Raw genomic sequence first — 72,089 nt, forward strand, 5'->3', positions numbered from 1 at the left:
GGGTCAAATATCATAATGATAAACGAATAATAAATATAACTCACCTTAAAAAAAAAGAAAAAAAAATGTTTGTTTTGAAGGCTAAAAATACAGTTTTTGCCAAAATGACATTACTTTCCGTGATAATGAAAAGAAATTGGGTTTAACGTCCTACTGTTTTGCTCCGAACTGGACTAATGAAGACGGGCATACACCATACAGTGTGCTTTGAGGGAGATTTTGCCCGGACAGTGGCACTACGGCCTACTCTTATATCAAATTCCAACTGTCAAGGGATCTTTTACGTGCACGCCAATGTGTACACGGGACCTCGGTTTTCCGTCTCATCCGAATGACTAGACAGCTGTCCTTGTCAGGCCCTCCGTCCTGCATCACTGGTCTATTTTTCTGCAATCGTACAAGTTAAAAACCATTTTGTGGTATCTGTATGATCGTATGGGTTCATTGTATTTGTTGATAGGAATCAAATATCATAATATTATAAAACATTACAAATCAGACTCATTTGAATAAAATATCTGTTTTGAATGCTAAAAATACAGTTTTTGCCCAAATGATGCCATTTCCGGTGATAGTGTAAATGTTAAAATGGATTGATCTAGTCCAAATTGCCATTAGGCATCAAATATTAAAAAAATATTGAAAATCGAATGATAATTTAATCGTTCACAAGCTAAATAACGTGAAAAGTGACGCATGCAAAATTGCCTATTTCTCGGCAACTGGGCATATTAAAAAGATATTAATAAATTTATCGTCAATTTCAGAATGTAAAAATGTTTCAGAGAAGCCCATGACATTAAAATTTTCACTATCTTGCAAAATTAATTCCCTTACTTTTGCAAGATAATGGTTTCGGAATGAAATTCGTATTATAGATTCATCTTTAACATTAACTCTATTGTCGTTTGAAAAGAATTTGGGGGCCACGGTGGCTAGTTGGTTAAGACGCTGGCTCGCTAGCCTGGAGGTCGGGTGTTCGATCCCTGCATTGGCCGAGAAAGTTCATCGGGATTTTCCGACGTGGTTTCCCCTTGTCAGTGGTGCAGAACGGAGGGCCTGACAAGGACAGCTGTCTAGTCCTTCGGATGAGACGAAAAACCGAGGTCCCGTGTATATATTGGAATGCACGTAAAAGATCCCCTGGCAGTTGGAATTCGATATAAGAGTAGGCGGTAGTGCCGCTGTCCGGGCAAAATTTCCCTCATAGCACACTGTATGGCGTATGCCCGTCTTCATTAGCCCAGTTTGGGAGCAGAACAGTAGGACGTTAAACCCCATTTCATTTCATTATCACGGAAAGTAATGTCATTTTGGCAAAAACTGTATTTTTAGCCTTCAAAACAAACATTTTTTTTTCTTTTTTTTTTAAGGTGAGTTATATTTATTATTCGTTTATCATTATGATATTTGACCCATTTCATTTGAAAAGGATTTAGCGCTAAAATTATACAAAGCGTCTTTAAGAACTTTTTATAGTATAAATAAGAAAGCGTGTTTTACATATATATGAACAAAAAGGGGAAAGAATGGATCCATATTTATATGTGTATTACTCAAACTTAAAAAAGAATAAATTAAAGCAGGCTATAACGTAGAATAATAACCCCACACTGTGTTACGTAGAATATAGACCACGTATATACCTCCTATGGCGTGAGAAATAAATCAAAGTAAATTTGAAACATTATGCTTATATAAAATGGGAATGATAATATGTCTTTTTTATTCTATTCAGATAATTTGCGAATAAAAACTGGAGAAACTGGTAGAAAGCAATCCACCCGTGAATGGTATAACCACGATATTCACCGACGATATGTTGCCTTTCTGAACAAGACAAGTATAAGGATTTTTTTTACTTTATTGCCAAATGTACACATCTTCCTAGAAAATGTTTCGAATGATGGAAAGCGTTTCGAATTGTGTTTTGGGTAGAAGGTCCAAAAAAAGAAAGAAAAAAAAGAAAAAAAAAAGAGAGACTGAGTTTGGCGGTCTGTGGTTGAACTCTGTATTAGTACAAAGCCATACCAGGGACCATGTGATCTACAAATATAATGCAGCTGTAACTATCCGTGTATATATGTTGATAAGGCTTCGTGGACTAAAACACCATTATTGAGAATTAACAGATGACTTCAATAGATAAAGGTACAAGGGCTTATATAGGAGCACCGATTAAACCACTTAACTATTTCTGACAAGACTATTAAAAGGATATAGACCTACGTGTTTACATGATGTCTACATTAGGTAGAAGTTGTCTTGGATACTCTAGAACGATTTTCAAAATATATCATTCGATTGATTTAAACATTTGTATGGTAAAGGGCGTATGGCTCTATTTTTTGGAACCTTGTAATAGACAAAAATGGTTCTAAAAGCACATATTAATGTAATATGAATGTATGTAAAGTGATTTATATTCAATTTTTGAAAAACATATTGTAATTTCTAATCAATCATGTTCGGTGAAATTCGTGAATAGTTCAAATTGAACGACAGTCTTTTACGCCTGACTAAAGCATTCTACACGTTTTTTATACGCCCACATTTTCATGTGGACGTATTATGCCGTCGCCCCTGTCCGTCCACAATTGTTCGTGGACCCTCTACAGGTCACAATTCTTATCCGATTTTGACGAAACTTGAAATATAGGTTTATCTCAAAAAGATCTCGGCTGCTATCGATATTGGCATGTATCGGATCAAAACTTCATGGATTATGGCCCCTGTTTGTACGAAAAATCACGTTTTTTTGGGTTTATAACCCAAAGATCTCGGTTCCTGTCGATATTCGCGCATATCGGACAGTAACTTCCTGAATTATGGCCCCTGATTGTACAAAAAATCACGTTTTTAGCTTGTGGACCCTATAGAGGTCATAATTTTTATCCAATTTAAAAAAGTGTATTATTATATCACTGTTACACCATAAGGACGACTGAATTCGAATTTCGTCGTTTGTGGGTTCACGTGGTTCTACAAACTGAAACAAGGGTCTTAACTCTGGTAGTAATTTACATAAATTGTTAAAATCAACCCAAAATTGACAGACAAAATGGCCGCCGTTTGTTCTCAAATAGCGTAAAAATATGGTATATCAAGGTTGTGGACCCTATAGAGGTCACAATTTTTATCCGATTTTGTTGAAACTTGAAATGTAAGTTTATAACATCGCGCATATCGGACCGTAGCTTCCTGAATTATGGCCCCTGATTGAACGAAAAATCACGTTTTTAGCTTTTGGATCCTATAGAGGTCATAATTTTTATCCGATTTTAAAAAAAACCCTATTATTATATCACCATTACACCATAAGGACGGCTGAGTTCGAATTTCGTGAAAATCGGCCCAAAACTGACAGACAAAATGACGCCCTTCGTTCTCAAATAGCGTAAAAATATGGTATATCAAGGTTGTGGATCCTATGGAGGTCACAATTTTTATCCGATTTTGTTGAAACTTGAAATGTAAGTTTATAACACAAAGATCTTGGTTCCTTTCGATATTTGCGCATATCGAATTGTAATTTCCTGAATTATGGCCCTTGATTGTAGGAAAAATCACTTTCTTGGTAGCTTGTTCTCTATCCATCTCTCGAAAATGCGGGCGTATCCTGCCTGGCAGCCGCTGGTTAAATTCTAATTTTGTCGTATGTAAATGAGCATTTACTAATTACTTCCACATTGTGTTGTAGGATAATGGCATCAATGATTCACATCACATTTGAATAAAATACGTTAAAATTGTAGCCTCTATCGTGTTCACAAAGTTTTTGGCAAAGGGTGGAAAAACTTCAGATGGAAAGGTCGCGGAACGCCGAATATCGATAAAGTTTGTCCGCTCATGGCCACAAATCAAATTTGAGAAGAACCCATTCAAGGCTATAGCCAATATTGCGGCAACAAGGCAATGAAACGCTGAATATCGATAACAAATTTTCGTCGTTTGTGGGTTCACGTGGTTCTACAAACTGAAACAAGGGTCTTAACTCTGGAAGTAATTTACATAAATTGTTAAAATTCGACAGGCTTTTTTGTTTCGCTAATTTTAATGATGCATATAAATTTCATACAGATCAGATGATAACTTTCGTCATTCAAGCATTCATAATGTTCAACAAGCCAACAGTGAGGCTAATGTCCCCTGCCGAAATCCCAATCAAACCGGTTATCAACTATACACCAAGTTTCATCCCTCTGCATCAATTAAAAATTATCTTGTTCCAAAGCATCGACTAATGAAATTGTTTAGCTCTGCTTGGCCTTAGCGGAAAATGTTAAACATTGAACTCAGTCAAGACATTCATCTAATGAACGCCAATAAAGTTTGAACATTCTACCTCAATTAGGAGAGTTATTGTGTCCCAAAGTTTCGACCAATCAAACTGCTTATCACTCTGCTAACCCTGAGCAGAAAATGCTCATTATCAAACTTAGTAATGGTATTATGTCATGAAACTATATATACACCAAGTTTCGGGGATCACGTGGCTAAGTGGGTAAGACGCTGGCTCGCTAGCCTGGAGGTCGAGTGTTCGATCCATGCATTGGCCGAAAAAGTTCATCCAGATTTTCCAGTGTGGTTCCCCTTTGTCAGAAAATGCTCATTATCAAACTTAGTTATGGTATTATGTCATGAAACTATATATACACCAAGTTTCGGGGATCATGTGGCTAAGTGGGTAAGACGCTGGCTCGCTAGCCTGGAGGTCGAGTGTTCGATCCATGCATTGGCCGAAAAAGTTCATCCAGATTTTCCAGTGTGGTTCCCCTTTGTCAGTAATACAGGACGGAGGGCCTGACAAGGGCTGCTGTCCAGTCCTTCGAATGATACGAAAAAACGAGGTCCCGTTTATACATTGGAATGCACGTAAAAGATCCCTTGGCAGTTGGAATTCGATATAAAGAGTAGGCGATAGTGCCGCTGCCCGGGCAAAATTTCCCTCATAGCACACTGTATAGCGTATGCCCGTCTTCATTAGTCCAGCATAGGAGCAGAACAGTAGGACGTTAAACCCCATTTCATTTACACCAAGTTTCATCACTCTCACTTAATTAGAACCAAAGTTATCATGTCCCAAAGCATCAACCAATCAAATTGCTTATCTCTGCTTACCCTAAGCAGAAAATTCTCATCTTTTAACTCCATCAAGGCATTCACCTAAAAAACACATACACCAAATGTGAATATTCTAGCTCAATTAGAAGGATAGTTATTGTGTTCATAAGTTAGTCTCGACCAATCAAATTGCTTATTGCTTAGCTTACCCAGAGCAGACAATGCTCAGTATCGAACTTAGTCAAGTTATTGATGTAATAAAACTATAAACAAAGTTCCATCACTATCACTGTCACTTAATTAGAACTAAAGTTATCGTGTCACAAAGCATCAAACAATCAAATTGAACATTTTAGCTCAACAAAGTGAAACCAGTGCTAAACTCTTGAAGAAATTAATGGAAATTATTGAAATTGAATAGGCTTCTTCATCTCACTGATGAAAACAACATATATCAGATGATAAATGTAGCCTATAGAGTGTTCACAAGAAATTGTGGACGACGGACATACATATGGACAGGGCAACAACAATTTATGACCACATTTCCATGTGGGCTTATCAAAATTGTGACCTCTAGAGTGTCTGCAAGCTAAAACGTGATTTATCAAACAATCATAGGTGACGAGATTATCCATCCATATGAAAATGTGGGCATCTAAAAACGTGATTTTATTTGTACAATCAGGGGCCATAATCCATGAAGTTACATTCTGATACATGCCAATATCGTAAGGAAATAAGATCTTTTGAGATATTTCAAGTTCCGTCAAAATCGGATAAAAATTGTGAAAAGTAGAGTTTCCACAAACAAATTGTGGTCTAACGAACAGGGGCAACAAGAATATACGTCCATGCGAAAATGTTGGCGTATAGAAATAAATCAAAGCTTTTTAAGTTTGATTAGTATTATATTTGACAACACCTTTACTCCAAAATATCCGTAAAACATATTTTTCCTAACATTTCTTATTATATAAATATGAAAATACCTGGATTCATAAAACATAAACTTAATTTTTTGAACAAAATATAATTCAATTATTCAATAATAAAACTTAAACCAACAATCAATAAAGAAATAACTCAATATACCATAAAATAAAAATATAGACGAAAAAGTATTTGTACATAAGAGTAAATATTACTTCAATATTTTCAAACAAGTATCCACAAAAACAACAACCACACAATTAACAAATATATGGCTATTTTTGTGCGTTAAATAAAGAACTATATGCCTACAATTATATTAGCTATGCCTTTTAGCAATGACAGATTGTTGAAAAGAAAAAAGCACAAATTTTAGACTTATTTTCAGATGGTGAATGTTTCAAGAATTAGCATTTAGTAGCAATATTGAATGATGTCAAGCGCAAGGCAGGGGATGCTTACCCTATATAAGCACCTAGTACCACCTTTTGCAATGTTTTTTGATCATCTTTGTGTTATGAATAAATTTTGCTGCACTTGATTTCTTTTGATATGGTCTACTTTAGTCAAATATTAGTACCTTTTTGATAACAATCTTCAAGTTCAAAATGACTTGACTATCATACTTGACCAGAAGCTGATACTATTTGTAATAAGATTAGCAGAATTTTTGCCTTTAAATATAATAGCATTATATTAATAATTATGTCCTTATTGGTAGGCAGTCATATCTCACCGATTAAATTAAATGAGTGATGGGTTGACACATAAAAAGATTTATAAAACCAAAAAATGCTGATTCTGGGTGAAACCAGAATAACATGTTTATCACTAATGATAGGAAAGTTACCATTACATATTTGGCATGAGTGACCAATCACATGATTAATTACATCATAATTAGCCAATAGAATAATTAATAGCTGTAAATCTGAGCGTATATAACAAATAGAATGTGTACTCTTGGGTAGATATCATGTAGATTCTTTAATGTCAGACAGCCGCTAAATTCTTAGAGAGGAGACATGCATTGAGAGATACTGTTGAAGTTGATGAAGAGACACCATCTGGATTCAGAATGCCCTGTGAGTCGTAGGAGAGACATATGATGTCCATAGCCATCAGTAAACTTGTTCTGCTAAATGGTGGGGTTGAGAGAGTAGAGAATGACTTTTATTTTAATTGTGCTTGTAACCTTTGTATCCAGTGCTTGATATAAAATGTAGAAGCGAACTGTATCATTGTTATTCCTGGTTGATGAACGTCTTAACTACTGAGATAGCAAGAAAAAAATACACAACTGAAAAGGAATCCCAAGACGAGAAAAAGAAACAAATATAACCAGAGACAATATACTAGACGATCACAAGTCTAATAAAATGTGTAGCAGAGAAGAGAGTATGCGTCACAGGTTGGGTGTGGGGAGTTTTTTAAGTGTTTGTGCTTTCCACATTTGACCAGCGACGCATAGCACTGCATATTACTAAATATTCCGGTTTAACCAAATGCTTTAAACTTATAAGAAAGCTGGAATTGGGATAATAGAGACCCTTGAGAAACACATACTAGATCTGCCACTGGAAGTACACAGTTTCAGAGCAACCATCAATGACTCTCCTGATATTTTCAAACAGTAAGGGCTGAAAGACTAATATTATAAATATTATTGAAATTGTGTATATCTATGTAGAAAAAACAAGTATGGTTGATAACTGAAAGAGATTGATAGTCAATTCTAATATTCAATTGATACTGATATTTAGTCAATATATTGTAATGCCAACAAAATACAAATAAAAATGATTATTATTACCGTAGTTATGTTATCTTTCCGATCAATAACAAATATATAATTGGGGTTGAAATGCCAGAAAATCACAAAATCAAAATTCATAGAAAATTGATAATCCTTGAGAATCAAAATGCATGCAGGTTGGCAGCAGTTCATTAAATAATAGTTTATGTACAGATAAGATTATTATCAGATTATAAATTGATTTAAAATCCAATAAATCATTCTACACTACGCTTCAGAATTATAAATACGTTCTTCAATATACTGACTTAGTAGAGTATCTGGTGGAAGGAATTCATCATATAAATTTTCTATATGAGTTCTCCGCACTCCACCTTTTGTTTTACCTATATAAAAAAAAAAGAAAATTAATATTCAATTAATTTCAGGCTAATACTATAGTTCAAAACCTGATTTCTTTAACTGTTTTATCTCAAATTATTTTCAAAATAACTATATGATAACGTGAACAAATAAATAAACTCATAAAGGTATAGAGAAAAGAAATTATTATACTTCATTGCAGTGTATACATATAACATATAAGTTAATCAAAAGACAGTCATGTTAGTTAGTTATATTCTAAAGGTAGGTTACCAGGCAACGAAATATACTCCCACAGCAGCTAAATCTTCCAAGCAGAGGTTGTCACATATTTATTCTTTTGTAGGTAAGGCAACACAAATAAAATAACTTGTTTCTCTGGCACCGCCCGCACGCAAAATTGGTTGCGCGTGCAGTCTATTTATTAGTCTTGATGAAAAAAAATAAATATGTAACGCCCGCCCGCACATCGACAAGCAAGTCGTAAAAAAAATATCCCGCATGTACCTACATCCGCCATACATGTATATCTATTCAAATGTATTAAAACTGATTCAGATGAACATGCTGTTATTTTTATCCGAACAATGGCGAAGTTTGGCAGATTTGCCTTTTTTATTGATATCGAAAGAACCTCCATTTTGTATCACGTGATATTAATTACCTCCCCTGATAAACTAGAATTTGATTCGTGTTAAAAGTCATTGGCGACAATATTTCGATCATTCGATCGTAATCGGCTCATTATTGCCGGCTTCAGTCGGTCCTTGTTTGGAAAATCCTATTGATAAAATAATGAACCGTAGAACAGGTTAATTAATTATAGCTAAGAATACGATACGATGACGATAGTCGTCATAATGCATACCTTAGAATCTGGGTCATTATTAGCACATTTACGGTAGTTTCGATAATCCGGAAAATAATAATTGGATTACCGATTTGATGGTTTTACTGACCAGTTGTTAGTTAGATTTAAATAGTCATTCAATATAAACACCGGATAGAACACCGAATATCCTGAGAAACACACCGAATATCCCAAGAAACAGTATTTCCGGCAATCTCCAATACCGATGACACGGTGTGACATGCATTGGTTGGAATTCGGTAAATAATTATAAATAAACCGGCGATACTAGATTTAGTTTTAAATACTGTTTACCATGATTATTATTTATGATACACCTGGTGAAAGAGGCTTAGTTTTTAAAAATATTGTTGTCTTTATGGAGGGCTATTACATAGTCGTATGGAATTTTATTTTAAACCAATTTCAATTATGTGAATTAAATATGGAAAATTATTTTCCTTTCAGTCAGTGTTCAGTCTCAGTGTTTTAGTAGACTTGATTTTGGGTTTATGTTTTAAGTATGTACAATAAAGTTGAATATAACGGAAAGCAAAAACGTAAACTAGTAATGACTTTCTCATTTAAAAAAAAAAAAAAAGAAAGACCGCCCTCCCGCCCCAACAATTTTCAGCAATAGCCAAATTTTATTTTGCACCATCAATGAGTAAAAAAAAAAAAAGAAACCGCCCTCCCTCCCTACAGTTTCAGCTGTCAGTTGCCCGAGAAACAAGACATTTATTTTGTGTGGCCTAATGAGAGTATTTTAGACCATAGATATTAATTTCATACAAATCGGATGATAACTTTTGTCGATAGAGCATTCACAAGGTTCAACAAAATGAAATAAGGGCCATATCTCCAGAATTTATTAACACAACTTGCTGAAATTCAATACGCCTCGTTTCACTGATCTAAATAATGCATATTAATTTCATAAAGATCAGAAGATAACTTTTGTTGATAGAGCGTTCACAAGGTTCAACAAAGTGAAACAAGGGCCATAACTCTAGAAGTAATTAACACAATTCATTAAAATTCAATATGCTTCTTTGTTTTACTGGTTTAAATAATGCATATTAATATGATACAGCTCGGGTGGTAATTTCTTTTGCTAGAGCGTTCACAGGGGTCTAAAAAAAGCAAAACAAGGGCCATAACTCTAAAAGTAATTAACATAATTTATTGAAATTCAATAAAATTCTTTGTCTCATATGTGAAATTGTGAGGTAAATTTTGGCCGGACAGCGGCACTATGGCCTACTCTTATATTGACTTCCAACTGCCAAGGTATCTTTTATGTGCATGCCAATGTGTACCAGGACTTCAGTTTTTCATCCCATTTGAAAGACTAGACGACTGTCCTTGTCAGGTCCTTCATCCTGCACCACTAACAAAGGGGAAACCATGCCGGAAAATCCTGATGATCTTTCTATTAAAGCAATGGTTTTAAAGCCCAAATCTTTAATCCTAGAATTGAAACACTGGTTTGTACTCCAAAACTGTAGCCATAGAATTGCTATAATGGTGTTATAAGCTCAAAACTATAGTCCAGGGGAGCACTTTAGGTACGGAAACCTTGATTTTGTATTTCAAAACTGTAGTTATTAGAACGGAAACCCGTTTTTCATGGCAATAAACATGGCTAATGTTTGCCGTAAAAAAATATAATTTTAGTTTGACTGGTGTACTTACTGGAAGAATGGAGACATAAGAAATGGCACAGGTGATGTAGTAATAGTCGTTCAAAACCACAAGTTATTTCAGATATAAATACAGAGTTGGGCCAATCACGGAAGAATGTAATAATTTCATCTTCAAGTTTTTCTAACAATCCCTGAAAATAACAATCAAATCCCAACAATAATCAAATTAAAAAAATATCATAATAAATTTTAATGCCATTGGATTCAAACACTTATTTACTGCAATTGTTGCGACCAAGGTTACTTAAAATCGGTTTGTGCTGAAATCTTATTTGTATGCCAATTTTATTCCTGTGATAATAGTTATGTCCACAAAATATTTGTGTTTCTTATTCCTAAAAAAAACTGTATTGGCAATTAGCATGAGAGTGAGAAATAGGGTTTTCAATGCTCACTCAACACAAACTAGGTCAATTTTAGACTTAATATGGTAAATAATTGGTCTTTATCAGTGTGTGTGTGTGTGTGTGTGTGTGTGTGTGGGGGGGGGGTAATATGGATATTTGGAAGAAACCCTCGCGGTAAGACAACTATGGTTTCTGGACTCAATGACAGACATTATGACCATTCTACCATCACCTTCCACTTTAACCTCAACGTGGTTATTAGCATATTTTAAAATAATACAAGTAAGATTGCTGTAAATATTTAAAATCAAATCTAATTCAATAACACATCCAGTTGACAAACTATCCAAAAGCTTAAGTTAATGTGACAAGCTGTTGCCATGCAAGATAAGCCCACATTTTGCAAAAGATGGATAAAGAATAAGCTAAAAAAAAAAAAATGCAACTCTTGGTAATTTCAGGGGCCATAATTCAGGAAGTTACAATCCGATATGCGTGAATATCAAAAGGAACCAAGATCTTTTGGTTATAAACTAAATTTTCAAGTTTCATCAAAATCAGATGAAAATTGTGACCTCTAGAGGGCCACAACCTTGATGTTGCGTGTTGTCCGGCAGTTTTCACGAAATCCAAACTCAACCGTCATCAAGGTGTAACAGTGATATGGCTTCTAGGGGGAACCATACTCCTTGCAGTGTTTCGTTTGATTATACCTAATCCCATTGAACACTGCTATAAAGGAAGCAAATTTCTGTTCCAAATTATGATTGTTCAATAGTCCGATTAACAACCAATAGCTAACTGCATAACAATATCATTACGCTTTAAACTGAGCTCCAAATTGGACCAAATGTGAATTATGGCCCCTGATTGTACAAAAAATCATGTTGTTTACCTTGTGGACCCTATGGAGGCCACAATTTTATTCCGATTTAAAAAAGAGTTTGAATATATCACCGTTACACCTTCATGATGGTTGTGTTCGAATGTCGTGAAAACTGGACCAAAAATGACGGACAAAATGGCCGCCCCTCGTAGGCAAACCGTGTAAAAATATGGTATATAAGGTTGTGGACCCCTAGAGCTCACAATTTTGATCCGATTTCGATGAAACATGAAATAAATGTTTATAACCCAAACATCTTGGTTCCTTTCGATATTTGCACATATCGGATAGTAACTTCCTGAATTATGGCCCTTGGCTATACAAAAAATCGCATTTTTAGCTTGTGATCCCTCTAGAGGTCACAGTTATTATCCAATTTAAAAAAACGTGTGAATATATCACTGTTACACCGTAATAATGGTTGAGTTTGAATTTCTTGAAAATCGGACCAAAACTGACAGACAAAAAGGCCGTCCCTTATATAACGCAAATGGTGTAAATATGTGGTATATCAAGGTTGTAGACCCTCTAGAGGCCACAATTTTTTTCTGATTTTGATGCAACCCTAAATTTATGCTTATGTCACAAAGATCTTGGTTCCTTTTGATCTTCGCGCATATCGGATCGTAACTTCCTGAATTATGGCCCTTGATCGTATGAAAAATCGCATTTTAAGCTTGTCGTCCCTCTAGAGGTAACAATTTTTATCCAATTTAAAAAACTGTTTGAATATATCACCAGAACACCCTAATGATGGTTGAGTTCAACATTCGTGAAAATCGGATCGAAACTGCTGGATAAAATGGCTGCCCCTCGTACGCTAATAGTTTAAAAATATGGTATATCAAGGTTGTGGACTCTCTATAAATGCATGTTTATAACCCAAAGATCTTGGTTCCTTTCGATATTCTTGCACATCGGATCGTAACTTCCAGAATTATGGCTCCTGATTGTACAGAAAATCGAGTCTTCAGCTTGTGGTCCCTCAAGAGGTCACAATTATTATCTGATTTAAAAAACCTTTTGAATATGCCAGACAAAATGCGCCTCCCCCCATATGCAAATAGTGTAATCATCTGGTATATCAAAGTTGAAATGCATGTTTATAACCCAAACATCTTGGTTGCTGTTGATATTTGCGCATATCAGATAGTAACTTCCTGAATTATGGTCCCTGATTGTACAAAAAATCATGTTTTAAGCTTGTGGTCCCTCTAAATGTCACAATTATTATCTGATTTACAAAAACGTTCGAATATATCACCGTTACACCGTAATGTTGGTTAAGTTTGAATTTCGTGAAAATCGGACCAAAATTGCCTGACAAAATGGCCGCCCCTCTACGCAAATAGTGTAAACATCTGGTATATCAAGAATGTGGACCCTCTAGAGGTCACAAATTTGATGCGATTTTAATGAAACTTGAAATGCATGTTTATAACCAAAAGATCTTGGTTCCTGTCGATATTTGCGCATATCTGATTGTACCTTCCTGAATTATGGCCCTTGATGTTACGAAAAATCGCTTTTTGTTTAGCTTGTTCTCTATCCATCTCTTGCAAAATATGATTGTATCCTGCCTCGCAGCCGCTGGTAATACCTTAAATCACCGTCCAAAGTTTTAGGCAAGACCCCAGATTAGACGAAAGGCTGTCATGTTGCTGTACTTGGGATAGATTTGCTTGAACAGGAAGAATAGACACACTCCCTCAAAAGCTCAAGTATCAGAAGCCAATCCAGCAATGGCCAGAGACGGATTTCTCGGACCATTTCTTCAGGAATATGAGGGGGACCACAAGCTAAAAATGCTATTTTTCGTACAATCAGAAGCCATAATCCAGGAATTTGCAGTCCGATATGCGCGAATATGGAAAGGAACCAAGATCTTTTGGTTATAAACATACATTTCAAGTTTCATCTAAATCGGATAAAAATTGCGACCTCTAGAGTGTCCACAAGATAAAAACATGATTTTTCGTACAATCAGGGGCCATAATCCATAAAGTTTTGACCAGATACATCCGATCTTTAGGAGATAAACCTATATTTCAAGTTTCGTCAAAATCGGATAAAAATTGTGACCTGTAGAATGTCCACAAACGGAAATTATTGAAATTGATGGGGCAACAGCAATATACGACCACATTTTCATGTGGGTGTACCAAAATTGTGACCTCTAGAGTGTCTACAAGCTAAAAACATAATTTATTGAACAAAATGGGCTACGAGATTATCCGTCCACATGAAAACGTGGGCGTCTAAAAATGTGATTTTTGTACAATCATGGGCCATAATCCATTAAGTTACGTTCCGATAAATGCAAATATTGAAAGGAACCAAGGAGATAATCCCATATTTCAAGTTCCGTCAAAATCGGATAAAAATTGTGACCAATAGAGAGTCCACAAACAAATTGGGGATGGACGGGATGGCAGGGGCGACAACATAATATGTCCACATTAAAATATGGGCGTATAAAAATGTTAAGCTAAGAGATTATTTTCTATAAATTACTATATTTTTTGTGGAGTAACGTAAAAAATCGTGTGCACAGCAATGTCCTTGGTGCTCTCATTGCAATACAAGGATGTGCAACCTAACAAAGCAAATGAAATATCATAATATATTGATTCAAAAATAGTCCCAGTTGAAGCCTATTAACTTTCTACTTACCAAAGGAATATGTCTTCTTCTCAACAGCTTCTTAAAGCTACTATGTAATCGTCTAAATGATTCCTCAGCAGTAAAAGCTGGGTGTACTGTAAAATAAAGTGGCATAAACAAATATATACAGACATGTTATCTCATGTTGCTGTATAAAGAAATCTGGAAGAAAGAAATATGTTCTGTATAACACAAGATAAACAAGTCATTAACAGTGAGGCTTATTAACTACTTGCTAATTTATCTTTTTGCAAGCATAGCAACCAAATTGCTTATCTCTAAACAGCCTAAAAAGAAAATGCTCATGATCAAACTTAATCAAGATATTGATGTAATGAAACTATTATGCTATGTTTCATGAATCTCATTTAATTGGAATCAAAGTTATCATGTTCTAAAGTCTAGACCAAAGTCTTAGCCGAAAATGCTTATCAACGAACTCAGTAAAGGCTAACTAACAATGAACAATTACATCAAGTTTGAACAATCTAGCTTGATTAGAATCATTGTTATCATGATTACCATATTACCATATTGTGCCTCAGAGGTACCTCTGCACAGCCTCTATGGTGGCCAGGAGTTTCCTTTGAATAAGCAATATACCTACCAAATTTCCTTTAAATTGTTCAAGGAAAAGAAGACGTAAATGATGGAACGACAACGGACAGTAGTGACGAAATATGCTATTAAGAGCTGGAGAAAACATAACAATATATTAAAATAAATAAAGATAGGTTGCCGGGCATATGCCCACAGCAGCTATTTCGTCCAAGGAGTTTTTCTTTGTCAAATTTTTGCCATAAATGAAATGAAATGAAATGGAGTTTAACGTCCTACTGTTCTGCTCCTAACCTGGGCTAATGAAGACGGGCATACGCCATACAGTGTGCTATGAGGGAAATTTTGACCGGACAGCGGCACTACGGCCTACTCTTATATCGAATTCCAACTGCCAAGGGATCTTTTACGTGCACGCCAATTAGTACACGGGACCTCGGTTTTTCGTCCCATCCAAACGACTAGACAGCTTTCCTTGTCAGCCCCTCCGTCCTGCATCACTGACAAGGGAGAACCACGCCGGAAAATCTGGATGAACTTTCTCGGCCAATGCAGGGATCGAACACCCGACCTCCAGGCTAGCGAGCTAGTGTCTTACCCACTTAGCCACATGATCTCCTTTTTGCCATAAAAATATACATTTTGATCAATCAGTAAACTGTATAAATTCTGATCCTTCTGACTTTATTTACACATCTGGGTATATCAGGTTTGGTGACCTATTCCTAACTCATCAAGAAATTATCATGAATCCTTTAGTATTGTTAGATTTCTTCATTCCCTTGACATAAACTATAAACATTGTGGTTTTAACAGATAATAATTTCAGCTGCTAGGTTACTCAAAATAATTCTAAAGCGATCAAAGACCATAACTCTGCAAGTACTTAACAAAAACCATTGTATGTATAAAACATGGTACCAGTATATAAACTTGAAGTCTATCAGATTATAACTTGAGCTACTAGGTTTCTTTGTCTCATGAATATAAATACTGCAAATGCATTTTATGTCAATTGGATGAAAACTCTAGCCTCCACAAGCAATTGTGGAACACGGATGGAAATATTGACAGGGGTGACAACAATCTGTGACCACATTTTGATGTAAGTATATAAAAATTGAAATTGTATTACCTTTTTTATACAAATGATTTGAATGTTTTGTATATATATATATCTATATAAAATATAGGAGGATTTAACCCCAGACAGTATTAGTCATCCAGTACATTCATGTTTAAATGTACTTAATAGCATCATAGCACAACAAAAGCTCTTGAATACAGCGACTGAAGTTAACTGTTGTATACGTGTATACACTGTAGCCAATCTGATTCAAACAGGTCTATATTTCGTTTTTTTTTATACTTTCAAAGGCCTTTATTACATTAAGATCTGACCAGTTGTCATGTGAGCGACTACTGCCATATGACGCCTGTCATTCTATTAACCAATCAGCATCTGTGTTTCAAGTAGCTATTTGGAAATACAACGTTTGCTTTGTTTTACATTCTATCGCTGTGACCATTTGATTTGCTAATCCTTTGTTATTTAACAACTCTTTCAGATCCTAGTGTAGTGTAGCCAAGTAAAACGAAATTTTGAAAGAAACGATATTAGACCTTTGTTTTAATCAGATTATTGTATAACAGTCTTCAAAGAGACCATCTCACATTTTAACCCATGTTGAGTTTGATTTCTACCATTAATTTAAATTTCTGATATAAGAAAATGTACTGGATGTTCAACACGAGTTGGTGCAACATACCAACTCTTTTATCTGGTATTTCCTCCCATTCTTCCTCTTCTACTATCTCTCTATCCATTTGATCCTTTTTCTTTCTACCACCATTTCCATTAACAAAGTCATTCCAGATCTGTAATAAACAAACAGGCACAAAGAGATGAAATGACAGCTAATTTCTACCAAAAATGTTAATATACACTTTTGGCTTCTAAATTGCTTTTCAGCCAAGAATAATTTTCGATCTGTCAAATATACCTAAAGAATCTAATTCCCTTTTCAGTTTAGGGATAATGGCAGTAAATGAGCGCTAGAATATTTTGTTCTATGAGGCCTTATTTTCAAAATTATGACTGGAACTAAAAATATTTAACATTTTAATAAAGGTAACTTACTACTGTATACATTTATCTTATTATAAGCAAATTACCTTCATCTTTTCATGATCCATAAAGAGTTGAGCAAAAGCTGAGACATGAGGTTCTTTAAGACTAACCATATCACATTCGCATTCCTCTTTATCAACCATATTCACTAAATACTGTACTGAAATATTAAGTTATAAATCCACTATATATTGTACTAAAGTATAAAGTTCAAAATTCTTCAAAAATGGGCCCCAAAAAATGGGGGAAAAAAAAATCCTTAATAGATAATAAACAATTAAAACAAGAATCCATTCTAAAGTTCAATAAGAAATATTCGCATGAGCATTGATTTTAAAAATTGTGAAGTTTTAACTCATAGATTGGGTGGCATGACATTTTTTCTTCAATCATAATCCAAAGTTACACCGCTGTCAAGTCAATCAGATAATAACTTTCACTACTCACAAAAAATTGTGGCAGAGGGACCAATGTCAACACATTAAAGGACAAATTTCAATGGGGATGCTCGATTTTCAGTCCGGAATGTCCCGAATTGCAATCAAGTGAAGTGGAATTCAGTCCTGTCACAGTTTCCACAGTCCCAACAATGGTGGTGGTGTGACTAGAATCGTGATATATTTAAGCACAACCATTTGGAGCATGCGTTGTAGCCCGAAATCCCCCTTTCCACTCGATTGTCACTATTTTGGGGATTTAGAGAATACTATTCCAGATCGTTCAATCAAGTATCCTCAATATGTTGTTAAAGGGGAGTAACTACAGGTTTATAGTTAAAGGGGAGTAACTACAGGTTTATAAACTTAATGGCATATCTTAACCTTGGGCTAAATTTAAAGATAATCTAAGTTTTATGGCTACATGTATCTGGTGTCTTTTTACATTAAAGCGGCATTAGGTAAGATTAGATAAAGAGCTCACAGTTCTTGCTATAATAATTAAAAAATAGATATGGAAAAGAGAATATGCTGACAATTTCAGTCAAATTACTTCACTCTGAACTGAGATATTAGCGATTCAATTGTAGGCTAGCCACAACAAGTTTTAAAATACAACAATTCAGATGTAAAAAGTAAATATTCACTTCGGTGCACTACTCCGCCGCTCTCAAAATCATTTTATACATTTAACCAGCGGCTGCCAGGCAGGATACGCCCACATTTTGCAAGAGATGGATAGAGAACAAGCTAAAAACAAACAGGATTTTTTTGTACAATTAAGGGCAAAAATCCAGAAAGTTATGGTCTGAAATCAAGGGCCATAATTCAGGAAGTTACGATCCGATATGTGCGGATATCGAAAGGAAACAAGACCTTTGGGTTATAAACTTACATTTCAAGTTTCACCAAAATCAGAAGAAAATTGTGACCTCTAGTGGGTCCACAACATTGATATATACCATATTTTTACGCTAATTGTGTACGAGGGCGGCCATTTTGTCCGGCAGTTTTGTTCCGATTTTCACGAAATTCAAACTCAACCAAAATTATGGCGTAACACTGATATTTTTTTAACGGTTTTTTTAAATCGGATAATAATTGTGACATCTAGAGGGACCTCAAGCTAAAAGCACGATTTTTCGTACAATCAGGGGCCATAATTAGAATAGTTACGGTCAGATAAGCGCGAATATCAAAAGGAACCAAGATCTTTGGGTTATAAACTTACATTTCAAGTTTCCTCATAATCAAAAGAAAACTGTGACCTCTAGAGGGTTCCACAACATTGATATACCATATTTTTACGCTATTTGAGTACAAGGGGCGGCCATTTTGTCTGTCAGTTTTGGTCTGATTTTTACGAAATTCGAACTTAGCCGTCCTTAGGGTGTAACGGTGATATACTATAACGATTTTTTAAATCGGAAAAAATTATGACCTCTATAGGGTCCACAAGCTAAAAATACGATTTTTCGTACAATCAGGGGCCATAATTCAGGAAGTTATGGTCCGATATGCGCGAATATCAAAAGGAACTGAGATCTTTGGGTTGTAAACTTACATTTCAAGTTTCATCAAAATAGGATTAAAATTGTGACCTCTATAGGGTCCACAAGCTAAAAACATGATTTTTCTACAAACAGGGGCCATAATCCATGAAGTTTCGATCCTATACATGCCAATATCTTAAGCAACCAAGATCTTTTGGAGATAAACCTATATTTCAAGTTTCGTTGAAATCGGATAAAAATTGTGACCTCTAGAGTGTTCACAAACAATTGTGGACGGACGACAATATACGTCCACATGAAAATGTGGGTGTATAAAAATGGCAATCTTCGACAATCAAAAAATGAAATTCAGCCATGTTCCATTCGCAATAGATAGTAGACCTGGGTAATCGCGTCTTAGAGGGAATTCCTTCTGACACCACATATAGATAGACTTCAATGATACAGTGTGAAACTGCTGCTGGAGGTGGCCATGATTGTTTATTGCGGATGACGTGAACAGTGTGTACGACATCGTAATTTATTCAAGAACTGCTCTAGGTTTGGGAAACCTTCTTGTCTGCTATAAATTGTTTTTTTCGTGCGGCTTATATCTCCAGTATTACACAACAAACGGTCAAACTGTTATGTGTCCTCTGAGTTACTTTACACATGGAACAAGTATGTAATGTCTTAATAAGATTGGCGTTGAAAAGTTAGTGTGTATCTTTAACATCCACTTGACACAAACCAGGTCATTTTGGGACTAACATATATGTATGGTTCAATCTTATTTCAATAATTTGCTTGCACGTCGGAGGAAACCGGAAAACCCAATGAAAAGCCAGAGGGTTGGAAAGGCTACCCTAATTCTTGTCACGTACAAGCGGGGAATCGACAGACCTTATTTATGGTCCAACGGCCTCGTGTTAACCATTCGGCCACTCAACCCCCCTCGGTACTCACAATTTTCTGTTCTGCGAGCACGTCTAACACCAGTACGATGTTTAGACAGTAAGAGATTCTCATCAAATCCTTTCTTCTTATTATGAGAGCTACGAGATTTTGTCTTACTGGAGGATCTAAGATCCGACACACTACAGATCATAACATCATCCTCTATTTGATCATTTTCTGGTAATCTGAAATTATACAAATTAAATACGTAAGTTACAGTACCAGCACATGAAATGGCATAGGCCTACATGTACATTATTAATACATTGTATTTATGACAGTTGGCTAATTCTGGTTTGGCATATTCAATTTCTTTCAACTGATTTCAACAATATATGAAAAGGTACGAATCAATTTGAGGTACAAAGTGAAGTACAAAACGGCTGCCAAACCAGAATTAGAACTCAATGACCGTTGAATACTTCTTGGGTTATTCAATGGTTGAAGATGTGTATCCCTGCCCAAGTTACAAGTATTCCACGAGCGCTAATTATGTTTCACCTTTATTTCAATTTCTTTCAACCACATTTAGGATGATTGGGCAAGCTCTTTTTGTAAGAAATGGATATGGCCTCGACACGCTTACTAGTCTAACTATATTTTCTATTTGAGCCTACTGTACGTATCAATGACAGATTGCCTACTAGTATTAATAAAACAAATCAAAATATTAAAAACCAAATAAAATTGCGAATTATAATTTTGACTCATTTCAATGAGGTTATGCAATTTTAAGGTCACATATATTTATTTATTTGACAGCATTACTTCCCCCAATATTAGCTTTGTTCTTCCAGGTATGTATAACCTATAATTAAAATAAGTATAATATTCAGATTTTTATTAGTCAAATGTCTGGAGGGTAGCTACATGTGGTAAATAGCAATCTAGGTCTAAATAAATTCAACTCTTAATTCCATTTTGATTGAATTCAAAACCTGCACATCCATATTTGTGAAATTATGTGTTGCCCTGGTAAATCAAGAGTAAGCATCACTAATGTTTCACTTGTTAGGTCTTGTACTAAGTTGTAGGAGAAAACAGCCACTTTTTTCAATGACAAAATCCATGGCCCATGCAATAAATGAAATGAACAGTTCTTTCCGATCAATATAAACTATGACAAATGACCCTTGTGCAATAAATCTAACAATATGTCACATCAAACTAAACAGTGTTCCAAATTCTGGCTTGTCAATAATAAATAACAGTGCATAGGCCTAACTTAAATGACAGTAAAATGTCTAGACAACTGTCATTTTTGCGGGATCGAAAAAAGGATCAAAACTCACCCCAGATCATCTTCAATATATCCAGTGAAAAATAAATCGTTTGGATCTCTAATTACCCCCATGATTGCAGGAAAAGGCAAATAAACAAGCTGATGAATCAAAACAAAAGCAGGGATAGCTCAATATCTGACGTTTGCTGAAGAACTTGCAGGTCAATGACGAAATACGGTATCGTGCAAATTTATGCTCAACATGATACAAGAGAAAAACGAAACGAACAGTATTTTCTGGCAAATGTTTAATAAAAGTAAAACAAATGACAAATAGAATCTAATCATTTACAAGCAGAAAAAAACCCAGATAGTATATCCAGTAGGAATATAAATGCCGATTAAATATTTTGCTTTGTAACGGTTTACATTTCTAGGATAGCCAAAAATTAATATAGGCTAACCTTTAAACCTAATGAACTTTACACCCAAGTTTTATTTTGATGATGGTGGGCATCATTGCAGCTGGTATTTTATCATGTCTATTATTAATCTTCGCAGCTACCTTTTTGAAATTATTGTTTTTCCAAACAAAAAATGAATATTCAAATGGTAGCGAGCCATCGATTATAACGCTTATAGCCAAAGCCGTCTATAGGATAGCAACAAGACAACAAGGTCGACTCTACTTGAATGCCAACCCAGAGAGAAAAGATAAGAGAGACACAATAAAAGCTGACCAGTCGGAAAGAATATCGATATCAAAATACAGGTCTATAATTTTGTTTTGTTTGAGCTTATACGTGAAAGAATCCAATGAAAAACGCATTATTTCGAGTAGTGATTTAGAATATTAATGGAAAAGAAATGAAATTTATGGACTGGGGTTTAACGTCCTATTGTTCTGCCCCGCCTGGGCTACAGAAGGCGGGCATACACCATACAGTGTGCTATAAGGGAAATTTTGCCCGGGCAGCGGTACTATGGCCTACTTTTATATCGAATTCCAACTGCCAAGGGATCTTTCATGTGCACGCCAATGTACCTGTTACCTCTGTTTATCGTCTTATCCGAAAGACTAGACTGTTTTCCTTGTTAGGCTCCCCGTCCTGCACCACTGACAAGGGGGAAACAACGTCGGAGAATATTGTGGACTTTAATTATTTTAAAAAGCGGTACAGTTGTCAAGCATCGAATGCTCTATAGCTTTCTGTAGTGAAGTAGAGTCTTGTGGTTATAGGCGCGCGAGCCCTATGAGGTTTACGGCGCGCAGAATGGAAATGCCCGAAAAAAATTCCCAATGCTGCCGTCGAAGCCGGGCCCTAGCGAGCTCTTAAATCGGCAAGTACGACATCGGGTGGTATAGGGCTGTCCTCCACAAAATGTATGAAAATTAGACGACCGCAAACGTGTTTTCATGCAATTTTAGCCCGCGATTACAGCAAAATATAGTCGTATTAGCAACCCAATCAATTCCCACCCGAACCCCAATCAACCACCAATCACCGGACACAAATAATTAAAGTTACAATTTCATATTTTCTAAGAAAGTCAAAACATAATTATTTCTATGTCTTTTGCTCAATAGGTTGTCAACTCACTATTATACGATCATAGGTGTCATTCTCACACATAAAACTCATTTACACCGGAAATAATAACACAATTACCTCCCAATAACCTCCCTTGTGTTCTATTCTCCACCATGGAGTAGCTATCCTCAAACGTTTGAATTTGAAGAGGAAAATGATATTTTTGCCAATCTCTCAACTGGCAATAGTGAATTATAGGATTAATAGGATTATTCTTTAACAAGGTAGGGCTGTTTATAGATACCATCTATTTTAAGGCTTTATTTTAATAAATTTTAAAAATATAACGTAAAAATATGAAATCGCAACTTTAAGCGTGACAGTGTTGATTACACTGATCTAAAATGTTTTAAGTTTGCTTCCATTTCTCAATATAGGAACATTTCGATCCCTGAAATAATTGATGAAACAGTGCAGAGAAGCTCCAGTCCAAAAGGTCATAGTATTTAAGGCACTTTATTCTGCCGACTAGGAGGCAAAAAGAATTACCCCCCCCCCCTCAATTTTAAAGGTAACAAATGCACAGGAAAATTCTCTAAGAACAAAAATAAATAAAATAAAACAAAATAAATAGTAAATCTTTATTACTATGGGAAAAAACGGATGCCCGGTGTACGTAAATGAACCCTTGTCAGTTGGAATTCGAGATAATTGTAGGCTGTAGCGCTCCTCGTCTATAGCATGTACTATATCGCGTATGCAAGTCGTCATGAAAACTTTAATTTTATTCTTAAATTAGCTGAAAAACAAATAGAATAAAACTAAATAAATAGTCAATCTTTATTGTGAGAAGAAACGGAGGTCCGGTGTACGTAAATGAATCCTTGATATTTGGAATTCGAGATAATTGTAGGCTGTAGCGCTCCTCGTCTATAGTATACTATATCGCGTATGCACGTCGCCATGAAAACTTTAATTCTTAAATAAGCTGAAAAACAAATAAAATAAAACTAAATTAATAGTCAATCTTTATTACTATGGCAAAAAACGGATGTCCGGTGTACGTAAATGAACCCTTGACAGTTGGAATTCGAGATAATTGTAGGCTGCAGCGCTCCTCCTAGCATACTATTTCGCGTATGCACGTCGTCATGAAAACTTTAATTCTTAAATTACTTGTCAGGCCCTCTGTGTTACATCACTGACAAAGGGGAACTGCACCGGAAAATCCGGATGAACTTTCTTGGCCAACTTACTCGCTGAGCCACCGCGAGTCTTTGGACTTTTTTTTTTTTATTGTATACAATATTCCTATTGGATAACTGGGAACCACGGTGGCTATGTGGGTAAGAAGCTGGCTCGCTAGCCTGGAGGTCGAGTGTTCGATCCCTGCATCGACTGAGAGAGTTCATCGGGATATTCCGACGTGTTTCCTGTTGTAAGTGGTGCAGGACAGATGGCCTGACAAGCACAGCTGTCTAGTCGTTCGGATAGGACGAAAACCCGAGGTCCCTTGTATACATTGGCATGCACGTAAAAGATCCCTTGGCAGGTGGAATTAGATATAAGAGTAGCCCATAGTGCCGCTGCCCGGGCGAAATTTCCCTCATAATACACTGTATAGGACATTAAAGCCAATTTCATTTCATTTCATTTTACTGGACAACTAAAACTGTTAATGGTTCTGTGAGTATAGCGCTAGCTTACAATCAGGAGATTCCTAGGCCGAGAAAGAAAGTTCCTTGGGATTTTCCAGTTGGTGCCTTGTCAATGGAAAGAGGTTACATCTAATTACCATGGCCACCTGCAGATTTCCCCATGGTTATGATATGTAAACAGGTCTAGCGCTAACCCTAACCGTAGCCATAAGCCTCACGCTAACCCTTACCCACAATCCTCGACAACACTCATGTGCCCTTACCCTGTTTACATCTCGTGACCTTGAGGAAATCTGCTGGTGGCCTTGGTAAATAGATCTGACCGGAAAAAAGGCCTTATCGTGGTAAGGTCAAAAGCCAAGACCGATATCAGATTTGGTCATAGGTCACGAGATGCAGTTAGCGTTAGGTCGAACCTAACCATGTTTACATCTCGTGACCTATGACAAAATAAGCTGCTATAGGTGTTGGCTTTTAGCCTTTACCCCTTATGGTTACGACGGGACGAAAGATCATGGTTCTGTACACCCCAACGGCAACACGTTATAGATCCCTAACAGCATAGGCCGTAGCGCATTCACTTCTTCATTATCCCGGTTGGTGGAGAAAATCAAGACGTTGCACCCATCATTTCATTTCACTAATACCCCCGTCAGACTAGGGTGGCGTCCCTAAAACGCTGCTGCGCTGACGGAAAATGGTCTCAGAGAGCGCCATAAGTGTGGTAAAAGCGTGGTCGAAACGCCAGATATCATGCTGTGGTCTCCATGGTCACCAACACGGCGTTTGTGTTGAGCACGTTCAAAACAAACGCCAAGGTTCAGTGATCGGACCTTGAAAGCTGTGAGAACCTAATGGGGTCGCGAAGGTCGCGAGACAAGCCTGACATCTCCATGAACGTATAGTACACGCACAGTACACACGTGGCAATAAACACTGCGAGAATTGTAACATTTTCAACGGCGACTTGGTGGCGTGTTCACCACGACCGTCGTATGTCTGCCACAACCCCACGATGCGTTCGGCGTCCTTAGGCGTTGTCGTGGCTATGTTACGATGATTTCACCACTGTTGCGCGATTCCACCACGTCTTCATGGGCTCCCAGTGTGCCTATGGCGATCTTATGAGCTTCCCACTGCGTTTATGGAGTTAATACGACCATAGCGCGCTTACCAAGCTTGCATTACGCTCCTACATGTATGGCGACTACATTCTTTTCATGTATATACGACTTGCTATTATAAAAACAGATGACCCAAAGTTCATACGTCTTGAAATTTCCAATGTTGTTGTTCTTAGTATTTAACGTCCGCTTCCACCGAAGGTGATATCGCAGACAAGTCTTATTTTTCATTTTTCATATTATCTTGGCGCACGCGCAGGGGTCTTTCCTGTTGGAGGAAACCGGAGTACCCGGAGTAAACCCACGAGGTTGATAAGGCGCCCCTATCTCCAAGCCACATGCGCTCACACCACGGATAGGAACCACAGCCGCAAGCCAGAGATGACCGGCCAGCTAGGGATCGAAGCGCGGCACTCTAGACCACGAACGAGGCCATCCCAACCCCCGTGAATTTTCCAAAAATCTGACCTGCTTATATAGTCGCCGTGATTACGTGGTAGAAACGTACGTACAGTCCCGATACACGTAGAAGACGTGTGGTAAGAACCCCATGAGCGTGATTAGAGCGCCGCGGGTTCGCCGATGATCGCCGATGCCAAACCAATAGATCTCAATATAGAAACGTCATAAGCTCAGAGAGGTCGTGACGAGCGCGCCTTTAGAACGCGGTATAATCGCACAGGTCACGGGTGAGAACGCGACTTTTTTCAAGTTTGTAATTTTTGGGGGACATTTTCTCGCGTTGTGTTTACATTTGCCGGCGACCTTGTGCATTTTCTGGAAGACGTACGTTCGCAGCAGCACAGTAAGAGCGCCACCCCTCTCTGACGGGGCCTTGAGGTGAAAGTAATGGATTATTGTGTCTAGGCCTTGCACTTTTAAGATATTTCCGAACTTCTGCAGGGTTTATATAAACTTTATTAACGCAACATACACACGTTTTGAGTTTTAAACGTGTTAACCCGTGAACGGGGGCATATTTACTTTCTCCAGAACTCTTTCTCTTTTGTTCAGCCATCTTTGTATTTATTTGCAGAATAAACAGAGATAAGTTACATCTATACAAACAAGTATGTTGCTGCGAAGAAGTAATACCATTATGTTTTTTAGAATCGCTGTTTATGCCATCTTTAGTCAATCTTACGGTTAACCCAATGTTTAAGTTAAGTCCATTAGGTAAGATAATAATTTTGTTTTGTTTTGCTTGTAAATGGCGATTCAACCAATTGACTCAAAATTCCAACCTGGAGCGACCTCTGACAAGTGGGAATTAGGTTTCAACAATAAACGCCGTTAATAATATCGATTCAGTATCAAGCTTATTTGAGGGAACCAGAACGGATTAGCCCTGTGCGGAGGGCACGGGACAAATCGGATTTAACGAAAATGCACAGGATCAAACTAGGCAGACAATTTTGAGGTATATTCTGCGCGAATAATATAAAATAGAAATATTGAATATATTTTTTGGTATTAGAACACAAGTTTCAAACTTAATCAAAATACGAATCCCAACCAGTCCCTTTTAAAGACAAACAGTAACTAAACAAACAATATGAGGAATCTTTAGCCATAATAAATTCCAATGATAATCGTTCGTGTCAGAGTGTAACAAGAAATCAAATTTCAGAGCAAAGTTTTAACACAGTCAGTGTATAACAGAATATATATATAACAGAAACAATAATGTAAACCAGAAATGAGATATTAGACTGCTGCGTAACGGTTCAGTACTAAAGGCTACACTATAGGAAGGTAAACTTAAAGATTCACTAGACATCTGACCGTTATGGGATATAAACATATATTTTAAACATATATTATTGAAGAGCTAAATCTGTCTATTGCAGGTCTTTCTTTAGGCCTGAAATGTTATCTAAATTATTAAATAAACATTAATTAACTTATCCAGACCATAATCAACTCTCGATGTCATTACTAGCATACGATGTTTATTGGATTAGGTTCTGATTTGCTGTTCGACTTCCATTCATGATTTACATTATCTCGTTTTTAACTATTATAGTGAGAACTTTCAGCTCTTTATCTAATCTCCCATTATTTTTCTTCGAGTTTCATCAAAATCGGATATAAATGATGACCTGTTGAGTGTCCACAAACTATTGTGAACGGACATCCAGACAGAGAGGGGCGAACGTCCAGACAGAGAGGGGCGATGGCATAATAATATGGGCGTATAATATAAACAAAACAGGCGACATATTTCCTGTGTACATATTTTGTCAACATGTTAACCTGGGATTGGCCGAAAGTGTTTTTGAACACTGATTTATATTATATTATATCATTTTACAGGACTGATTCATCTTCGCCAAACAATCACTGTACACGATTCTCTTGAACGATTGTTAAATGCAGAGTTTGATCTAGAATCAAGAATAAAAGAATATCGTTTAGTATCTAGAGGTGTTGAAGTTGACGTATTTATTTCTGTTATAACTGACACCGGTTTCTGTATCTGGGAGGGCCTGGTCACTCTGCTATCCCGAAACACGTCAACTCAACGAAGTGGAGGAAATAAAAATATAAATAAACAGAACAACGATCGTGGTTAGTATTTATTTTGGGTTAGCTTCCCAGGCACATAGCTAGCGGGGGTGTGGTGGGGGGCAAGAGGGTCAGCTGCCCCACCCCACCCCCTGAACAAAGGCGCCCTTTCCATTGAACGCAATACGACGGCCAACGTGCCCGTATCAGTATGGGCGCCCAATAAATCCAAGTGACATTGATTGGGCGCCCACGGCGAGATTGATGAGGCACCTCATAATGAATCACACGATTAACACCACAACTTGATTGATGTGGCGCCCAAAACAGCGTGATCTGTGGAGTGCCTTATTCCGGAGGAGCGCCCATAATGACATGATCGTCGGACCGCACATAATGCACGATTGGTTGGGCGCTCACGACTTGATCAATGGCGTGCCCAAAACGGCATGCTTTGAGGGGTGCCTCATGCCGGAGGGTCGCCCATATTGCCGAGATTGTTTTTATTCACCCACGACGAGAACATGGGCGCCCAACCGCGAAACCGACCGCATATCAACGCCCGAAGAAATCTATCATAAGAAAGCCATCTGGAGATTGTAGTAAATTTTCTAGGTCAAATTCACGATGGGGATGGGATTGATTCAAGTCCTCACCAGGCGTCATAATCTTCAAATTCAAACAAGTTACACGCTAACCCGATTCCGAACTTTTCTTCGTTTTTCGTATAAATTATTATATATGTAGGTACGCTAAAGTCGTATGTCATTTTCATATTTCCTCTCCTCAGGTGCAAACCCTATTTTCCAAAATTTTCTGGGGGGAGAGCACCCTAGACCTTTCTCCGAAGGGATCGGCATCTATTGTGTCGTTCGCCGTGGACCGTCAAGTGTAGGTACATCGAAGCCCCTAGAAGCCCCATCGGCGCATCCAGAAGCCCCCCCCCTCAACATTTTAGGGCTAGCTACGGTAATGCTTCCTTTGGACATATCGGCTGTGAGTTAGATTTTTAAGATCGTAAACCGAAGACTAAATCTTTACAACATGAACAGAAGGATACTAAATTGATATTTTTACAAAGAAGATGACCGATGTGATGCGAATAAATTTCTTATGTAGTATGATATGTTTGTAGAGCAAAATCAATGGAAATGAAGTGAAATGAAATGGGGTTTAACGTCATACTTGTTCAAACGCACTGGAAAATGGCATTTTGTCGACATCAAAATCAATGATCTCCCAACTAATCTATAAGTCGCCTTCTCAGAAGCGAATTGGCATATACGCTTATATCATGGCAATTAAGGCAATGGCAGGGGTGTAGATAATAATATGAATCAAAATATCATTTTTTTCTCGAAAATATACCAACTTAGCTTGTTCAGATGTTAGATGTAAAATTTGTTTACGCAGGTGGTTCTGATGGCTGTCATGTACCCCAGGTTTGCTAAGCCAACGTTTTTAAAGCTAGTTTAACAATGTCCTTCTGTACATTAGTGCTAAACCAAACACCACTATATTGGAATATAGCGAAGGGTGGGGTGGGGCTATATTCGATAAAATAATAGTCTAAACGATTGCTATTCTATTAAAAAAAGAACCGTCTAAAAACAACTTTCCACTCTTAAAAAAAGTAATTGATTTTCTGGTTTTCTTTAATTATTTGTTTAAGAACCCAAGCCAGATAACCTGGTGCTGGTAGATGTACCTTCAGATAATGGCATCAAATATGCACGGGCCTCTGGTGACTGGAATCCCCACCATATCTATCCATGGAGTGCTAGATTATTGGGTTATAGAAAACCTATAGCCCATGGAATGTGGATTCTATCTAAAACAATTTCATTAATAACACAAGGTACATATATTTTATAATGAAACTTTTTAAAAATAACACATCATGTTTTTTCATTCAATTGAATGAATTGTTATGAATTATGTATTTTGAAATCTATATAAACAAGTTCCAAAACACAGACGTGAACAATGACAGTGCATCGAGAGGCAGGGTTGATTTCATACCAAGCGAAGATATGAGAGCTTTTCCGCGGGGTTGGGTGGCCAAATGGTTAGCGCATGCGCGTTGTATCATAAGGTCCGTCATTGAATCAACTGGCGTGGTTTCAATTCCCTGGTTGTACGTGATAAAGAATTGGGCCGCCTGTCCAACCTCGTGGGTTTTCTTCGGGTCCTCTGGTTTCCTCCCACTGCTAAAGACTCCACCGAACGTTACAAAGGTCTCCCAGTTACAAAGGTGCAGTGGCCAGGTTTAGTTACTCGTAATTTGCTTTTATTCCAGAAAATGTTATATGGTTGCATAATTATAACAGATACCATTTTTTTTTGTTTTTACAGATAAAGTCCCTCAGAATTACCCCCTGAACATTGAAGCAATGTTTAAAAGACCTTTATTTATGCCTGGTCAAGCTATAATTGGTTACTCGAATGAAACAAAATACCGGGATGTCGATAAAGTAGATTTTAGTGTAGCAGATGCCATCACCTCTGCTCCACATCTCATTGGTTCCTTGATATATAATGTAGATTAAATGGCTTTCACCCATGTCCCTTTGCAGGGTATCAATGAATTATTAATACAAATCAAATTATTCGGTATATATTTACGTATAAAGATTGACAAATTAATGCTTGTAGTAGCATGGACGACTTAGCTGTTGTGTATGCACGTTTCTTTGTCTGGTAACTTATATTTAAGTTTAACTATATTAGAATGGACGCGCATAGAAAATTTGATTCTAGTAGCCACCCATCGTTATAGCTGTGAACCATCAACTTTAATGAAAAATGGCAGTCAATATTTGAACGTATGTTAATATACGCTGTCTAGTTCGACGAGAGTTGACCATGAACTGTTTTTTTTTCAAACAATTTGAACTTTATTAAAAAGTGGAAGAAAATGAATTGAACATATTTAAATATACTATTCAAAAAAAGTAGGGGATATTTGATTTTGGGGGCATAATACTAAAATATGCAAATGACTACGAAAAAAGTCACTATAGAACCTAACAGAAGAAACATTTCCAGTTACATGTGACGCCCAAACGCACCAATAGCTACCGCATGGAATGCAGGTGATGCTTGGGATCATCAAGGGGGTCCAACCCAAGATTTGCACGACTCTGACTTTGAATGTTACAGTCATTGTGGCATTGAATTCCAGGGTGGAAACATCAGTTTAATTGTTTTAGTGACCAGAAAACAAATTTTGATATGCGTCGGCTTACCCAAAATGAAAGGTTACGTGCCCTTGGCATGCTACAGATCGGCACAACACAGGCGGTTGTGGTGCGGACGATGAATGTTTCTCAGTCTGTCATAAGCAGGCTATGGTCCAGATACCGTGATACACAATCTGTACAGGACAGACCACGCTCAGGTCGACCAAGGGCGACAACTCAAGCCCAGGATCGATTTATCCGTACCTTGGCCTTGAGAAATCGTGTCATCACAGCAAATCAGATCAGCGCTCGTCTTCAAACAGACACTGGTGTGAGAGTGAGTGGCCAGACGATTCGGAATCGACTGCAAAGGGGTCACCTTCGCGCCCGACGTCCTCGCGTGATCCCTTGTTTGAGAGATCATCACATTCAGGCAAGACGTCGTTGGTGTAGGGATCGTCAACACTGGGATAATCGACGCTGGAGCAATGTGATGTTTTCAGATGAGTCAAGGTTCACTGTTGATTTTTTGTACAGACGTAGGAGGGTTTGGCGTCGTCGAAACGAGCGCTTCCAAGACGTTAACGTCATCAGACATGATCGATTTGGGGGTGGTTCTGTTATGGTGTGGGGAGGCATCACTGTTGCTGGAAGAACGGCTTTACATGTTGTTGCAGGGCGTGTTACAGGCCAGTACTACCGGGACAACATCTTGGCAGTCCATGTTGTGCCGTTCGCACGACGTCATGGCCGCCGTTTCATCTTCCAGGATGACAACGCAAGATGTCACAGGGCCAGGATCGTTACAGGTTACCTCCAACAACAGAACATCACCACATTACCTTAGCCAGCACTGAGTCCCGACCTCTCCCCCATCGAGCATGTCTGGGACATGCTTGGACAGAGGTTACGTCAACGTCAACAACGTCCTGCCAATGTCCAAGAACTTGCTGCTGCGTTGCAACAGGAATGGGACAATCTGGACCAAAATGACCTTAGACGTCTCATTAGGAGTATGCCACGTCGGATCAATGCTTGTTTGGCAAACAGAGGAGGATTTACCCGTTACTGACTTGGTTGTGATGCTGTGGTAACTTTGCTGTTTGACCCCGGGTATCATTTTACCCTTATAATGGTCAGTCTGTGCCTTACTTAGTCTAACGATCATTTGGAATAAATCGATGAATGTGAACTTCATTTCATTTTGTCATTTGTTTCTTCGTCAGTTTCATTAGGTGACTTTAATAACACTTAAAAATCAAATATCCCCTACTTTTTTTGAATAGTATATATACACGCATAAATAGTAAACATTAATAATTAAATAAATGTGTACAACAACCCAACAAGGAAGATAAGTACCCGCCCCTCTGAACCGTCAACATTCCACGCAAAAAATAAATAATAATAATAATATGCTATCCCATATACAATACACAGATCCACGATCATTACCCCCCCCCCCCCCCAAATACGCCGTCCTTTCTAAAAAAAAAACAAACCACACACAAAATCAGCAAATGACAAAAATAAAGTCCGAACCCCAACCCCAAACAAAGACAAACTCATTCTATGGAACTGAGAAAAACCTGCAGCATGTAAAAATGTAAAACAGCACAAACAGCATTAATTGGAGTTAATTTACACTATAGGTTATTTGCGACTTATTCCGGTGAACCAGTGGCAGATATTTGTCCAGGTGTATTGGGGTTTGTTTCAGGTGTAGATAGTTCTGTTGTAGATAGTTCTGCAGTTGGAGCAGGTGATGATGGCTTTTTAATAAATAATGGAATTCTGGTGAAAATGGAAGCAAGGAACCCTGCAAATCAAAGAAATTTGTGGCCTACTTTAGATCCGTTATAGGTCTTTTATCTTTGAATTATAATATCTACAACAGCATTGGAAGCCTAAAGTCAACCAATAGCTTAAAGCCAAGTAAAACGGGATGCAAAATTACTGGATTTTTACATCCAAATTATGCATGCAGATCAATCCACAGAGCCCGGTTACTTGAGCCGAATTCAGATTCGTCCTCTTGTTGAAAACTGGATGGTTACCATGAGAAACTTTATCGATAATTTTGCAGAAGCTGCTTGTGGGGTTGTCAATGACGTAGTTACACTCTTATAGCAAACTGTACCCGAACAAAACTTCCATTGAGAGATATATTTTGTATTCCTTACCTATGCCGCACACTCCGCTCAAAATGTAATACATAGTGGTCCATCCCATTGACTTCAAAACTCCGCCTAACAATATGGGACCACCTAAGCCCGACAAAGACTATTGAAATAGAAACCAAAATATAGATAAACCAAACCGGCGTTCTTTATGGTGACTAAATATCTGATTGTGTTATGTACCATTGAAAAGAACTCTAGAAAATTTTTGGTGGTGAATATTGCAATTCTTGAAACGTTCTGAATATCGACATATTTCAAATGGAAACAACCGGGATAATTTGAACTCTAATCTGTATCGCATTCACAAGATTTAAAAAAAAAACCGGGAACATAGACGCTGAAATAATTCATTAATATGCGGTGGAAAAATTCTGAATTAAGATAAGGTTTCTCGTTATACCCAAATGAAAATTCCATGTGTGTACTTTAGTGGTGCGTTGAAAAGCTTTAAAAGATAAAATATAAAGATATCTTCACAAAAAGCGTTCAAAATTTGCGATCCGAGAATTTTGAAAATTGAAAGGGGTTTTCATTTTAATCCTAATGTGTTAGCAAGAATCAGGGAGTGATAACTCTGCAATATGCAATCGAAAAATCTCTGATTTGTCGTCGTTTTAATGGAAATATTAAAAATAACTCACTGCAGCAGACCAAATGAGTGAAAAGTTTGATTTGAAATGGGTAGTGCCATACGTATACTGTACAATACTAGGCGCAAATACTAATGGCGTTGATAAGGTACTTTCTAATATAACTATCCATAGAAAGAACCATCCATCTCCCATATCCATTGTTTGATGAAGGGTTGTTATAAATATACAACCAATCAATAAGGCTACGATGTGCAGTAGCTGTAAAACAAGAATAACACATGTTTGTAAGCAAAGAAACACAGATCAACTACGATCTCCTATTAAATCCATATACACAAAAATTACAGTTACTTAATTGCAAACATGGAATATGGACACGTTCCCTTTTATTCATGAATACAATTATTAACAAAAAAAATGGTAATTATGGGAATAGAAGAAAACAATAGATCACCCAAGCTCACTTGGGACATAGCAGAAATACCTCGCAAAGAGGGAATAACAGAACTAGACATAAAGTCAATTACTGTTGCGTATTAAAAGAAAGCAATGATTATATTGAACAAATCTCAGTTTGAATATGGGATCACAGTTTACTCTATATCACAGTATAATATATAGGACACTACTTTACCTTAATGCTAATATTATCTGCTAGAATTGCTATTACTATCTTGTATATAGATGACACCATAGCTGCAGTACCTCCTATATAAGCTATAAAATGATCATTTCGAATAAAAGTCTGACCGAAACTCTGAAAACATAACAGAATTTTTAATTTACAAATATAACATGTATTTATTTTTGATAATATTTTATGATAAGCCAAGGTTTTAATTAAATGAATCTGGACACGGACGGAAGTCCACTGATTATCTGTGTTAATTAAGGCTAGATTGGTAATATCTCTGCAAACAATCTTTCTGTGAAGACCGATATCAGTTGAAAATACGCACAGTAAGATAATATCATTTAATATAAATTACATTATTTACCTTGTATGAAACTTGTACGCCAAGCAGACATACAAGAGTTGTAAATACTGTAATCCATTGAATATAAGCTCCTGGGTCTTTCAATACTTGTAGTGGCGTATACTCGCATCTACCATCCTTACTGCCCAAATATAATTTTAAGTATACAATAGTTATGATCTCCGATTTTATATAAAAAAAATAATTACAGAAAATTAAATTACACATCTTCGTTCACAATTTTACCACACAACGCATTGCTTGTTCAAAAGTTAACAGTTTTATCACAACGAAATTTCAACTGCACAGAAATTGCGCGTCATTTATTGAAATGACACTTATTAACGTAATTCAATGTTTTATTGAACTATTTCAAAGCGGTTTAGCTCCTTTAACATACGATGTAAATTTGATTGACTTCTTTACAGGCGAAAAACACTTCAGAATAAAAAACTAAACATATGATATAATTATATAATTGACTATATGTATATACAATTAAATTTACGAAATACACTGACCCCCCCCCCCCCCCCAAAAAAAAAAAAACCAACAAAAAAACGGCCTTACAGGGATATATTAAAATAGATTTATTTGTTGATATCAGTAACATCTGTAATTCGCTTTAGTAATGCATTTTCACACGCAGATACACCACCAGGCTATCACTGTGCTACACTAAATGAAAGCGCCGGCGTCTAGCATTTTTGCTGAACTCAACTAAAAACCAAACAAACTCTGCATTGTAGTCTTTGGGCATACTACAGGCCACTGTGAACACAAAGAACATGTGTTAAAAAAGCCAAAACCTTTTACATTTCCCCTTTTTTTGTTAATTTCCCTTTTAATTTTTAATCAATGACTATTTCGCAAGCATAACAATAAAAGGATATCTATATTTAATGTACTGAACTTTTAGATCTGCTCGTATAAGAGTTAATAGACATTATACATGCCGCGGATCAATGATCTTATTGTAATGTACAGAGTAATTTTGTAAGAGGTAAAAGCTATTATTAATGAGTTTTACATTATATATAGAGTCTTAGCAAATTGCTATATTAGTCAGGTCAAAATTGTATTGTAGACATTTAAAATGCAGTGCTTAATTAGATTAGAATTATGGCTTTCCCTATAAAATTGTACATGTTTTTTTCCCTAGAAAATTTGTTTATGTTTTTTTTTTACTTTCGGAAAAATTATGAACTATTTTTTGCACATAATTACTCAATTCAGTAAATAAGAAGTAAATAACTCTTTTTAGGATAGTAAAATACATATAACCTTTGTTCCATTGAGGAGAGGGACTTTTGAGTTTCTTGGGGAGCACCAGTGCTATCATTGTTTAACTCGTGTAGATTTATATCTTCCTATAAAAAAGATAAATAGGCGCATTCAACTATATGGGAGTTTCCAAAGTCTTAAAAAGCGCTGAGCGGGCCACGATTCCTCAGACATTACTGCGCCACCAGATGAAGAGATCTTAATATTGGTTCCTCAACAGTCGCATCTGGATAGAGGCTAAGACAGATATTGTTCGGTGTTATTATAGAAAGAGTTCACACAGAGTTATTGTAGACATTATGTTAATAATTAGGATGTAGCGTTAGCTCTTGCCAGCCTGTAGGCGTGTCTTAACAGCCATTTGCTCCGAGTTAAATTATTAATATAAACAAGTATTCAAAACAATACGGTTTTCGTTGGGTTTTAACTACTTGAAAACAAAACGTGAAGCGCATAGTGAAGTATAAATATCGAAGTCCATTTCGAATTTCTAGAAAGAAGAAATAAAGGTCAACAGGATCGATATTGTCATAGAAAATCTATTGATAGTAAATACAGATGGTCAATTTTCTCTATTAAAATGAAAGATGCTGAACAATAAGATCACGGAGAGGTGTTATACTATAACCTCGTATGTTTTATTTACCTTGGGTATACTTGTCTAGTTATTTACCCTATATTACTATACCACCCAGCCCGTTCTTCTGGAGATTGGGAAAATTGCTGCATATAACAATGGCAATTATTAAGTCGTGGAAACAAAATCGATGAGAGTAATTAAAAGTTCAATATTCAGTATTCGTACTTACATAATTAACAGATGGTGGTGTAAATGCTAGAGCGATACCTATAAACTGTAATACTGATGTTAATGTTCCTAGCAATAAAAACATTTTGGGCACTCTATCTAATATCTCAGTTTGGTTAAAAACTCTGAAAAAAAAATCGAAAAAAATCGCAAGTAAAGATATAATACCATGGATCCTACGTTGCCTTTTGTACTGATCGCCAATTTTCAATACTAATTGATCTTATGGTCAAAGATTAGAGATTAGGTGAAACATAAACCTATAACATATAGATCATATATATATATTATGACATAGCCTACAAGAAATAATAAAAAAAATGGTTGCGAAAAGTTGGTTGTACTCACACCAAAGGAGATCCTGTTAACATTATGTTGTGCGCTATAACAATATTAATTTTTAAAGCAAGTCACAGTGTATAATACAACTTGAATTGGCATGCAAACACCGGTCCATAATCCAATTCTTGGGCGACACTGCTAGATAGAATCCAGAACTTACTTAACTGGGGATACTGATCAGTTTAAATACCAGCTAATACATCATTAAGGAATAAACACACTAACAAAGATTATTTTTAACTCAAGATGTGATAATTTACTATATTATGAATTAACTAATAACTTCTACCCGTAGAGATTAAGGGGGCAGTTTTGTCTCGTATAATCTTTCGTCTTAAAAGTAGCCCGCACCCCCTGCAACCGAGTATAAATTCAAATGCAGTAGAAATTAGAGGATTTCATCGGAGAATGCCGATTGCCATCTCTTATCCTTATCTAATTGTTTTGTATTAATCTTACCGTATATAACCCAGATGTTGATTAGGTGTAAGATTATCTGGATTAACAAAATGTGATAACATCCAGTTCCACACCAAACCACCAAAACTAAATCCTGCTATTAATACACCACACACAGTAGTCACACAGGAAGGGAACCACTGAAATTTAACAAACACATTACTTTTTATTAAAAAAAAAACAAATGGCGAAGATATAAAAGAGGCAAGGGTTATTCCTTTTTCTTACATGGACCTAGGTCATGGTGATATTATTCAGCTACGCCCTTTTTCATGAATTTAGATTTACATGTCTAATTACCTTTGCGGCTAAGTCGAGATCATTTATAGAATAACAAATCATGTTTTTTATGAATTTACATTAATATATTTGATTACCCTTGAGGCTAAGTCTAGAGTTGTTACAATTGAAATACCAGCACCAAATCCACAGATAAGACCAAAGGTTAGTGACGTCATCCATATAGAATGTTGTATTGTAAAATATGTAAACAGACATCCACACCTATATTAAATACAAAATCAATCAATATTAATAGAATTAAGAAAGAACGTTTACTGTTCTTTAATGGAAAGTTATTCAACGCTCGTCTATATATCAGTTGTCACAGTATGCATGGGTCTGTCTCGTGTAGAAACAAACGACAATATTATGGACCCAACTAGAATACCACCTGGTTATCAACCCTTTAAAACAATGCCTTTCTAATTAAGCGTGTAAAGAAATGCTTCTCTAATGAAACGTATACAACAATGATTTTCTGATTAATTCGTGGGTTGGTAGGTCTTCTACTCTACTATAATATCACTTCGAACTACTAATTGCCTTGATGGACGCCAGACATGTTTTAGACAAGCGTCCGTGGGTCATTTTCCAGAAATATCGGAGACAATTATATAAATTAATCAACACTTTAAAGTGATGTTTTTGAATTCCAGTAGGGTTTCAAATTGTTTTGGTTTAATTCCGTTTCAAAAATGAAATGGTACTCTATCGTAAACTTCTCTTAGTGGACAGTGGACGGTTGTTTGTATTCAGAGGACAAAACAACTCTAGATTCTTATAATAACAAGTTCTGTAGATTTAAAATACGGATTACTAAATAAAATCTTTAACTTACGAGAAAATTACGTTTGCTGTTACCAAAGTAATTCTATAACCAACCCGACCAACAATTAACTCAGTAATAAGCATAGCAATAAACAGGATGCCATTAAATAATCCCAGTATCCATGTATCATCACCGATTTGAGAAACGTCAAAAAATCCAGATCGATGCATAAGAGATATAAAATAAGTTGATAAATTGCCTGAAATAGATGCCAGTTATTAGCAAATAGTTATATATAGTTAAGTTTAAGAGCACTTGTAATTATGCTATGTTTCTATGACTAATTCGTCTGTTGATATTTTCAATAAACCTCTGGATGCTAATGGGATATGAACTTATTAATTACAAATTCTACCAAAATATAGAAATATCATTATAAATTAGTACCCTGTCTATCTTCTAAGGAAGTTCCTGGCAGCTTATGTTAGGAACCGCTGTGACTAGGTAAGGCGCTGGCTCACTAACCAAGAGGTCTCTTATTCGATCGAGGTGTTAATCGAGAAAGTTCTTCAGGATTTGTCAGGGTGATTTCCCCATATCGACTCTACAGAGCGGGGGTGGGGTGGGGGTGGCAGGGAACAGCGAATACTCGTCCAGATGGGCTGAAAAGGTGTACTTAAAAGAACCCTTGACAAAATTTGATAAAGAAAAAACGGAAACACGGCTATCCGCGCACATTTCGTAGCTAATGTTAGGGTGCACTCGCTTACACCATATGCACAACATTCATAACATTAAAATGACTTTAGTTCAAGGAAAGGTAGTAAGTTATGCTATCTTCTTATATCACATTCATTATAAGAAGATTGATCAAATTTGTGGAACTCTGTAGAATTTATTAAAGTTTTTTTTTTTAAAAATTCCCCCAAAACAAAAAACAAAAACAAAACCAAACTGACTGACTGAATTGCATTAATTCAAGATGATATATGGTATTTAAATTATCTTACCAAATAAAAAAGGAATACATGTTGCCATTTGTATCAAGAAGCCTCCTGCGAGAGTACCCCATCTCTTGGAGAAGTACTTTGCCATTTATATATGTTCAACTCCGCCAGATTAATATTACCATCATTTTAGTAACTGATTATTGGAAGGCAAGCATATTTCTTTATCTGTATCTGAAAAGAAAACAAAAATATGCATATAAATAGTATGTGTATCTTGTATCTGAAAATGTAAAATTAACCCTAGTTATATTATACGGGTATATTATGCAAAATGGTGAAAAACATTGAGATATAACTCAATTACCGACCCATCTGTTACACCTTGATAAAATGGCACAAATGAGAATATGGGCTCATCCACCTCTTCTAAACCATTTGCATCAAAAGAGAAGAGAGTCAAAAAGAACCCAATCGGCCCCGCAGATCATTATTCACCCTCCCAGTAAAATCCTGAAACACAGGATCAGAGAGCAAATGACAAAACCGGGAGAAACAGAAGCTATGGCAAGATGTGGATAACAAACATTGTTGATGAAGTCTATGTCATCATTCGGACTACACACGAGTGAATGGCAACCACTGGGATCCCACATAACTAAAGCAGGAAACTAGTTAAGATTTAACTCGGAACAGAGTGTAATATGAATATGTAGCTGCAACCTCGTGTAAATACGATTTGAGAGTGGCTTGACTAAGGAATGTCTCCATTAAGAATAACTGAAACACCCCTCTACCGTCATTGTTGTAGCAATGATGGATACAAACAAAATTCCTAAGGGGATAACGAATAAGAGTTCATTTCAAACGTTGCTTGAAAATGGTTATATACTATAAGGGAATTATTAGGTCCCTACGTCATGTACATTGTACAATAATGTTACTTTAATAAACTGTCTAAGTTTCAGCACCCTGTTGCTCGGGGTAATCATTCTAATCCAAGATGTGGTAAAAGTTATTATGATTCAGCTCACTGTGTGGACGAAGAAGCCAAAGATGCGTTAAGTACCGACTGTATAACTAATGAATTGTTAACAATTTATGGTTGATGAACAGGTAAATCGATTAAAGCCCACGTATAATGGTAATCCTACAGTTAAAATTGAAGTTTCAATACGTGCTGAAAAACTTATGTTTACTTTAGATACTGCAGCTAAAGTTACTGTGTTACCAGAAGATATCATGAATGCTTTCCGGATATTCCACTACAAAGTAGTAATGTAAAGTTGCGTGATTATTCTGGTTCTAGTTATCGTCTGGTGTCATGTGATGATTTAGTTAAAGTAGAAACTAGTGATTGAGCAAGTCCTATAGTTGTAGTACCAAAGAAAACACCAGGCAAGCTACTTTAATATTAGCCTGTGATCCATCATCTGTAGGTGCTCAATTTCACATATTATGGACAATGGTCAAGAAAAATCTATAGCTTATGCGTCTTGTACTTTGTCAGTATCTGTGAAAAATTACAGTCAAATGGCGCGCGAAGCGTTAAGTATTATATTTGGTGTTTGTTAATTTCAAAAGTATTTATATGACCGTAAATTTACATCGATAACTGATCATAATCCTCTAAAATTGTTTAATCCTAAAACAGGTATTCCAACATTGAGTGGTTAGAGATACAAGATTTGAAACTTACTACTGCCAGTAAAACTATAGAAGTGTTAGGTAGTTTTGGTCTGCCTTGTGAAAATGTCAGTGACAAGTAACCACAGTTTTCTTTACTTTATTAAGACCAGCTATTCAACAAACTAGATTGGAAACAAAGTTGCGAAATCGCCAAACGTAATGAACATCGTAAGCTCAGAGAATTTATTGTGGGGGAGAAATTAAGGGTGTTAAATGTTCGTAATGATTATCCAAAATGGTTTTATGGTAAAATAGTTAGTCGTTAAGTCTAGTTCGTTATATAGTTAAAATTGGTTATCGTAAACGCCAAGTTCATGTTGATCATATTCGTGAAACCTTGAAAGACAATATTTTACCAAATGATTATTTTGAGCCTATAATTAAATCAGGTGTAAATGTTGATGATAATAAAACTAGTTAATCTAGTATTACTGATGATAGAAATAATAATTGTAATAATGATATAGATAGTACACTGAGAAAACAAAAGTGGGTCAAAAATAAGTAAAACTTACTCATTTGGGTGAGTTATGAGAAAATACGCATCTAGATGAGTCTTTTGACTCAGATTGAGGGCAAACAGGTCAGCTATGACTCAGTTCATTGAAACTTGCGTGGACACTTCGAGTCGCCAACTAATCACTTCCGAGTTATTATATAATCAGTGATGAATTTGTCATGAGTCACAGCCTGGTCAAGAGTGAGTCCTTCCGGTGAAATGGATTGTGGGTGGAAGTTTTTGGCGGCCGTTTGACGATAACAGGACGCTTATTGACCTAAAAGAAAATCCAATGCATCTACAAGCATCTACCGTAAAAAGGTGAATCATTTGTTTTTTTATGTTATGGATAAAGCTTTATATTATGTTGACTATTATACAGATTAAGCGGCATAATATGAAATAGGCCAATGATTTTGAATTTCATTAAAAATTCAAATTTAAATTTATTAAGTCTATAAGAAATTATTATTATCCAGTTAGTGATTTATCTGGAAATCTTTAACTGCATGGTATTAGAACAAATTACACAACGAAATGTCACTATAGGCCTAGAGCACAAGCACATTGACCTAGGCTTAGTTACTAGGCTAATACGATTGAGTCAAAAGCGAGTCGCCACGTAGTTCATAAATGAGTCACAGCTACTTTGCAAAAAGAGTAGGAAAATAAGTAAATACTAAATCACAACTGGGTCAATAATAGATCACTGTTTTTTGTCAATAATATGGTAGGATTTTCGTACGTCGAACAGGCTTAATACTAAACATGAAAGATGCATTATTTAAGACTATATGAGAGCTAAATCTGCCTATTACAGGTCTTTATATTGGCTTCAAATCTTATATAAACTATTATTTAGACGTTTATTCACATGACAAACCCATAATAAACGCTCTAGAACATCGAGTGGCAGAAATTTAAATGGATCAGAACGCCCCGATATTTGAAAATTTAACGATGAAATGGATAATCGAGATGTAGTCTCGTTTGTCCAGTACCGTTGCTTCGATAAAATAACAAAAACTACGCTACTTCTTCTAGCACTCATAAATTCACTCTGAATGAAGTAATTTGATTGAAAGTTTCAATATTTTCATTTTTCATTATCTATTTTTTGTACTATTATAGCAAGAACGGACAGCTCTTTATAGAATTCTTAGATAATGCATCTTAAATGGGCTGTCAGGGTTTTGCAAGTTTTTGTGATATGTAACTGATACCGTATCTCACATAAAGCGCTTCGCAAATTCACTTGTAAGTTGTGCTGTTTTTTTCTTTCTTTTCAAGGCTGGCTGGATGCTACTGTTAAAGCAGTTCAACTTTATTAAAAGAAGACATAAATAAAATGCTTTGTCCCACAGAAATGGTAAGTAAAATAGACTTTTAAGTTTCACTTAATTCTGAGGGTTGGGTGTAGTGTTATTTGACATTTAAACCATTTAAACATCAGCTGCAACTGTAAATATGATTAAAACAGCGAGATGTTGATATTAAACTGGGAAATTTGTTTTTGTATCATTGCAGAAACCAGAGAAAGTGATGTCATGGATAATAAAAAATTATGGAATTGGAAATGCGAAAGATTTCTTGGACTTTTCAAATGATAATGTGTTTGGGGAACATTAAACTGATTCTTAGTGATCATTTACTATATCTGTATGAATTAAATACACATGTATTTTATAATATTTTTAAATTTGGTAGAATAAAATACTTATATTCGATATTATTCAACTTTTAAACTGACACAATAATGATCATACAGGCTTGGAAATATAATATTATGTTATTTGATTGTTCGGCTAACTATTTGGTTAGTTCAAAAGACGAACGCATCATTACACTGATGCAGAGGTTGATACATCAGGCATAAAGTTAATAGGATTCAGGCTTGTGCGGAGTCATTTGACTCGTTGTGTAGGCTAGTAATTTGACTCATATCTATTTGCATTGATTCACTTTACTAGTCATTTGACTCACTACAGTTAGTTGCGTTACTCATCTGTTGTGTCAAATGACTCAATAAAGTAGTCAAAGAACTCACTTGATTCATTTAACGAGTCGATTTATGGACTTTTGGGTGTGTCACAAAAATGAGTCTCTGGACTCATTATTTGAGTCCCATGTGTGTCCCAAGTTAGTCAACGAAAAGTGAGTCGTTTTATGGATACTCACTCAAATGAGTCAACTGACCCACTTTTTTCTCTCTGTGTAGTTCGTCAGTTCAAAATTCTACATGTAAATCTGCTGTAAATGGAGATAATAGTGTTAGATGTTCAGGTAGAATTACAAACCCACCTGAAAGACTTATTGAATCTATCTAAATAAAAGTACATAGTATATTGTATATTTCCTTGTTTTCAGTTAAAGTTACTGATACATGTATTTAGTATTACTATGTTAAGTAAACATGTACAAATTTCTGTTAATTTATAATCTTGGGTGTCACGGTGGCTAAATGGGTAAGACGCTGGCTTGCTAGTCTGGAGGTCGGGTGTACGATCCCTGCATTGGCCGAGAAAGTTCATCCAGATTTTCAGGCGTGGCTCCCCCTTGTCAGTGATGTTGGACGGTTGGAATTCGATATAAGAGTACGCCATAGTGCCGCTGTCCGGGCAAAATTTCCCTCATAGCACACTGTATGGCGTATGCCCGTCTTCATTAGCCCAGTTCTGAGCAGAACAGTAGGACGTTAAACCGCATTTCATTTCATTTCATTTACTTTCTTATCTTAAAAATATGGGAAATGAAATGAAATGAAATGTGGTTTTATGGCACGTCAGCTCCAACGGGGCTATATTGCGCCAAACATATGATGATTATTTTGAGACAGGCTAAATTATATCACAGAACAAATTACATTCATAAATAAAAACAATATCACAGTAAGTAACATTAAAAATAAAATCTATCTTGCATATAACTATCTAAAATACAAAAATAAAATGATATATAAATACAAATTAAAATTTATGATAAGAACCTGTCTCTTTTAAAAAGTCTAACACTTTCCCATATAAACCCGGTTGGGCAAACATGTGATGTAATGATTGACAACGGTAAAAATGCGATCTTATATCCTTGAGATGCTTGCACTCAATCAAAATGTGCTTCACTGTCAAAGGAACATGACAGTGCCCACATTCTGGTTGAGGCTCTCGCTTTAATATGAAAATATGCGTTAAAGGTATGACCAATGCGAGAGCGACACAAAACAACTTCATCTCTCCTGTTAGACCTGTAGGAGCTTGGCCAGTCTCCTAAGAGAGGCTTAATGTGATGAAGTTTGTTTGTGCCTGCAAGATCCCAAGACCGTTGCCAGCGGTCATAAATAAAATGATTAATACACTTTTAAAATCTTTATATGGCGTTAAAAATTCAGATATGGGAAGATCTAAAGCAGACTTGGCAGCCGAGTCTGCTTGATCATTCCCTTTGATATCCATATGACTGGGGAGCCAGCAAAGGACAATGTCCTTGCTGATTAACTCATTAGATAATAGCAGACTATAAATGTCTGCTATTAATAGGTGATCAAACTGTTTATTGTTTATTGCTTGTAGCGAGGACAAAAAATCAGTAAAAATAAAAATATGGGGGTTGGATGGCCGAATGGTTAGCACGCGCGCGTTGTATCATACGGTCTGTCATTAAGTCAACTGGCGGGGTTTCGATTCCCCTGTTGTACGTGACAAGGAGTAGGGTCGCCTGTCCAGCCTCGTGGATTTTTCTCCGGGTCTTCCGGTTTCCTCCCACTACTAAAGACCCCTACGCGCAAGCGAGCGAATTATTGAAATAAAATTGAACCATGTGCTAGTCCCGAAATGACCTAGTTTGTGTTGAGTGGACGTTAAACCCCATCTCTCTCTCTCTCTCTCTCTCTCTCTCTCTCTCTCTCAAAAATATAGGGGGGGGGGGGCAGACGAGCGTTTTCTTTCGCCCGATCGCGCCGATTTTTAAAATCGCCCAAATATTTTACGCCGGCGATCAAATTCGTTCGTGTGGCCGTGTCCAGCGTATATTGTCGTGGAATCTTAACTCCTGTACCACAAGTTTCGGTTTGCCCAACGAGCCCTTCTAGGTATTCTGCGTTTTCATACAGTCACAAGTTTTTATCCTATTTTACAAACCGTTTTAATATATCACAATTTTACCATAATGAAGGTTTAATTCGAATTTCGGGAAAATCAAAACGAAACTGCCCGACAAAATGGCCGCTCTGTGGACGCAAATTATGTAAAAGTATGTAATACGAAGGTTGTGGATCCTCTAGATGTCAGAAGTTTTATTTGATTTTTTATGAAACTTAAAATTTATCTTTATATCCCAAAGATCTCAGTCCCTGTCGATGTTATGGCCCCTGATTGTACGATAAATCGCTTCTGTTGTTAGCTTGTTCCCTATCCATCTCTTGCAAAATGTGGGCGTATCTTGCTTGGCAACTGCTGTTTTTTGACGGCTTAGCTGATCTACATGAGTATTATATTTGTTATAGAATAGGATATGATTTTGTGAACCCTTTTTATACAACTCCTGCCACTTTTTTTTGTTGCTGTGGGAATGGGGTACTCTTCCCCAAAGATTCTGATCATATTGCTCGCAAGTCTTATCGTTGTAAAAAGGAATGTTGATTAACAATACCCAAAGCATTGACATGTCAATACCCGGCCCGCTAAGTCACTTATTGCATTTACACTATATGAAATACATGGCATATTAAGAATTTCTTGCCGTGCTTGTGAGGCTGCGAATATATGGTACCGTGGTCAGCTAACCCATGTATTCCATAAACTTCTAAACGATCGCTGCTGTGCATATCTATTGTGCCTGGACAAAAGTTTCCATATCTATAAATTACCTACCGTAATTAAATGGCAAAAGCTCAATTCATCAGAATTATCCTTAACAAAACTAACTAACCTTATAAAAACATTAATTATCAAAGCTTTTTGTGATGCCAGTCTACATTAGAATATATATAACATAAACATGGGAACATATAATATGTATAATATAAACTTGGTTTTCGCTATTTCCCCTTCAAAACATAGATGATATTTCTATTATTACTGGTAAATATACAGACCTAGCTATTCACGTATATACAGATCAACATTATATAGGCCTACCAGTTACTCTTTCATTCAAGCCAATCCATGATACTAACGATTTTAATATAGACATTCTAATATATTATATATAGGATACCAGCTGTTGTCCCATAGAGATGTAACTGATATGTGTTTGTATTTATATTTAAATAATGATATCGGTTATATGCATGATAACTATCTTTATTTTATGATCAGTAGTGGAATACCGCGTTTTATCGGTGAAATAAAAGTGTTATTCCACTGGCTAGTTCTTTTTACTTAAAATGATTGTAAAATCATAAAATAAATAGAACATTTGTCGTTTTGTCGTGAATAACATATTTTATTTCATCTCTAAGCAAGAAAACGTTTATATTTTCACTCATGCTACGCATTCGTGAAAATATAAGTTTTCTTGCTTCTCGATGTAATAAAATATGTTATTCACTCTAAAACGACAAATATCCTCTATATATTATATAAAATACATGAACAATATTTTGGTATACGCCTAGTGAATTACTGTATTTAAAACATAACTCTTCCTTAATTTCATACTGTATCTGGTTTAAAAATAAACTTCAAGCCGTTCCGGGCCGTATTCCCGTAGGTCGTTACTACAATGTCTAATGAGTCAATGAGTAACAAATTTAGCCAAAAACTTACGATTCCCGATCCTGATATTTATTGTACCTAAACCAATATTCCCAGGCCTTTAATGTATTTTAATTTAGGCCAAATAGATTAAACCAGTTACGTTATATTCATTACTATATGCCCAATAAGCAATCGTCTGAAGATTAGTTTACATAGTGTTAGGGACCTTTCGCATCGGTACGAAAACGAAAACGTCATCGATTCGTGTGTACTTGTGACGTCAATCCGTAATGAGTGTTCGGCCAGTAAAAAACGTTACGCGTATGGAGCTGGATTTACGTAGGTATGCAAACGAATATGTTTCTTGTCTCATATATTGAATTTTCCACCATTTTTCGAGGCTTTGTGTATATTGTTGATTGTGTAGAGTTCGTAAAATATGCTCAAAAGCAATACTCTGCTTGATTTGTTGTGCATCTGCTAAAAACAAAAAATCGATTGAAAACGTTACCTTGATCGAGAAGTTCATGGAGTGGAAATTAACGCCATCTAGCTATTATCGTACGTCGGATTGCGAAACCGCGTGTTAGAGGATACGAAAACGGAAACGTAAACGAACATATTGTTCGTTTTGGTGTTTGTTTTCGTACCGATACGACGTTTAATAAAAGCGTCAATTTATTGTTAGTCCCCCCATTTCGTTATAGCAGATTTTATGACCGTTTGCACCCCGCCATCCCAAATAAAAATCGCTCCACGCCGTTGTAATTTCATCTAGCATTTGATTACCAAAATAGCATTTAAAAGATTAAAGGACATATAGCTGTACTCTTTGGAACCATAAAATAAACGAAAATGGGTCTAAAAGCACATAATAATTAATGTAAAATGTATATAAAGTGATTTACATTGAATTGTTATTCTATTGTAAACTGAAATCAACACTTATGTACGGTGATATACCAGAACAGTCAAAATTAAATGATAATCGTTGGGCCTGCATAGTCCATTCTACATTTTTAAAATCATTATTTCGTCGTTTTGAGAGATAATGATGTTCTTTGTACAAAACCATAAACCAGAAACTATAGTGTACATGTTCATTGTGTGTTAGATATTGGACATTATGATAACAACATCAATATTGATTGAAAATGACCAATTCTGAATTGTAATTCGTGTTTTTTATTTCGTATATTATGGACATTTATGAGTTAAATATTTATATCCGCTAAAGAGAGGGCTTGTCAGGCCCCCTCTTAATGCGCCTACCAGTGACATGTCACATTGTGACATGAGTATTTTCTGTGATTACTTGTTACAATGCAAGTCAGATTATGTTGGATAATATTGTCAGCACATATAAAAATATTATAGTGACGAATCAGCTGACGACTTTACTGCTGATATTCTATTAAAGTACATAAAGTAGTTGTACTTCTATATTTACTGTAGATTATTACATAAATCGAGTTTCAAAATACGCCCCAAATAATCAATCACTTTTGCTTCTTCATTCTAAGATATAAAGGGAGTTGGTTGGCCGAATGGTTTAACGAATGGTTAGATCATACGGTCTGTCATTGAATCAAGTGGTGTGGTTTCGATTCGCCGCTTGTATGATCGCCTATCCAACCTCGTGGGTTTTCTCTGGGTCCGTCGGTTTTCCCCAACAGCTAAAGACTCATACACACAAATGGATTCTTGAAATAAAATTGAACCATAATATATAATAATATATAAAAGATTTCAAGAGAAACGAACACGTTAACCAAAAACATATATAAAACGTAATTTTATATATATATATATATATATATATATATATATATATATATATATATATATATATATATATATATTATCGATTACACACAAATCTCAGATATTCTGCTCAACCCCGGTGGGATTCGACTACCGGGAAATCGACTCATTGTAATACGTTTGCTTTGAAATTATAAGCTGGTAAGACACACCCTTTACCGGACATGCTCTAGAACCGATCTCTAATCGGAGCATAATTCCATCTGAGAAACATTGTCTTCAATGGCAAATAAACACTCGACGGAATTTTGTCACAGCACATCTGTAATATTATCCTGAAGTCAGAAGTGTGTTCTGATCATAGTAGTATTGATCTCCAATCGGCTTAACAACACCTCCACTGTCCGTATTAGACCAGACTTTGTTGATTTTCGAAATATATATATATATATTTATCTTTATCTTTATGAAGTAAAAAAGTAATGTTGAGATATTTGAATATGTTCTCTTTTTTAATTGGAGGACAGCCATCAGCTCATTTTTAACCCCTTTTGTCTTTTTCATACAGAAGCTAAAGTGTTATTTTTTCTTCTATAATTTCGTGTTAATAACTTGCAATTTCAACTTTGTAAGTTAGTGTCTTGAAATTTGAAATAAAATACCTTGAAATTTGAAATGAAATAACTTGAAATTTGAAATGAAATAACCTGAAATTTGAAATTTGAAATTACCCCCCCCCCCCCCTGAAATTTCGACTGAACTACTTTTAAGATAATTTTAATACACCATTGTTAAACATGGAAATTATCTTTCTAAAATCGAGAATACTATGCTATACCAGACAAGTCCGATTCACCAAAATGCAACAATAGGTTCCATGCGACCGGATCGGCCGAGCTGTATCGATGGTTAATGCTATAGGTTCCCACTATCACGATTCCCGCTACGAATGAAATCGTAGTTTTAATCTTAGAGTAATCGTGGTAGCAATCGTGTCGATCGTATCTAAACGTACCCGAACGTATAGACACGTGGACTCAACAGGGACGATCCTATCGTAACGCATCGCACAACAGTGGAAACCTAGCATAACCCTTATAATGAGGCAACTTTTCACAGGTTGTTCGAGACTCCGCATTCTGTGCAAATCATTGAAGTTATTCGGATCGGAGAGAGAGAGAGAGAGAGAGAGAGAGGGGAGGGAAAGGGAGAGAAAGAGAGAGAGTTGGGATTTAACGTCCACTTGATACAAAGTAGGTCATTTCGGGAATAACATATCCTTCAATTTTATTTCCATCATTCGCTTGCGCGTTGGGTCTTTAGTAATGGGAGGAAACCGGAGGACCCGGAGAAAACTCACAAGGTTGGACAGGCGACCCTATCCCTTGTCCCATACATCCGGGTAATCGAGGTTATTTTTTAACTCTGTAGATGTGAAACCAAGGGTTTAAGTTCAGTATAAAACACATTTTAAATTTATGTTGCTATTTGGGTGTGGGTTGTTATTACTCGGCATTTTTGGCGATAAAACCCCCCAAAAAAACCAAAAAAAAAAACCAAGTAAAAAAAAGAATAAATTTAAAATTAATATTCAAATCCCTTATTAATCGGTAGTAATGTTCCTTATCCCCTGGCATATTGTGTATTTTACCAAGGGTAGAATGCCCCTCATTTGGAAATCCGTGGCGCCGCTATTTATGGGTTTATTTATTTATGGGTTATTGGTCATTGAGAAAATTGATAGTCTTTTAATTAACATTTCAATTCAACCTCCATAGTTTACTTGTCTGTGTTTATGTTGAAACAATGACGTCTTGCTTAATTCAAAATACCTTCTTATTGTGAATGAGCTGTAATAGCATGTTGATGAACACGCGTGCGCTAAGATAATAAAAATGAAAATAAGACAAGTTGTCTCCAATATCACCCTCCGTGGAAACGGACGTTAAACACTAAGAACAATATTGCTGAGCGTCGTTATATTGGATCGCAGATCAATATAACAGTAATTACAGGAGAACCACGGTAAGCGCAAAACAAAACCGACAAGACAAACATGTGGACAAGACAAACCTGCGGACAAGACAAGCTACATAGACATTGCAAGAAATTAACAACAAATATCAAATCAAGTGAATGGGAGAGTCTTTTAATATAAGGAATACCCAGGGTCAGTGGATTTGGATTCATCTTTAACTCCTTTCATGGATGATGACGCTGCCATGATCTAATAACAGGTGATCCACATATAATTATATTTTATTACTTTTTTAAAAATGATATTTAAAGACATTGAAGTACATGTAGTCTATAAAGAATTCCATATTAATTAAGAGATTTTGTTTTCGCTTCGTATACATTGTTATGTCGATGTTTGAAATCCGTGTTTGAATTATCCGATGTTTACATCAGCTCCATTTTAGTATTTCGCTTGTAATAATCATAACCAAATTTTGCGTGCATAAATTACTAGGTCACATGCCCGACATGCTACGCCAGACTCCCACTTAAACCATCTCCGTGGGCCTGTTCATTTATAGCAATAGCGATACGTCGGTTTGTGTACCAGACTTTGGCACGCTTGATAACGATACGTCGGTTCGTATTCACCTACTCAAACGGGTGACGATAGGTGAACGATACGTCGTTTCGTGTGCAAAATTTGCGTCTTTGCTCCTTCTTATAGGCCAGGTGCGACCAGAGGATGGATTTAACCCGTCGGAACTTGCACCAATGCCACAGTTTTCTGGGAAACTCGGAATCATTCGAATACCGATTTTCAAAGATTCTTAATCTCACGTGATCTGATAAGGTTAATATTGCATGTTGACAAATCTGACTTAGGTTGGTTCATAGGAATTATTAACCAAAATCAATCGGCAGACCACGCACGTCTAAAAATGATGTATTGGATATTGTTCAGCGGTGCTTTCTTTGTTAAAGAGCTACGCGTATTTGTTATGTTCGTAAATTAATTAATTAGCAACAAAACCATATCAATTACAACAGTACTGTAACTAATTTACACTAAAGAACTATCATTAGTCACCATTAGTAGATTCGCCGAACCTTTCCCAGGGATTTTTCGGTTATATCTCACCGTTAGGGGGGGGGGGGGGTGTTAACTGTTAACTACGCCTATATTTAGTTGGCCTTTACTTCCTCGTGATCGATATCATATGGTCCAAATGGGCAGTAAGAACGAACCCTTTCAAGCTTCCAAATAAACTACTTTATCTTTTTGAAAAAATAAATCCTGCCTGACCCACGTGTCTAATAGCGTGTCCCCAGTATTTGATATCCATCAGGTTCAACCGAACTCGAACAGGTCCTATAAAGTTTTCTGATTAGGCTATTTTTGATATTTGATTAAATAGTTTGACAAAGCTGGTAGCATACCATAAATCGGGTTTTGGTGTCGGAATGGTTTAATGGGTGCGCGTTAGTTCGAAGGTCCGTTATTGAGTTAACTGGTGTGGTTTTGATTCTCCGCTTGTACAGGACAAGGAGTAGGGTCGCCTGTCCAACGTCGAGGATTGGATCCAGGTCCTATGGATTCCGCCCACTATTAAAGACCGCCATGGGCAACGAATTATTGAAATAAAATCGAAATGATATGTTAGTCCCGAACTGCCCTCTCTCTCTCACACTATACGTTTTGTCAGTGCCATCCATACTCATTTTGTAAAAACAGATCTATATTTCAACAGTCTACATGGTCTCATTGATCCATCAGTATTGTTAATTCCATGCTAAAATACTATAAGCTTGATATCGAATTGACCCGTCTTCCATTCGCAGAGTTTCTAACTGCAATTACACGTAGAATCATGACAGGAATGAAAGGAATTTAATTGATTGTTGAGTTGACAGGATTGAGGCATAAAAATTACTAGTTTTAAATCCCGGAGATGGACGAGAGCTAGTCACCAGGAAAATTCGATTTTTGTATTAGAAAAACGTCCTAATCAACGCGCAGTAGAAACCTGTCTGATAATTTATAGTTTTCTAAGCAAAAGCATTTACCAGAAGGAAATTGGACATAGGCTTTAAAAGAATTAACAAAACCAAGGTAGGGTTGAGTTATTTTATCTACAAACATTCAACATGAGGCAATATTAGCCATAATTGTATTGTTAATAATGTATAAATACAACCACGTCTAGATTTTGTATGTAGTAAAAACAGAGTACTATATTATGGCCATCTACAAACATTTTGAATCTTACAGATCTCCACATTTGTCAAAAATATATTTGAAAAGTCCAATTCTTAAATTAGTTTGCTAGGCTGGTTACTTATGACAATTTATTTGAGCTTTGTCCCTGTTAAGTACAAGGAAACGTTATACAAGTATATACCCTCCAATGTTTGGATTGTCCCTACTTTTTTTTAAGAGTATAGGGTATTCAGAAACAATTTAAAACTGCTGAAATGCGCAGTGTATGTTAATAACAGGCCAATAGCCTACATATGAACATAAACAGTTCATATGGGCGGCTTATCTGACGGCCCCATTTCACTCGCAAAAAGATACACCGGCAAAAGTGTTTTTGATTATTTTCTTAATAATGAGTAATTGCTCCACCAATCCTCAGACATTCAGCAAATTCGTCGTGGCATGCTCCTAATCAACCGTCGAATCACGATTTGGGGCAATCTGACCCACTCCTCTTGCAGTGCCACGGCCAATTCTTGCAGCGTTGTCGGTTGACGTCGACGAACACGTCTCCCGATCACGTCCCAGGCATGCTCTATAGGGGAAAGGTCAGGACTCATGGCTGGCCAAGGCATATGGACAATATGGTGACACTGGAGGTAGTCATTCACGACACGAGTGCGGTGGGCACGGGCATTATCATCTTGAAAGATGAAACGTCGACCTGCATGTTGAGCAAAGGGCAGAACTATCGGTGCCAGGATGTAGTCACGGTAGTACACACCAGTGACCCTTCCTCGAACAATATGTAAGTCCGTTCTGCCAGTCATAACCACACACCATAACCGACCCACGCCCGAATCTGTCACGTTGTCTGACGTTAACGTTAGCATGAGAACATTACACGCGCCCATCGACGATTACCCCAATTTCTACGCTGCCTACACCATTGACGCCTGTTTGCCATGTGCTAGCGAGTTAATGGAGACACAACACGCGGTCGTCGCGCATGCAAATGGGCTGCATGTTGCCGATTTCTAATCGTTTGGGGTGTAACTCGAATTCCTGTAAGTTGGTACAAGTTTACAGAAAGCTGATTGGCCGTTTGTCCTCGATTTCGCAGGACCTGTGTACGAATGTATCGATCCTGGGCACGTGTAGTGACTCTAGTACGACCTGAACGAGGTCTATCGTCAGCATTTTGTGTTTTTTGGTACCGGTTCCACAGTCTGCTGATCACAGGCAGACTGACTGTGACACATTAAGCATGTTTGCTACTGCTCGCTGTGTAGAACCCATTTGAAGCATGCCAATAGCACGTAGACGTTCATCATGTTGAAGACGTCTCATTGCAAATTAAACGTAACACACTAAAGCAAAGATACGGTAAGCAGTAAATCTTATGCAGGAACCGATAGGAAAGCAAACATGGATAGATAAACCAGCACGCGGCAGTTTTCACCAACCCTTCCTTGAAGTGTCAAATTTGACAATGGACCCCTCCTACGTGTATGGCGCTATTACGTGTCGCACGTACAGCTCAGTGGTTCTGTTGGGGCGATAAGTTCTTCATCTGTGAACATAATCTCAAAGCATGTCAAGTGTCCATGACTATTTATCATAGGTATTTGCATTTCAATATCCCCTACTTTTTTTGAAGAGTATATGATGAATGAAAATGAAAGACGATATACACAGATCTGGAAAATTCAGTATCTGTTACACTTTATAGCTTGGCCATCATAGAGCTACAAAATTCGGGCAAACATTTGGGAATATTCTACCAAAGTCAAGGAAGACATCCCGGACAGTAAAAGCTTATATAAAAATATTAAGAAAATAACAGTGATGGAAAATTAATTCCAACTATAGTCATACAAAATTCTCGATAAACCGACTACTTCTTATTAATCAACGTTAATGGAAAATTAAATCCTAATAATAATCATACAAAATTCTTGATAAACAGAGTTCTTAATTTTAGCCTTATTTCGATAACTGTCAGCTTTGTTCGTGTTTTGGAATTGGGACGCATTCACACGATCAAAACAACTACATGTAAAATCGCAGTTAAAAAGGTCATAAACGCATATGGCGGTTTCATCATTACGATAGGTAAAGGCCCCGTCTTCGGAATAAGCAGGAATCACGCAGAACTGTCGCAATGAAGAATTTTCAAAATTCGCGCCACGTTTGGGAAGGAATTTCAAATCGGCTGGACGATTTACCCAATACTACCCAATACCACCCGATTACCACTCCAATATCACCAAATACTACCCAATACTACAACATAATGGTGCCAAATGAGCATATTATTTGATTTTTGTCAAAAATAGTGATATATATCGTGGGAAATGTACTTCAAATGTGATTACCGATGCCTGGCTGTTCCATTTGCCTCCCTATATCACCCAAATCAAGTAAATAATAACCCAATACTACCAAATACTACCAAATACTACCCAATATTATAAAATACAAACCTAATATCGTCAATTAGCAGCACACCAGTATCATAATTGCAACGAATATTCGATAATTTACAGAAAATTGAAATATTTACGCAGTTATTTCCCTTTACAACTGACAAATAGATTTTAGTTTAGATAGCTACTCAAATTAATCATCTTGTTGATCAATTAATCAGTTTGTTTCCAAGACGACGAAGTTAAAATAAGGAAAACAAGTTATTATAGATGCCTCCGCTATAGTGTATTCCTACAATATTACACGTTAAAAGCATATCAATATATAACATAACATAAACAAAATTTTTTTAACAGAAGTTAACAAAGATTTAAAAATGCATTACCATAAAATCAGTTTATAAAATAAACAGCCAAACGTCCAAATAAAAGAGTATTCAAAAGTCCTCTTATACTATAATTGGTGATATTGAGGTGGTATTGGGGTGGTATTGTGTGGTATTGGGTAGTATTGGGTAAATCGTCCAACCCATTTCAAATTGACCAAAATTCTAACAATTTTGGAGGGATGCACCTCGAATGTATTTTGGACACTGTAGGAGTACATTATTTAGAATGCTGTTAGAATGAAGTCAGACTATTTAGAATGCAACTCGAATGTCGTACGTGTGACGGAAGGTGCCTCGAATGCTGTACGAATTCGCCTCGAATGCAGCCAGAACGCTCCCGTAAAGGCCGATAAATATGCTTCGAACGTCCATACTCCACACATAATGCTACTCAAATACTTAGAATGTACTTGGAATGTACATAGATTCCGACAGCAATCGAACTGCATTCTGAACATTCTATTCTGTCAGGATTTGTAGTGGCTTGCCGTTTTCATTCTCCCTCGAAAGCGACCAGAATATTTCGAATGCTGTTGGAATACCGGAAGAATATTTAGAATGCTGTCAGGAGTACATTTGGAATACATTTTGAATGTCGTTCGATATTTCTCCACTTCGAAAATGCCCCTCGAATGTTATGAGCATGTGCAAAACATTCGGGTCGGCCACAAGAATGGGCCCGAATATTTGGAATGCACTCAGAAGTTTTAGAATGCATTTCGAATATCCAGGAATATATAAATAATTTTCATTCCGACGACATTCTTGTCTACGATATCACACTTGGTGGAAGTGGACCTAAAACTCCAGGAATGAACCAACGAACGACGGCATTCCAACTTATCCCGCTTCTAGTGTGACTAGGGTTTAAGCCAGTAGAAGTGTAAGTTGTATGTTGTTTGATTTCTGCTGTGTATTGTCCATGATTGGTATCGTCCATGAAGATATCTCTTTGTCGAAATATTTGTAATTAAAGTAATAATTTATTTACAGTATATCAATAAATCAGACGAATGGTATATCACTACAAAACTATTCTCGTATTCACAAGCCGCCCGGGAGTCAAGGCCAGCTTTCCTTAAAGTCTGATTTGTCGCCGTCAGTCGGTTTTCTAATTGGACATGTTCCAAATTACATACCCATGTTTATTTACTTTTCTTTTCAAAGAATGTTTTGATTCAGATGATGTCCGAATAGGGATTGACGAAGAGCCAAAACTTACGAAAACTCCCCGCTCGCTACAATATTTTATATCTAGGTCTATACATATTAATTACACTTATATGGATATACTACTTCTGAATTTATTAACATCTGTATGTGTATCGAAACGTAGCATGTTAATAAATTCAGAAGTTGTATATCCATATAAGTGTTTTTAATTTGTGAAATCTACCTCTATATGTCTTACAAGGATTAGGTCTATACATATATTTAACTTTACATATAAATGTAATACAATATCTTCAAGCCTTTTATCAATAATCATGTTGGTAATTACTACTATCAGTCGAAAACCGCGGTTGGACGGTGGCAAATCTTCTCAGTGACATATCCATGTGTTAATGAATCTTGTTATATAGTACACAGTACTATATATTGATTATTATCAATTAGTGAATTGATAAAGCTATAAAATCTTGTCAAAATAATAAAATTCGGAACTGTATCACAAGTTGTGGTATTAATTTCCGAACTGCGTTTTTTGTTTGAGCTACAGTATAATGTTTCTCAATTAATAGAGTATGTTTCCTGGCATCTGTATATGCAGAACTGGTGGTAGCGTGCGTTACAACACTGTCGTCCTGCAGATAGAAATGATTTAGTCTTAACTTACAATGAATATTACTATTATTAGTACTGACTCAAGGATAATGATTCTAATCGTGTTTACTTATGGGTTGTTACATTGCCTGCAAAAATCCAAATCGAAAGAACCAACAGATTTAAAGAGTCCGAATTCATTTTTGTTGAATTATAAATGACCGCCATTTTTAATCCACTTCATTTTCACGCATCTATCTGGATTCGAATTTGAAAAACTCTAGGATTTTTAGTAATGAAACACGCCTTAAGTCTACACCTATTCACTGATATGTTTAGGAAAAGATAGGCATCTAGCTCATATTCATATGCAAATTATATGTTAATTTAATGGACATGATCTTTCTTATACCGTTAATGCATTTATGTTCGTTGGCACAGTTGCAAGTTTTATATGGAAGACATTTTGATGGACATCGATCCCGGAGTAATTATCTCTTCATTAGTTTCCATTTTTACTATAATGGTTGTGAACAACACCTTTTGATGTGCGGAAAGGACTTGATTCTCATAAAAGACTGGCCCAAATCAAAATTAATTCTGTGTGACAGTTAGATTAATGTTCTAATACATCCATTTGGTCATCTGTAATTACCTCTTCGTATTACAATTAAGTTCTGTTTCTCTTTTGTGGTAGCAGTGGTGGTAGAATAATTACCAACCGGATTTGTAAGACAGAAGTCGTCATGTTCCGCCTTCTCCACGAGTTTGTTGTAAAAAACATCCTGGTGAAAATCATACACAACAATGTGAGTAACATATCTATTCCTGAAAACAGTACGCCATCGATGCCGGATATATACAACCGTTACAGTTTCGTACAGGTAAATAATTGAATTAACGGTTGTCTACCTTTAAACAGATTTGACATCCATAAGCATAACATTTATCGGAATTTTTCTCCCCGATTAATTTGTGGGTAAGCTAGATGAGAGCTAGATTTATATGCGCACGCTCACTTGCCTAATAGGAGTAAGACAGAAATATATGGTGTAATTTGTAGAAATAGAAATGTGGTTTAACGTCTACTCGATACAAACTAGGTCATTCCGGGACTATCATATGGTTTTTTAATTTTATTTCAATAATTCGCTTGCGCGTAGGGGTCTTTAGCAGTGGTAGAAACCGGAGGACGCGGAGAAAACCCACGAGGTTGTACAGGCGACCCTACTCCTTGTCACGTACAACCGGGGATTAGGTGTAATTTGTCAATTTTCTAAATGTTATTTGTTTTGATAATTTTAACATTAAACGTCCTGAACTACCTGCACCATTATATCTGTATTGCCTAATATTAGTGTTTTGTAGGTTTCTAAATTATGAATAATAACAAATTACTTTAATAACGAACTTATTCGCTCAAGGACAAACATATGAATAGGTTATACACTGGGCACAATTCTGTGGAATAAAATTGCTGTTTGTTTATTAGTGAGCGATGTTTGATAAAGACCTGAGAAGACTCGATGAAACAGTTTATTCGTATATCCGCTTTTTTATTAAGTACAAAACAAATTCTTTAATGATCGTCTAACTAATGGTGTTTAGAGAGACTTTCCTTCGCGTAGGCTACGATTGCTACGGCTGGCATCAGTACAGGATAAGACTTGAATGAATGACTACCATTTCTACGCTATTAAAACCACGATTTCAATCGTATTGCGAATCGTGATAGTGGGAACCTAGCATAAGTGATTTTTGAAAAAAAAAACATTTCGTGGCCCGCTTAAACATGGGCTACGAATGCCATGAATCATCCGAATCCAAGTTAGTAAGTGATTTTATTTTGGTTGTTACACATTCGTATTGTTCGTAGCTGTTCTTAGTTTGGCCTTTCGTGGCCGGTCTACGAATTTCGGAATTCTTAGGTGTATCGTAAACCCACCGTAGCCTTTTCTTATCGTCTGTAACAGCTTCCAATGCGATTCTTTGGCGAATAGCGCCAAATATCGTAAACTTTTCGTGGAGAGCGTAATGTATTGGTAATTGAATTCGAAATATTCGTAAGCAGTTAGGCGCATTCGTCACTGACTAATTTTTAAATTCTTCATTTCGTACCTTTATCGTGACCCGGACTAAAGTAACTGTAATCAAACTAATCCTATTGTTAGTTTTAATCCCTTGGCTCTCAATTTCCCACGAAGGGGTAAGGCGTTCTGAAGTTTCAGACTGTTCCGTTCCTAAAAAAACACGCCTTTGTGCGAAGAACTCGTTAAAATGTCACTCAGTAATTGTATTCGTGTACTGGGTATTTCTAGTTCAATTACCAAATGAAACAAAAAGAATACGTTATCTGAATGATTAACAGAACTTTATTATTTATCTGGAAAAAATTAAACAAAACAGCGTGACTTCATTTTGGCCTTTCGGGCCAACGGCCCAAAAAGGACTTATTGCATGTCCCTTGCGGTCGTTTGTATTGCAATTTGGACTTCACTTGATAAAACTTGTGTAAACACTTCAGATAACAGAACATCAGCATATTGATAGAATTCTATTATGAATAATAACATGGAATAGAAATAAGTCGGAAGGAACTTTATTCCACGTCTCTCTTCTCAGTCTCTGTCAGAAAACTCTGTCGTTATATATACCTGTCAATGGGGCAAGTTGATAAGAAAGTGGGTTTCGAAACACAAGATCATCAATATATAATATAGAGGTTTTTTTTATATACCACATGTTATCGGATGAAATTAGCTGATTGGTATGAATTCCACGGCATCGTCAATAACATGTGGATTTATTAACTTTGTAAATAAAACATACGAATTATGTGCTTATGTAGATGTTAAAAGCCTATCATATACTATCAAAAACAGGCGTGGTTCAGTGCATATAAATAAATGTCAATATAGAGAATATAGTCTAAATTTGATGAAAGTTATGGAGCTGTCACATATGGGATATGTGTTATTATGCGCAGGTATCAATCAATTGAAACTATTAATCTAAGACAATTGATTTGTAGTACTCGTTGACACGTTCCGGGGTGATCTACTGGATTAATCAATTTATTGAATGCTGCAATCCGGGGTGTGATTGGCACATTATGTTAACTTCAGGCTTAGTTAAAATAGGATTATAAAATCGCTAGAACACTAAGAATAACAAGAACTTCGCTAACGCTGCAATATACGTCCACATTCCTGTTTTGATTGATATGGTACTTTTTAAAATGAAGAGAATGACATATGAAATGGCTGCAATGACTGTAATGTGACAAGATGAAACGAAGGCTAGGCATTGGATTTGTTTTGCCAAATTTACAGACTAAATATTCACACAAAAGTGGGTATGACACTGCCCCAGGGACCGGGACATACACCAAAATAAATGGTTGCTATCCTTACAGTATAAGGAATAAATATGCCAAGTTCCAAGATGATCTATTTATAATTCCAGTCTGTAGACAAAAAACAAAAAAAAATGGGCGTGGCTCTACCCCTGGGGTTGGACATGGACCAATATAAATAGGTACAACTCTATGATGGATCATTCCGAAATGATCGGACATGCACCAAAAATAATAGAGGTCATCCTTAGGGTATAAGGAATACGTATGATCAATTAAGAATTGTGGCCTGTAAGCGACACACAAAAGAAATGGGTGTTGCTCTGCCGTGGGAGTTAGGCGCGTACCACAAAAAATAGGCATGTTACTTAGGGTATAAGGTATAAGTATGCAAAGTTTCAAGATGAAACGTTAAAAAAGCGGCCTGTAGACGGCAAATGGGCGTGGCTTTGCCCCCGGGGTCGGGAATGCACAAAAAACAATAGGGATAATTCTTAAGGTATAAGGAATACGTATGTAAAGTTTCAAGACGATCAGTTAAGAATTGCGACTTTTAGGCGACACACAGACACATACATACACACAGACAGGGGCAACGGCAATATACGTATAAAAATGATTGTCAGAATATTGTCGCCAAAATAAGATTTTAAACACCACTTTCAATTGGTGTCAGGTATGCACAATTCAATAGGGATCATTCTTAGGGTATAAGGAATACGTACGTAAAGTTTCAAGGCGATCAGTTAAGAATTGCGACCTGTAGGCGACAGACAGACACACACATACACACACACAGGGGCGACGGCAATATACGTCCACATTATGAATGTGGACGTATAAAAATGATTATCAGAATTGTCGCCAAAATAAGATTTTAAACACCACTTTCAAATTTATTTCGCAAATTGCAGCTTTGGCGACCGCCAAGCGTAAGTAAAAACACAAAACCCCATCTGATTTTAATAAGATTGGGATCCAAATGACATCGAGAGTTTTTAGGGCACTTTGAAAGTTAATATTTAGAGAACTTCCACTTTAACATTATTTGTAGGAATATTGACTTTGTAGTACCTTGTAGAAATTTGTATATATATATATATAGATGTATGGTGCATTGGTAGGACAGATAGATACATTTAAATTTAAATAATAATATAAGATACAGAAATTTTAAATGTTGATATAATCTAACTACCGATAAGAGTTTTACAAGGGCTTTCTGCTCAATTATACAAATTTGTTTTTATTGGTAGCGAATGAACTACTGTCTTACCTTGTTTCATATTTCATGCTAAAATGCAAATACACAGACTTATAATGTAGTCCATAGAGTCCAAAATAATACTGGTCTCAATGGTAATAGTATGGATCAATCCTTACCTGGGATTATGGTCTAAAGTTTGCATTAATTTAACCAGTTTAAAGCAAATACTGCTTATTTTTGAAAGACATGATTATGGTTATTATTTTCAAGATCAGTGAATGTCTGCAGTGAGAAATATTACAATACGATAACCTAACTTGTCAATTTTTATCAAAAAGAATACAAATCAGGCATCAAATAAATTTTCTTTACAAAATGTGTTATATTGATGTTAAAAATGTCTTGCAGTATTTGCTTTAGGTGTTGACGACAAAGAAAATAACTAAGTCAGTTGATTTTATGTTTTTAAGTGATTCGGTACTGTCGTAACAACTCGATTAGTTCATTTAATGAATCTATCCTTCCCACATACAATACCACCATCAGCTTAGCCTCGGATAAATAAGTGTGGACAGTTGCTGCAATAGAAATGCGGACCACAGTCTATGGTCGGTCAAGACGTATATGATCACCAAAAAAGAGTCCTAGTCCAAAATCCGTTTTCAAATGGGTCAAATTGGCAAAAATCCAAAATGGCCGCCGGTTTTGGTCTGTAAATTCCAACTTCCACACAATTATCATAATATGGTCGAGTCTGGTATCCAAATATACGTTTTGGAGGTAACTGAATCCATTTGTATGCATACAACGTTTTGTGATTAGTGATACCACGGAGTCCATATTGGGGGTAATTCGCGATAGCGGCTAGTTTGGGCGGGACAATTCGAATTTTAAACCCGAGTTGGGTATATTATAGCTAAAATTAGAATTTTGTAAAATTATATAGGCTTAAGGTATTCTAATTCACTATGATCGACAGGTCAGATTATGGAACCTACGGCTATTTGTTTACTTCTTTAAGGTTTTGGATGAGTTTGAAGATGATGCCATACAGGTAGAGAGCGCACCAATAATTATTCTGATATCTCTCTACATACCAATATTTCTCCTAGCTATTCTTGGTAATTTATCGGTGTTTACTATTATATTGATGAATCCTGCTTTACGGACGATGACAAATTTGTTACTTGTTAATCTAACAATGGCTGATCTGGCAGGTAAGTACCAATAGCCTGTTTCTCTTCTGAAAAAATACGTGATTGTTATTTTGGTTGTTCTATTACAACGCACAACTACTAGTAACTAATAGGTTGGAGTAAATGTATAGCCTTATCAAAAAGAATATTAGTCAAAAATGATAAAATCCGTTAGTCCTAACAAGTTAACATTATTGATTTCACAGCACAGGCTAAAAGGCTACACATTTCTTTTAACGAACATCTAGGCCACAGTGGTAGCAGATCCACCTGTTTTGATTTAATTTTCTAAATTGCTTTTCGGTTATAATATATAATACATCATTTGGATATTTAGTCAGATAATTACAGCAGCTAATAAAACCGATATATTTAATGTATGCCATAGGTCATAAATTGTAATTGAGCTGCAGAGGTAACACTCATGGGGCTGACGAGTAAAACGTTTGTTACTTTGTCAGGTCGTATCAACTTAACTTCTTTGCTCAAGACCCTTCTTCTATGTTTCGATGGAACTCTGCCTTTTTTTTTCATTTATAAGCCACGTTTCAAATATATGATGCTAAAACTTAATTAAGGGCACCGTTTTAGCTGTCGTAAATAGTTAAACTGGAAGTAGCATACCGATATGCATGTAATTATCCACCTTACATTTTTTAGTAACGGACCTATTAACTCAGTTATCCTTCCCCCTCAATTGGCAGATAATTCAAATCCCTTTCTTTAATTCTACACCAAAAAGTAAAAAAAAAAAGAAAATCGCCATGCGAAATAGAATCAGATTATGGAAACATTGCTGGTCTGGTGTTAAATATTAATTGAAGGGAAATAACTCCCCTGACATTCTGAGAAGAAAACATCATTGGTGATGTGTCAGACTACTTTAATCCTACCTATTATGTGATTTTATTCAGGTTCAGGCGTGAATATACTGTAAAAACCCGACCAGATTCTACAACATCGAAGTCTTATCCTGCCAACCCCTTCTGGTTCTTACCTATTTTTAACTTACAAATTAATGTTTCTAAAGCTAGATTAATAGACTACACGGGTCCGAAAAGAGCTTTTGTGCTAATGGGTGTGTGGATGTGGAGGCTGTTCTCGATAGCACATTTTTTCCTAAAGGTGGGTAAGGGGCTCTGCTTACGCCATATATGCACATTGCATAATTTAGCACAGATGACGCTGAACAATTTCCTAACAGTTTTATGTTATACGGACTTCAGCTGCTAATCTAGCCTGGTTGGGGCGTGTCTTTTAGGGGTACCCCACCGCAGAAACTGTCTGGCAGTGGTCATTCATGATCCCTGTGATGGTGCTGAACAACTTCCATGCAGTTTTAGGTGGTACGGACTTCAGCTAATCTAGCATAGTTGGGAGGCGTGGTATTCTGGGCGTGGATACCACACCCACCACCAGATACCCGTCAGACTTACATTCTCATGATACCAGAAATGCATGCATTGACACCATACAGGAGAAAATTGGTACATTTTTCGGCTAGACTGACCCACCTGGGCCTCTGGTCTATAACGCTGCAATACTCTTCTAAACGGAGGCCAGATATTAGCATGTTTTTATAACTTATAACTTCAATCTATAGAGCACATTAAACGTTGTGTATAGATCAACATATTATATTTGATAATGATCTCTGAGAGTAAATACCTGACCTCAATTGTGTAATTAATATAGAATCAAGACAACGCCTAATAGGTTTAGTACAGCGGAGTGATACATTAGCAAGGAAATGAGTTATGGCGTGAATCATATTTTTCTTTATTACTCGTGAATGCCATCAAGATGGCTTCAAATACTCTGACGAAGCCTTTTAGTATAAAAGCTGACATCGAAAATAAGGCTAATAGAATAAGAAGCCGACGTTGTTATTTTCTGGTAGTAAAATAATCTGAGCAAACCTTCGTTTCAAAAAGGAATCTTTAGTGAAAAGCTATAAAAATAAATATTTATGGTGACATCCTCAGAAGTTCAATTGGTTAGATATTAGAATCTGGCCACAACTCTCTCCACCATTAGTTACCCCCCTCTCCAATAATGACAGTTCCGTTTGGTGATTCGGTTTTTTCAACATACAATGTTAAACAATAAAGACTCTTACATAATACATCTTTAACTACGAAGTATCTCCTCAAGGGGAAAGCCCCCTGACCAATACGATTCTGTGGGTGTTTTCCACATTAAAAGACAGGAGCGGACTAAAATTTCTCAGATACTGTATAGCGTTTCATAAGGTAGGCCTGAGTTAAAATCTAAAAATGCTTTCAAATTTACGTACAATATATTTAGATGTCATTGGGAATTCTTACAGCCATCATGTAGATTTCTAGCACAAGCTGCCATAGCTGCCTGCTGGCCCGGGTTACATTGATTATAGTACTGGTTTTTTTTACTGCGAGGTCTATTAGAAAGTCGGTGGACCTTTACTGGCTATACTGCGAGGTTTATTAGAACGTTGATGGACCTTTACGTTCTAGTCTGTTGATGTTTTGGCAAAAAATCGACTAATGATTGAGGAATAGTGACCCAACTGTCGTGCAATGTGTCTCAATAACATTTCAGCATTCCTTTTGCCATATTTTCGCTGTATCGATTTTAAAACTGACACATGGGGATTCTTACTTTCTTTGCGCCATGTGATATGAATCGTAGGAAAAGTCCCCCTACTAAATCATATTAAGTGAGTGATATTGAAATGGGTTCAGTCCGTCCGTCCTAGTTTTTTTCCGGAGCATAGTTCATAAAAATTTTTTATATCTTTATAAAACTTTGTATACCCATCTATCTAATGTCTTGGTTGTGCTTTTTCCAAGATCTGGGATTACATATTCGTTGTGTTTCCACTTACGAGTCTTTCGTATACCGGTTATAGTCCTAAGCACATCTTGTAAAACTTTCAGAATTAAATACCTTTATCAAATTGCTTATATCGGATGTGTTTTTTCCTAATTAGAAATTTTTTCTCATGAACAGCACAACAACCTAGTGTTGTAGTTGACGTGCCTTATGCTAATTATATCCTTTTTAGTTGAATTACTGTGTGGGTCCATGGGAACAAAAGCGCGTTCTTTCCATGTCAAATTTTAAAAATCTAAATCTTATTAATATATCATTATGAAACTTTGTACATACGTCAACCATTATAACAGTTGTGCATCTAATTCTGACAGTCTCAGTGGAATAATTTCTGCGTTTTTATGAAAAAACATTTAGTTTTCAATTATTATAGTGTAATTTTGTAATCAAAACCCCCAACAAAAACGGGGGCGATAATTTGTATTTGAACTTAATTCATGTTCAGTATTACCATGTTGTATAGTATCTGAATCTATTTGCAAAGCTATTTGGAGTATTGTTTTGTTTGTCATATTGAAATTCCCTATACTCTGCGAAAGAATTGTGTATTTAAGGCCGGAGGCCTTTTATATTGAATACAATATTCATCTATTCTTATTATCTATTCTCTAAGAAATCGTGATTACAAATAGAAAAAAGTAGACATTTAATACAGTTTGACGTATAAAGACCTCCTTATGGTTAAAAAAATATATATTTAAAAAGCTTTGTATTGTACAGATTACCATATTTAGACTTTTACATTATATAAAAAAAACAATAACTTTTCTTTCTTAGTTTTTACGCATTCTAATTTAATTACTTGTGGAAAATTGGCGGCCCTTTGTTCGTGTTGATGAAAATCAAAACACTATGCGAAGAGTATTCAGTTTTTACAGCGGCTTTACAAATTGCGAACTTAAAAACCAAATAAAGTATTAATAATATGGGCGAGAACTGTAATGCGTTATCACCGTCAAACAAAATATAAATTTTAATAATTTTACATAATATCATATTCTGAATAACCTTAGAAACATCACATTAACGACAATGACTGGCCTCACAGCATACCATTTTGAGACATCTATGACGTGTGCGATTATAAGAAATAAGACAAGTACAACATCTTTATCTCGACAATAGATTCGGAACTTCATATCAGATCTTGCTAATTACAGTCTAAGTTAAATTTGAACTATTAGTCAGATAAAGTAAAATTAAAAACAAATTTTATGCCAAGCAATACCGATCGTTCGAAGGAGAGGTAGTAGTAATAATAGATTAAGCAGCAGTAGGCAGATGAAGCAAAAAAGTCGTGTAGATTATGTATATTTATTCCACACGCAACGAAGTTAAGGAAGGAGGTGGAGTCCGTCTATCCGCCTCAGTTTTATTCCTAGAAAATATCTCATAGACCTTTCAATATATCTATATAAAACTTTATACAAACATCAATCTAATGTAGATGTGGCTTTTGAAAATTAGAAAATACGGGAATGTGATGATGCTTGTGTTTCAACTTAGTTTTTCGAATATGCCTACACGTTTTATTCCGATGCAAATCTCGTAAACCGTTCAGGCATTATGCAAGAGCTACATCTGTATATTGCAGGTCTTTCTTTGGGTCTTAAATGTTAGATAAATTGTTAATTATACATTACTTAACTTACCAAGAACACAATCTCGATGCCATCATATTAAATAGTCTAGATGTTCAATAGATTTTACGGTTAATGATTTACCGTAACAATGGATAATTGTAAGGACGGTAGCAAGGAAAATCAAGGCTACGCTGTTCTTCTAACGAAAATAACTCGGCTAAGAGTCATGTAATTTGACTGAAATTTTCACCATATTCTCCTTTCATTATTTATGTTTTAACTATTATAGCGAAAACTGTGCGCTCTTTATTTAATCTTATATAATGCCCCTTTAAGTAAAAAAAGTTCAAAATCCGATATCGCTTATCCTTCCATCATTCACAAACAAGAAAAGTCTACTAATCACATAGTACATACTAGCTGTCTTTTAAATCATTACGTCATTGTAACTTGCTCCCGCCAAGCCTCGCTCTCAACTCAACGAAATGAAATGGGGTTTAATGTCCTACTGTTCTGCTTCAAACTGGGCTAATGAAGACAGGCATACGCCACACAGTGTGCTATGAGGGAAATTTTGCCCGGGCAGCGGCGCTACGGCCTACTCTTATATCGAATTCCAACTACGGCCTACTCTTATATCGAATTCCAACTACCAAGGGATCTATTACGTGCACGCCAATATGTACAAGGGACCTCGGTTTTTCGTCCCATCTGAACGACCAGACAGCTGTCCTTGTCAGGCACTCCGTCCTGCATCACTGACAAGGGGGAAACCACGCCGGAAAATCTGGATGAACTTTCTCGGCCAATGCAGGGATCGAACACCCGAACTCCAGGCTAGCGAGCCAGCGTCTTACCCACTTAGCCACGCGATCCCTTTCAACTCAACGCCACCACGCGTTCTCGCATAGCTTTCAACGCCACCACGGGTTCTCGCATAGCTTTCAGCTCTCTAGGTGACAGTAGACCCAGACGAACCAAGGTACGTAAGCGTCTTACCGAAGCCCTGGATGTACCGAAAGAAAGAAGTGACGGCAGGGAACCGGAGGACGAAAACAACAATGCCATATCTCTTACAAAACCTGACACATTAAATGAAGGCGATCACTCTGCTCAACAACGTAGAGACGCCGCATTTCCAGAAGTTAGCACCAATACCTTTGATAGTCTTCGACAAAAACTTAATCGCATGCGATCCATGCGAGAAAAGGTCCGTATCCAACGGCAGATTGACGAAGAAAAGCGATTACTGCCATTAGAACGAAATATGCCTACACTACCTAATCAGCCGACCACAAGTATTAGGCCTCTTTTGCCTGATAATAATAGTTCGATTCAAAACACCAATGAAAATAACGCCTTACAATTTGACACACATCAAAATCAACGGAGAAAGTACACACACAAGCAGAGGGGGGCATAATAATATTTTCGTCTGAAACCAGTAAAGCTTTGGATATCTTGCAGTTTGCCAGATACTTCTCCCCAATTCAATACTTATGCTTTTGGATCTGATGTCGAGTTTTAGGTGGGGTAATATAAAACCTTGGATAATTTGACTTTAGAGGAATGGGGCTACGCCAATAATCGAACCCTGCTGCACTTGGTAAAAACTGGCGTACACCAGGATTTTACTGGATATATGAATTACTTAGCAGATAATGTTCGGTTCACTTCAAGGTACGTTTGGTATTGGGTACTTTTGTATGGTAAAAAACACAGAGAGACTCGAGCCGAACTAAAGTTTGAACAGAAGTTTAGCCTCTAGAGCGTCTACAAGATATTTCAAAGTTATAAAGGGCCATAACTCTGGCAGTAAATATCGGAAATCGTTGAAAATCAATAGACTTCTTCGTCTCATGACCTGAAACACTGTGTGTAAATTTAGTCAATCGGATATTAACTTTAGCCTCTAGAGCATCCACAAGCAATTGCGGACACCGGACCGACAGACTGACGGATGGACGGGGGAGACAACAACATACAAAAAACGACACAGTAAAATCTAAAACAAGCCGTGAGGTATTGACGAAAACGCGTATGCCTCAGTTACTTTGAATCGATCACGTCGATTCTTTAATTAGAAACTCTTCGGGTTACAAAAACTATTTCTTTGTAGAAAACGAAATGGTTAGCAAAACCACTCAAACATCTACAGATAAAACCAGCCCACATTTTCGAGTGATGGATAGAAAACAAGCTAAAACGAAAGTGATTTTTCCTACAATCAAGGGCCATAATTCAGGAAATTACAATTCGATATGTGCTAATATCGAAATGAACCAAGATCTGTGAGTTATAAACTTACATTTCAAGTTTCAACAAAATCGGATAAAAATTGTGACCTCTATAGGGTCCACAACTTTGATATACCATATTTTTACGAAATTTGAGAACGAGGGGCGGCCATTTTGTCTGTCAATTTTGGGCCGATTTTCACGAAATTCGAACTCAGTCGTCCTTAGGGTGTAACGGTGATATAATAATACGTTTTTTTAAATCGGTTAAAAATTATGACCTCTATAGGGTCCACAAGCTAAAAATGCGATTTTCGTACAATCAGGGGCCATAATTCAGTAAGTTACGGTCCGATATGCGCGAATATCGAAAGGAACTAAGATCTTTGGGTTATAAACTTACATTTCAAGTTTCAACAAAATTGGATAAAAATTGTAACCTCTATGGGGTCCACAACCTTGATATACCCTATTTTTACGCAATTTGAGAACGAAGGGCGGCCATTTTATCTGTCAGTTTTTTGGCCGATTTTCACGAAATTCGAACTCAACCGTCCTTAGGGTTTAACGGTTATATAATAAATCGTTTTTTTAAATCAGTTCAAAATTATGACCTCTATAGGGTCCACAAGCTAAAAACGCGATTTGTTATACAATAAGGGGCCATAATTCATGAAGTTACGGTCCGATATGCGCGAATATCGAAAGGAACCGAGTTCTTTGTGTTATAAACTTATATTTCAAGTTTCAACAAAATTGGATAAAAATTGTGACCTCTATAGGGTCCACAACCTTGATATACCATATTTTTACGCTATTTGAGAACGAACGGCGGCCATTATGTTTGTCAGTTTTGGGCCGATTTTCACGAAATTCGAACTCAGTCGTCCTTAGGGTGTAACGGTGATATAATAATACGGTTTTTTAAATCGGATAAAAATTATGACCTCTATAGGGTCCACAAGCTAAAAACGCGATTTTTCGTACAATCAGGGGCCATAATTTAGGAAGTTACGGTCCGATATGCGCGAATATCGAAAGGAACCGAGATCTTTGGGTTATAAACTTATATTTCAAGTTTCAACAAAATCGGATAAAAATTGTGACCTCTATTGGGTCCACAAGCTAAAAACGTGATTTTTCGAACAAACAGGGACCATAATCCATGAAGTTTTGATCCGATACATGCCAATATCGAAAGCAGCCGAGATCTTTTTGAGATAAACCTATATTTCA

At 36.4% G+C, this 72,089-nt stretch overlaps 3 protein-coding genes across 5 annotated transcripts; 1 reads left to right on the forward strand and 2 right to left on the reverse strand.

Annotated features, from left to right (window-relative positions):
- Positions 1-10,611: 10,611 nt before the first annotated feature.
- LOC126817964 (R3H domain-containing protein 4) lies at positions 10,612-21,607 on the reverse strand. Its single transcript, XM_050545137.2, has 6 exons — positions 21,438-21,607; positions 20,155-20,330; positions 17,303-17,418; positions 16,897-17,005; positions 14,579-14,664; positions 10,612-10,803 (listed from the first exon to the last, which is right to left on the reverse strand). Exons 1-6 carry the CDS (start codon positions 21,497-21,499, stop codon positions 10,612-10,614), a joined length of 741 nt encoding a protein of 246 aa, XP_050401094.1. The 5' UTR covers positions 21,500-21,607.
- Positions 21,608-21,870: 263 nt separating this feature from the next.
- On the forward strand, positions 21,871-30,738 carry LOC126818962 (3-hydroxyacyl-thioester dehydratase X). Its single transcript, XM_050546682.2, has 5 exons — positions 21,871-22,139; positions 26,718-26,857; positions 27,998-28,252; positions 29,862-30,047; positions 30,545-30,738. The coding sequence occupies exons 1-5, from the start codon at positions 21,871-21,873 to the stop codon at positions 30,736-30,738; spliced, it is 1,044 nt and encodes a 347-aa protein (XP_050402639.1).
- On the reverse strand, positions 30,581-47,989 carry LOC126818959 (uncharacterized). Of its 3 annotated transcripts, none has more exons than XM_050546677.2 (12): positions 47,966-47,989; positions 40,079-40,249; positions 39,138-39,327; positions 38,395-38,521; positions 38,018-38,157; positions 37,218-37,341; positions 36,409-36,494; positions 35,146-35,266; positions 34,782-34,904; positions 34,196-34,405; positions 33,555-33,654; positions 30,581-33,190 (listed from the first exon to the last, which is right to left on the reverse strand). In XM_050546677.2, the coding sequence occupies exons 2-12, from the start codon at positions 40,161-40,163 to the stop codon at positions 33,036-33,038; spliced, it is 1,461 nt and encodes a 486-aa protein (XP_050402634.1). In that variant the 5' UTR covers positions 40,164-40,249; positions 47,966-47,989; the 3' UTR covers positions 30,581-33,035. The 3 variants fall into 3 exon arrangements, with proteins under 3 accessions (XP_050402634.1, XP_050402633.1, XP_050402636.1); XM_050546676.2 differs by lacking the exon at positions 47,966-47,989 and adding an exon at positions 47,293-47,380; XM_050546679.1 differs by lacking the exon at positions 47,966-47,989 and adding an exon at positions 47,293-47,380 and having other exon boundaries at positions 33,050-33,190; positions 34,297-34,405.
- Between the last annotated feature and the right edge of the window lie 24,100 nt (positions 47,990-72,089).

The sequence above is a fragment of the Patella vulgata genome, chromosome 4 (genome assembly GCF_932274485.2).
Source record: "Patella vulgata chromosome 4, xgPatVulg1.2, whole genome shotgun sequence".
NCBI classification, from domain to species: domain Eukaryota; kingdom Metazoa; phylum Mollusca; class Gastropoda; family Patellidae; genus Patella; species Patella vulgata.

What these genes read in the sequence shown, in the direction of transcription:
- LOC126817964 (XM_050545137.2), bottom strand. Translation starts at nt 21,499, where the DNA reads ATGGGGGTAATTAGAGATCCAAACGATTTATTTTTCACTGGATATATT. An exon ending in TGCTCGCAGAACAGAAAATT is followed by an intron (nt 17,419 to 20,154) that starts GTGAGTACCGAG and finishes TTAATATTTCAG; the next exon opens with TACAGTATTTAGTGAATATG. An exon ending in TGGATCATGAAAAGATGAAG is followed by an intron (nt 17,006 to 17,302) that starts GTAATTTGCTTA and finishes TGTTTATTACAG; the next exon opens with ATCTGGAATGACTTTGTTAA.
- LOC126818962 (XM_050546682.2), top strand. Translation starts at nt 21,871, where the DNA reads ATGATGGTGGGCATCATTGCAGCTGGTATTTTATCATGTCTATTATTA. An exon ending in ATATCGATATCAAAATACAG is followed by an intron (nt 22,140 to 26,717) that starts GTCTATAATTTT and finishes ATTTATTTGCAG; the next exon opens with AATAAACAGAGATAAGTTAC. An exon ending in AATTTCATTAATAACACAAG is followed by an intron (nt 30,048 to 30,544) that starts GTACATATATTT and finishes TTGTTTTTACAG; the next exon opens with ATAAAGTCCCTCAGAATTAC.
- LOC126818959 (XM_050546677.2), bottom strand. Translation starts at nt 40,163, where the DNA reads ATGGCAAAGTACTTCTCCAAGAGATGGGGTACTCTCGCAGGAGGCTTC. An exon ending in ATGTATTCCTTTTTTATTTG is followed by an intron (nt 39,328 to 40,078) that starts GTAAGATAATTT and finishes CATCTATTTCAG; the next exon opens with GCAATTTATCAACTTATTTT. An exon ending in CTCTAGACTTAGCCTCAAGG is followed by an intron (nt 38,158 to 38,394) that starts GTAATCAAATAT and finishes GTTAAATTTCAG; the next exon opens with TGGTTCCCTTCCTGTGTGAC.